Raw genomic sequence first — 72,089 nt, 5'->3', positions numbered from 1 at the left:
TATTGACCTCCTGCATTCCATCTCTGTTGGGCAGTCAATCATTGTGAATGCCATCCAGGGGCTGGCAGCCCAAATGCAACAGACAAATGCATTCCTGGAGGGCATTCCCACTTGCTTGGAGGCCCAACAGAGATCAATCCAGGCTCTGGCCTCCTCTCTGATGGCAGCGATTGTCCCTGTTTCTAGCCCCCCATTCCAACTTACTCTACCGAATCCCATTCCCCTCAACCCCAACCTATCCCAAGCACACAGGGCAATGAGCAGGCACCCAGGACAACATACAAGAGTGGACCTGGCAAACACAAGCACCTCACTTCATCCCACAGCACTCACACAAACACCATCTAGATGCAGACACACCAACATCTACTCCCTCCACTGTAGCCCCCTCCTCTTCATCCTTCATGCACTACGTCCTTATCCACTACCCCCATCACCAGTGCACCTATCAGCACACACCACTTACTGGCAGTCACCACCCCCACTTCCATGCACACGTCCCCTGTGTCCTCTCCCACTGAGTCTATGCCCCCTCCTCCCAAAGTACCCAAACGCAAGCACTCAGACACCCAACAGCCATCCACCTCACAACAGCATCCAGCCCATGCACCTGCACCCAAACACAGCAGATAGGCAGCTCCTACACCCACTCCCTCTTCCTCCACTCCAAAACCATCTCCTTCTTCCTGCCCCAATGTCCCTAAGAAGCTTTACCTCTCCACCTTTGACCTGTTCCCTAGCCCTCCCCCGTCCCTCACGTCAGGCCAGGGTGGTCAGAACCCAGCCAAGCACCTCAGCGATCCAGTCCAGGGGCACAGTAGTGTCCACAGCTACACCAGGTGGGAGAGAATCCCAGGCACCAGGCAGCCACACTGATAGGGTGCCTTCACCAAGTGCTGTAAGGAAGGGCAAGGAGGCACCCCCAGCTGCTGTAAGGAGGGCAAGGAGGCACCCCAGCTGCTTCAAAGAAGGGCAAGGAGGCACCCCCATCTGGTAAAAGAAAGAGCAAGGAGCAATCCACGGCTGCTGAGGAAGGGTAAGGAGCAGTCCCCAGCTGCTGCCAAAAGGAGAAAGGAGCCATCCCCAGCTGCTGGCAAAAAGGACAAGAGGCCTGGTGCTGTGACTCAGTCAGAGCCCCCACCACTAACCATGGTGGTTCAGCCGTCTGACGCTGCAGGGGATGGGCTGGAGCCTCCCCCCCCACCACTGCTAGCACCGCCACCAGAACTGCTACCAGCACCACTGCCAGTGGCAGCAGCCCGAGTAGGCAGCCGTCCAAGGCTGCAGGGGAAGGGCCGGAGCCTTCCCCCACCTCTGCCAGCACCGCCACCAGCACCATCACTGCCACCACTGAGCAGCCGCCACCGCCGGTGGACAGTGTGTAGTGCTGCATCCATGGGCTGTTGTGCGGCCTGGCCTCTGCAAATCCTGTGGGTCTGACACCCAGGTGAGAGACTGTAACCTTGCACTCCCCAAGATCTGCATCACAGGTTACAATGTCCCCTCTAGAACCAGTGGAGAAGCCATCCATTAACCCCATTCTTCCCAGGATGAAGCACATTGGGCACAATGCACCCTCCCTAACCAGTGGAGAAGCCATCCACTTACACCATCCTTCCCAGGATGAAGCACACTGGGCACAATGCCCCCTCCAGAACCAGTGGAAAAGCCATCCACCCATCCCATCCTCCACAGGATGAAACACACAGGATGAAACACACTGGGCACAATGCCCCTTCCAGAACCAGTGGAGAAGCCATCCACTCACCCCATCCTCCACAGGATGAAGCACACTGGACACAATGCCCCCTCCAGAACCAACAACATCAAAAGCCTGGCGGAAACACTGCACAGAAGGGAAACGACTCATCTCTGGACACTCAAGGAAGAACCACAGACCCATGCCGCCGTGGAGCCCAAGTTGCATGTCTTCCCCATGCTCTTCTACCTTCTGCTCCATTACGAACACCAACGCCGGCGAAGACGTCCACAGTGAGTATAGCCGCCTAGCACACGGGGGAGGGAAGAAAAAGAGAGTGACACACACACAACACGCAACACCCCCACCCCCAATACCACACACACAACCAGATGCGGTAACATTACATATACACCCCGTACCCCTCAGGAATAATGCAAGGACAAATACTATAGTGTAAAAAGGCTGCAATAAGATAAATATAGGTGAAATTCGTGCATCCAAATCATGGACAACATGCCCATCACTCTGTCCTGGGGAGTGCAAGGGTGGTGTTGATGTCCTTCAAGTCCTCCCTGATCCTCAGGTACTGTGCCTCCTGCAGCTGCATGTTCCACTGCAACCTGTCCAGTATCGGGCCCATCGTCTCCTGGGAATGGTGGTATGCTCCCAGGATCACGGTGAGTGCCTCCTGGAGAGTCTGTTCCCTAAACCATGTGGCCACTGACATTGACCCCAGGTCCCTGATCATCCTGTGTTTGTGAGGTGGCCTGGGGTCCCTGTAGTGGTGGACACACTGCTGATTGACGTGTCCTGGGGCAGAGGTATGGGCCCGCTGGGTGGGTGCTGTGGTGGTGTTTCCTGAGGGGGAGGCTCTGTGGTGGTGTGAGAGTATGCCTGGGTAACCGTCTGTCCGGAGATCCCTGATGGGCCAGGTTGGTCATCCAGATCCAGGTGAGCAGAGCTGCTGTCATCACAGTGGGCCTCATCTGGGGGGGACTGGACGTTGCTGGCACCTCTTCTCCGGTGACATTGGCTGAAGGACCTGTGGGGATGTAAATGCTGTGTTATTGTTTCTGCGTGTGACATAATGTGCATGGGTGTTTTGCCCTCTATGGTTCTTGTTGCCCTGGCAGATTTGCCTTTGAGTGAGTAGCTATTTGGTGGGCTAGGTGATTCTCTCCAGTGTGCATGCAGTGGTGAGAAGTGTCCATGCAGGTCTGTGAGGGGTGTCCATGCATTGGTGTTACATGCAGGGCTTGGTATTGGGATGAGTGGGTTGTGATAGTGGGGTATGTGGGAGGTGGTGAAGTGATGGGAGTGAGGGTACGGGTGGGAGTTTGTGATGGTATGCAGGTGGGGGTGTGATAGTGATAGAGGTTTGACTTACCAGAGTCCAGTCCTCCTCCTAGTCCTGCCAGGCCCTCAGGATGCATGATTGCCAAGACTTGCTCCTCCCATTATGTTAGTTGTGGGGGAGAAGGTGGGGGTCCACCACCAGTCCTCTGTACTGCTAGTTGGTGTCTTGCTGCTGTGGAATGTACCTTCCTCTGTAGTTCATTCCACCTCTTCCTGATGTTCGTTCCTTGATCTGGGGTGTCTGCTGCACCTGTGGTCCAAATAGCTATGGCTCTATACGAATGATTTCCTCCACTATGACCCTCAGCTCTTCCTCAGAGAATCTGGGGTGTCGTTGTGGTGCCATGGGTGTAGTGTGAGTGGTGTGGGTGAGGGTGTGTGGGGTGATGTGTTGAGGTGTGTGATGTAAGGTGCGTGGATGGTGTATAGGTCATGATGTTATGTAGCTCTGGTTGTGTGTGTGCTCTAGCTTTCTCTCTCTGGTGGCAATTATTTCTAGTCATAAAGGGTTGTGGGTAGTGTGGGTGTGTGTGTGTATGTGTGTCAGGTGTGTGTAGTTTGAATTGTCCAATGTGGTGTAGTTTTTTTTTAGTGTGTGTCTTTTGAGTGCGGCGGTATGTACCGACAATGGTTTACCGCCATTGACTGTCCCCCACGGTGATTCGTGGGTCATAATGCTGTGGGTGTAGTTCTGTTGGTGTATCAGTTTGGGTTTTGCTACCGCCAGTTTATCTCTGACCTTTGGGCTGGCGGACTTGTGTGTGTGGCTGTATAGTGACGGATTAGAATGTGTGTGTCATAATATGCTTGCCGCTTATCTGCCGCTGCGGCGTTATGTTGGAGGCAGTCGGCATGGCGGTAAGCGGGATTTACCACCAATGTCATAATGAGGGTCTATGTCTGATGTGCAATAGTTGTCCATGGTGTTCATTGTGCAACATTCACAGTGCTATTTATCGTGTTCTCTCTTGCAGGTGGACCCCAGCCACACACCATTGGAATGGTGGCAAGCTTTACAGACCTCAATGCTTCCAGTGAGTGTCAATATGTATATGTAATGTGTAGTACAAGTATTGTGTGTGATATTTTATGTTGTGTACAATAAAAGTGCATGTGTGGTACTGCAGACATTGAATGCTATACATGGATATGGACTGTATGGTTGTACTTGTGTGTAGGATGTGCATCCCAAGAAAAATGCACTGGTGGCAACATGTGCAGCAAGGGCCATGTAAATGCTGGACATGTTAAATGAGTCCAAACACAGTGATAACAGTATGGACATGTGTCAGAAGTACAGGTTCCTACACATGTATGCAGGGTGGCAAGATGTTGTTCACTAAATATGTTACTGATCTGTGTGGGACACATAGCACACAGTAACGCAGTCTATGGTGTGATTAATGACCATATGGATAGTTCCCTTAAGATAAGCTGGACAGTGGTCAACAAAGCACACTTGAAAATGCCAAAGTTTTGGCCACCATTGTGGTTTAATGCCCCATAATCTGTGCTGTATGTCTCAACATTGCCAACGCATGTCATCCTCACAGATCTTGACATGTGTGTTTGGACAGAGCGATGTCCATACAACATTGTCATATGACATGACATCACTCACGGCATCATCAGATCGTGGTGGTCCAGATAGTGTCCATGATGTGATGTTAACAGCTTCACACAATGTACAGCATTAGCCAGTGCTGTTCTAAGATCCCAGTTCAGATAAGGCTTAGGGAATGCATTGACACACACATATGAGATGGAGGTGCTGAGTGCTGTTGTGCAACATGCTGACCAGAGGTTTCATTGCTTATACAGGCAATGGGCAGCATAGTAGGACACATCAAGTAACTCTGGGACTATGCCTCAAGAAATGGCATGGCTCACCAGGTATTGACCTGTGTGGATATGAGAGTAGTGTCATGCTCCTCTGTGTGACTGCTTCCCCCTCCATTTTCCCATATGATACCTGTCACATCCATTTTCCATGTAGCAATATGTCCATGCATCTGTCCTTGCCATATGAGGCACAAAGTGTTATAAGACCACATGTAACTCGCAGTCCGGGCTCAGATGAGTTTGGTACATGCCAACAGATCTAAGGTCACTTGTGCAAGCATGAGGGACATTGATGAGCAATCCAACATGAAGAGTGTGATCTACCATGGTCACATGGCTGATGTAAATGATAATCTTAGTCAATGGTTGCATGGTCCTTTGAAGATTTTCCATGATGGTCCAATGTTATTATGCAACATTAGCTAGCCTTGATACCTTGGACATAAGAAATGTGGAGATGATGGTTGGTGTGCAGATGTGTAATACCCTGGCCCTGCAGAATGGCATTGTGATTTGTGCTGGCTAACGTGTGACCACTGCAGTTGGTGTTTTCATGATATGCCTGTTGTTCAATTGCCTAATATACATTAGGCTGACATGCCCCGTTCATTTTGTATCTGCAAACATGACCCCATCCCAGTAATGTCAGCTTGAGAACCATGCAGAATGCTACCGCCACATATGCCTGGTCATGAAGGGCTACCAGAGAATGGGACAACTCTAAGAGAGGGAGCGAGCATCAGGCTTATGGAAGGCATTCCCTCGAGGGGGACCACCCAAGGAACCATTCACCTCCAGCACCTACACTGAAGGCAAGTCTGTGGCCACAGACAGGGCAGACTCTACAGGGGTAGAGCCATCAAGTGCCCCAGCTGGTTCACAAGCCGCACCTACATATCATGAGCCACCCTATGTGCAGGAATTTTGCACAGAACTTGCGGAATAGAAATACAGGATGGCCAGACTTAAACACAGGACTGATCAGATGATGCAGATCCTCAGAGAGATCAAGGATGCAGTGATGAGGAACTTAGGAGGACAATGGTCGTAACGGATATTACTTCCTTTTCACTTGGATATATTTTTCAACATAGTTGGGGTGTTTAGAAAGTTCAGGTTGGATACATTATCGTGGTGTAGATTAGTTGTAGAACATAGTAGTTTTTTCTTAGGGGACGGGTTTTGAGTAACTCTTTTTTTGGGTGTTTTAGGGTGATGTTTTGGTGTGTGTGTTGTTAAAAAAACCACAAAATAAATATATAATTTTGAAACAATACAGAAAAATATATAATGGTTTAGGCTATATGTTTAGCTAGTCAAGTTTAGTTGTAGTTACTGTTGTCCTTGTCTATAGATGTCTTTTAAGGAGAGTGCGGGGTTAATGTTTATTATGTGGCGTTCGATGTATAGAATAAATTAAGATAAAATAAGTTAGTTGTAGGAATAAGTTATGATAAACTAGTGTTGGTTAGGTTAGTATAGGTAGGTTAGTTATTTTAGGGATTTTTAGGGTGAGATTTGAAGTTTCATTAAATTTAGTTTTTTTCTACTGTATGGACTCCATCATGAGTTACTGTCTAGATGGTAGCCTGTGTGCACAGGTCATGTTGGGCACATGCCTGTGCAAGCAATAGTTAGTTACATGTGTGACTATGTGTATCCCCGATGGACATCTATCTGTCAGGTTAGCAATGGTGTCACATCAGCAAATCCAGACATTATTCAGCAATGTATGTGACACTCTGGCTGTGCATGGATACACATCCCAAAACAGGTATACAACATTTCTCTGTGTTTTAAGGGAATGTGACTTGCATTGTCATTATGTTGTTGTCATTGCACTCCCTCTAAATTTAGATTTTGCTACTGAGACACTCATTGCTGCCCCTCAAAATCTTACTCATGCATTATTTATTTGTCACATCAATGTTGTATAGTTGCTACCAGCCTTGCTTGGCCCAGCCACTTGTATAATGATTAGTGTCAGCTATCACAATACATGCATGCTGTCACATGTCATGCTTGGGAGTCTCAAGTAATACTTGCTAGTCCACATAGCTATCAGTCACTCAATCATGTTGCAGTCAGTGTGTGTGGCTTTGTGTCTGTCACTAATCCACATATATCCCTTATTCAGTTACTCAGGGGCATATTGACAAGCACCTAGTGCCACCAGAGTGTCTCTTTTTGATTTGCTCCAGTCACACTGTGTCCTTTCACGTATTTACAAAGTGGCATTAAGCCACTTTGCGTGGGTTAACGCTGCATTGTAAATATGGGCCCTCCTGATGCAGGTTTCTTTGGCAGAGGGTAGTGCAATGAGTGTTGCAGTGGGCGTACCCACACAACACCCATTTCTTTTGGTGCTGCCTCAGATTTACAATGAAATGTAAATCTAAGGCAGTGCTAAAATACAGATGCCATCCCAGGGGTGGAGTTGGCATGGCATGGCACAACAGGGAGAAGTACTTGTATTTCTCCTCGTTTTTGCTTTTTCTGTGTGTGCTGACAAAAGGATGAGTGACATCTTTGTTTGTCCCAGTAATTTCATGTTTCTATGTGTGCTGCATTGTGCATCACACGTAGTAAGACAATGTTATGCAGGAAGGTGTGTCTTTATGCACAACAGCAATCATCCCCAAAACACAGGTACCCTTGCAGCATGGTGCAGGTATGCACACGACAAATGTTAATGACAAAAATGCCCTGTATGTTGTGTGCAGGTTACATTTGTGTCCTTTCCCAGTGGTGCAGGGAGGCATTTTCCAGCCCTTGCTGCCCCACCCTGTGCAATAGGTCTGGTACTTGATCCCCACTGAGAGTTAAATATGGCCAGATGGTACAGTTGATACAGTGAGTGTGAGGATTGTGAAATGGTCTGTGCATATTGTGGAGGAGGTCAGTGCACATTACATGTGTTTGGTGTTTAGCCATTATTGTGCCCCCATGTCACCCTTTTGGTGCCTCCTGTATGCATCCCCCTTATGTCATGTGTTATTTACAACATTGCCCTGCTGCAACTTACCCTGTGTTTATTGTTGGTCATAATATGCCTTAGTGTCCTGTCCCTGGACCCCTGCCACCAGCTCCTCAGGAATGACTGCTGCCGCCATCTCCTCCAGATGCTCCTGGGGTACAGGACTTTTACCTCCGGTCTATAATGCTGTCTTTCGGTTGCTGGATAGTTTTTCTTTTGTTCTTTGTTTGCAATCATGCCAATACTTCTTACTGTCCATCACAGTCCTCTTCACCTGTGCCATACTGTGGACTTTATCAACTATGAACTGCCATATGGCCTCCTTCCTACCTGTTGGACTTTTGCTTATGCAGGGTCATCCCCAGTCGTTTTGCCTCCTGCCTCCTATTTTTTTCTGACCTGTTGCTGTTGGCTTTTCAACTCTGAGCATTTTACCACTGCTAACCAGTGCTAAAGTACATATGCTCTCCGTGTAAATTGTATGTAATTGGTTTATCCATGATTGGCCTATTTGATTTACTAGTAAGTCCCTAGGAAGGTGCACTAGAGGTGCCAGGGCCTGTAAATCAAATGATACTAGTGGGCCTGCAGCACTGGTTGTGCCACCCACATAAGTAGTTCTGTATTCATGTCTCAGACCTGCCACTGCAGTGTCTGTGTGTGTATTTTTAGACTGTAAATTCGACTTGGCAAGTGTACCCACTTGCCAGGCCTAAACCTTCCCTTTTCTCACATGTAAGGCACCCCTAAGGTAGGCCCTAGGTAGCCCCAAGGGCAGGGTGCAGTGTATGGATAAGGTAGGACACATAGTAATGTGATTTATATGTCCTGACAGTGAAATACTGCCAACTTCGTTTTTCACTGTTGCAAGGCCTGTCTCTCTCATAGGATAATATGGGGGCTACCTTTAAATATGTTTAAAGTGTAGATTCCCCTAGAGAGTAGATGGACATGTGGAGTTTGGGGTCCCTGAACTCACAATTAAAAAATACATCTTTTAGTAAAGTTGATTTTAAGATTGTGCGTTTGAAAATGCCACTTTTAGAAAGTGAGCATTTTCTTGCTTAAACCATTCTGTTACTCTGCCTTGTTTGTGGATTCCCTGTCTGGGTCAGTTTGACAGTTGGGTTGTTTTTCACCTCGCACTAGACAGTGACACAAAGGGGGCTGGGGTGTAACCTGCATTTCCTGATTAGCCATCTCTGCTAGGAGGGAGGGGTGGAGTGGTCACTCTCATCTGAAAGGACTGTGCCTGCCTCTGACAATGCCGGCTCCAACCCCCTGCTGTGTGTCTGAGGCCTTGCCTGGGCAATGCAGGATTTCACAAGTAGGTGTGAGTCCCCTTTGAAGAAAGGTGACTTCAAAGACTAAAATGGGTATAAGAAGGGCACCCAAATCTACAGACTTTAGAAACACTTCTGGAACCAAGAGGAACCTCTGCCTGGAGAAGAGCTGATAGCTGAGGAAGAAGTGCTGCCCTGCCTGTGACTGTGCTTTCTGGAGCTTTCCTGCAGTGCTGCTTCTGCCAGAGTAAGAGGGCAAAGACTGGACTATGTGTGCCTTCCATCTTGCGAAGAAATCTCCAAGGGCTTGAGTTAGAGCTTGCCTCCTGTTGTTTGAAGTCTCAGGGACAGCAAAGACTTCTCTCTGCCAGCACCTGGAGTCTCTGGAGAGACTCCTGCTCTGACAAGTGGTGCCCTATCCAGTCCCTGGGCCCTTGAAAGGAAAGCTGGTGGAAATCCAAGGAAATCGACTTCGGACGACTCCGGACCGACGCCGCTGCTGAATCCGGTAACGCCGCCTGCACCTGATGCCGTGACCCTCGCTAGAACGTGACGCTCTTCTCAGGCCCGACGCCGCTGCAGCCCCGCTGAAGTCCGCGACTCCATGGAAGTCGCCGCACCCCGTCGTGACCGCCGCCACTCGAAGTGCACGGATTCAACGTTTCGCAATTCCCGACTTCGCGCATCGGCTTGTTTTCACTCTTCCAAAGGTACTGTACTTGGGGGTCCACACGACTCCGTGTCCGGCGCTGCTGGTGTTGGCTTGTTGGGAACGACTCCGTCACGATGCCGTGTTAACATCTCATCGAAGCATTTTTTGTTTTGAGTGCTATTTTTGAGTTTAATCTCTAAAAATTCATAACTTGACTTGTGTATGTCGGATTTTTGTCGTTTTGGTCTTGTTTTGTTTAGATAAATATTTCCTATTTTTCTAAACCGGTGTTGTTTCATTTTGTAGTGTTTTCATTAAGTTACTGTGTGTGTTGGTGCAAATACTTCACACCTAGTGCTCTGAAGTTAAGCCTACTGCTCTGCCAAGCTACCAAGGGGGTAAGCAGGGGTTAGCTGAGGGTGATTCTCTTTTACCCTGACTAGAGTGAGGGTCCTTGCTTGAACAGGGGGTAACCTGACTGTCAACCAAAGACCCCATTTCTAACACTACCGATTGGCAATTTAAACGTGACGAAGAGCTGGTGTTGGTGCTGCATCACCTCTGTGATCAAGATGTAGTTCTCCTTCTCAGCAAACCTACATTTCCTCTTCTTTTTCCCCTGGTCCTGGGTCTATCTGGACATCCAGGCTTGTACTGGGCTCATTGGGGTCTCTCTTGGGTCTCTCCTGTCCTGCATTCCCTATTGTGGCACCTTGTGGTTTCTGTTTGGCATTTTTGCAGCCTTTTCTGGATGCTATTTACTCCAAAATGATGCTAGCACGATTAGCTTCAAAATATGTGCCCCTATGCGAGCTAATGCCACATTTGTGGCACTAGCATCATTTTTTTGTGATATGTCACAACGTCAAGCATTATTTCTTGATGCAAGCCTTTTCTTACCGCCATGGCATGCCATTTTGTAAGTATGGTGTATGCATGGCAGTAAGAAATGACTTAGCGCGATGTTACAAATGTTGATGTACAACTGTGCTAGCGCAGTTGTGCATAATTTCTGTAAATATGTCCCTAAACGGAGGAAGAATATTTATATGTATGGTGACAGCTGGTATCATAAGGTGGTTGTTAGCTCAGGGGGAGTCAGCGGTCTAGTAGGCCAAATGAGCTTTTAGGACTTTCCTAAATTACATGATGCTTTTCATGTGTCAGTGGCTGTATATGAGTATTGCATATAGAGAGATTGTGAAACATTATACCCTTAAAATATATGTCTCTTGTCTCACATATAGGGTTTGTTTTGAATAACTAGTCTTGGGTGTTTTGCGAGCAGGCATGGGTAATTTCACTGGAGAGATAACACAATGCCCAACATTTTTTTGTGTACAAATAGAGGAGATCCTAACTCCCATCTCTTGTTAGGGAATTAGGTGAATGAAGTTATATAGGTCAAGAATCAGAAAGCAAAGCCCTATGGTCAATATCCACTGCACATAACAGAAGAGAAGAGAATATTAAATGCAAAAAATGCTGAAATTCACTGAATAAAAAATACAATTAAAGTTAGTATTAAGATTGTTTCTAGAATCTTAACATTTAACAAAACTCTCAAATTCACATACAGAACAAAACATAAAAACTACTGAGACTCATCGATTATGGTTAATGCTGCAATCCAAAACGTAATATCAGCCCATGGATGTCAATTCAGCGAAATGCCAGGGGTAGTGGATGTGACATCTCATGCCCTTTGACCTCCACTTTCACTCATACACATGCGCACAAATTCACATTTACATAAACTCTCACATAAACACACTCTCACCCACAAGCACACAACATACATTTAAAAGCATTTTTTACTTACCTCAGCTGCCATGAAAGGGCATTTTCCAACTAAATGTACTCCATTTTTATTAAACTAATAGTGAATAACATATTTTTCACTGTTAGTGCATTAAATTTTTTACAGAAAACAAGGAGAGTAGAGCCTTAACCCCCATCCATAAGGACTAGCTGCCACTGTGTTCTAGCACTAATTTTGCCACCTTTGAGGACAGGGGTCGCAAAGGCAGTGCTAGGGGTCACAACGGGAAAGCCAGGGGTCAAAGCTGCAACCCCAGGCCACCCTTAGATGATGTCCATTTATCAGCCATGCAGACCATAACTTACACACCAAACGCAAGACACACACATACAATATGACACCTGTTAAGGAGGAAAACACTCTGCAGCCAACACATGGATGCTGAGTGAAGTTTATTGAGATGGAGCAAGCAAGAAGGTCAGCCCCCCTCAAATGCTTCTCTATAACCATCATCCATCCAGGTCCCCACAGGCTGCAAAGGTGGATCCAAGAACAATGACCTGTAGCATGGCCATCACTCCAGAACATAAAGAACAGCATATACCCATTTATACAAGACCTGCCATTTATTTTAATGGAGTGTGTATTTATATTCTAACTCCACATGTGCCTTGATAATAGGGTAGATTATACAGTGGACCAAAGCAATTATAACTATGCTTCTAATTTTTGATGTACTTGCACAAATGTAACTATACAATCTATGAGGACTGTTTCCCAAAATGTGATGGTCCACCCTGAGATGATTGGCGATATTTATGAGGAGTTGGCGTAGGGCAGTGCAGGAAGTCATCTTGCTATGTTGCCTTATGCCAAACTTAAAGGTCAGGAATGCACCTTATTTATGCAATATGGTGAATTCCTGTCCCTTACCCGATTCTGGCAGCATCTTGGCAGCCTAGCACTAATGCAGGGACCCTTGTACCATGGTGCAAGGGTGCCTCTGTGGCATGGAGGATTGTTTTTGTGCAGGAAGGGCCACTTTCCTGCACAAAAACAATCTCGAGAGGCGTTTTTGGCTTTTCTATGTGTGTTGCAGAATGTAGAACACTTCGAAAGAGGTAAAAACAAGGAGAAATAAAAACATTTTGCCTCCTTATGCCTCACTTTGGAAGGCGGAGAGTTTGACACTTCCTCAGGTCAAATTCATGGGTGTTGCGTGGGAAAACCACCATATTAACCATGGAACACCTCCCTGGTGTAGAGTAAGGCAATGCAGCGACTTGTGCTTCCTTGCCTTACTGCATATCTATCAGGTCATGAAAAGCCGTGCAAAGTGGCTTTGCGTGGCCTCAGATATGATTATGTAGTCTGTGCCGCCAGAGAGTCAAAGGAAAGTAATGCGCCATCAGTGCAGGGACATATAAAATGCCCTATGTTTAGGTAAGGTAAAATTTATTTCAGTTAATTTAATCTATGATCATTTTAGAAAAACAATCAAAAAATGCATAGTGCCAAGGGTTTACAGGTAGCCAAGGTTTGGCACCATTTGCTGGTTTTTTATCACTGATAAAAGAAATCCATTTGACTTGTTTAGTCAGCAGTTCCTTAGACCCATTTTTCAGTAGTACTGTTTTCATAGGGATTCAACCTCAAAGAACTGAAGTGCTGTATTTAATGAAAGCCACCAAAAAGCATTTGTTCCTGTAGTTTGTCCAGATTGTGGGCCTCATCTATGAGTCCCGTGGCGCACTTGCTGCATTGCCCTGCGCCACCAGGAAAAGGCATGGTATCTGCAAGTTATGGCACATTTCTGTCCTCTCGCCATGCACTGGCACAAAATTTGCTGTATAGCACCAATGCAGGCACCCTTGCTCCATGGTGCAAGGGTGCCTGCATTGTGGGGATGATTGTTGTTGTGCAGAAAGGTACAACTTTTTGCACAAAAACAATCACAAGGGGTGTTTTCATCTTTCTATGTGTGCTGCAGAATGTAGCACACATAAAAAGAGACAAAATAGGGAGAAATAAAGTTATTTCTTCTTGCTGCATTATTCTTATGCCATTCCTGAGGTGGCATAGGAATCTGACACATTCTCAGACTTGTAAATTTGGGAATGTGTCAGATTCCTTCATGTTCCATGGGTGTTGCGTGGGAACATCCCAAGCAACATCAATGGAACAGCCTTTTCATGCAGTGTTATACGTAAAAGAGTCCATGTTTACAAGGCTATGAAAAGCCATGCAAGGTGGCTTTGCGTGGTCTTGTAAATATGGGCTGGCACTCTGTACCAAAATGATGCTTTGGTGGTGCTGTATGCCACTAAGATAACGTAAATGAGGACCTGTGTCTCCTTGCAAATATATAAGATTTTAGATCTGCCGCTCTGAATGCTTTATTTAGAACACATATTTAAGCAGGATTGCTTTCTGGTCCTAGTTTTGGTAATTTAGGACAAACTCAAATCCTATCTGAGCTTGAAATGCATTATGAGGCAGTTGAAATAATAGCCGATATGAATTGCATTGCGATAGCATTAAGGAATGTTCTAAACCTGACCAGGAAGGTTTCGGTGGCCAACACAAATGCGAGGATTAGTTTGCTTTCATAACTTTTAAGGGTGGAGTCAAAGGTGGGCTGGAGATTTTACGTAAAAGCACTGAAAAACAGTGATTGATGATGTGATCTTAGGTTTTATTGCATTAAGATGCTGTAGCCGGGTGCCCCAATATTCTCCTAAGTATTTATGTTTTTTGCTTTTCATGACAAGTTTTCCCCAAGTGCAAATCATCCTTCTTTTTTTATCTTTTTGCCAAAGATCAAGGTTTTTCCTTTTCAAAGGTTCACTGTCATTTGATTAATCAATTTATGTATTTATGTAAGATCAGAAAGATACATTGTCAAGACATGAAACAGGAAACATTGTTGAATGATCCCTTGATACTGAATATCGACGTGAGCTTGTTCAGCCCCATTTTCTAAATAATGCTGTTTCTATGGATATTTTTGACTTATGACATACTAAATCATTATCATAATTTGTAGGACCTGTACCTTGCTCTCACAGTCGTAGCGTTGTCAAATCTCCACTAGCTCACTCATTAGGTGTGGACATTGGATTCCTGCAGCATTGTTGGCCAGGAGATTGGCTGATCAGTCTTTGTGACTGTTAACTTTTGTATAGAACTGTTCTTGTGCACATGCTCACATATTTCACAATTGCAATTGCACTGCACCATCCTTGGAAGCAATGTTCTTGATTATAGATGATGGAGATGCCTACTGTTAATTTGATTATTTCATTACTCATTTCACTTGTTGAATATTGGGGTATTGAATTTGCACTCATTGAAGCATGCTTTATGTTAAATGAGTCCGACGGTGCACAGTTCATTTATGTGCATGTATGGGTAGCCACGCTTGAAAGTTTTTTTATCATACAGATCTACAAGAACATTTGAAAACAAAACAAGCAAGGGCAAAGACAAAATGTCTGCACACAACATGCAACCTATTGACTTTGGCAGTGTTTGTTAATTTTCCCTTCCTGATCAGGAATACAAGCAGCTTAAGTTAAGACCAGCATCACCCTGATTAAGGCTCATCGGTCATTCTGGTTACAGTGTCGTAGTGGGCAAAAGAATGATGGGTTAGAACGCTGCTCCGAGTGACTGGAAGTGGTTAGACTTATTTCAAGCATTCTTCACATCTTCTTTTGTGCTTTTTACTTCCCAAGAACAAATAAGAAGTAGCTCAAACTTAGCTCAGTGGCATGAGCATTGACATCTAGCCTCATCCTGATGATGGCCTGGTATTAGTTCCCTCTACTGAAAAAACATATTTTTAGAAAATGACTTCAGAATTGCTGTTCAAGCGCTAGTACTCCTGCATCTGGACAGTAGAAAGGCTTTAGTCCACTGCCTTCCATACTCCTTAATGAAGTCTTCCATAAAGACATTTTACACCCCTTAACATGTATCACCCTGTCCCTGAAGGTATATGATCTTATCACTAGTATCCAAATGGAAATACACAGGCCCCCCTGCCATCTCGCACAGTCTTTGAATTAGTAGCACCATCACATCCAACAGTCACAGCTGGTGCACAGGGGTTCTAAGACATTGCCTGTTTGACCAGGTCATTTTTGCAAGGTCACCACTAGATTTATGACTTCTGTTGCTGAACTCTTTTTTTTGGCATTAGGACTGTACCCAGTGGCAACGTGCTAGTTCTCTCTCAATAAAACTTGGTAAAATTGGCATACACCTCATTGGTACATTGAATTTAAATGTAAGACTCTGGTATATGGTTCTACATGTACCCAGGTCATGTAAAAAAATACTACTAGTGTGCTGCAGCACCTTTTCTGCCACCAACTGAAGTAGACTGTTGAAAAATATTTTAGGCTTGCCACTGCATTCTGTAGTGAAGGTTTACGTTGCCATTTTTACCTGGCGAAAATAACCTTTTGTCAGGCCTAAACCTTCATTTTTGAATTTTATAAGTCACTTAAGGTAGGCCCTAAAGTTTCATAGAGCAGTGTACGTGATATTTAAAAGTAGATCTAGTGGGTTTAGGTTTTACATGTCCTGGCAGTGAAAAATGTCCAAAGACATTATTCACTATTGTAAAGCCCATCCTTTCCATTGACTTATATTGGTTACCTTATTACAGTCAATACATTCTAACTTCAGATTGCGAGTAGATAGACACTTATTTGGACACTCAAATGAATTGCTATTTAAAATCATCTTCAGTGGCAAAGTCAGATTTTAAGTTACAATTTTAAAAATTTTACTTTGAGAAAGTTGGCATTTTTCTGCTTCAATTCAAGCCGGACTTTTCTGCCAGTTTCCTAGGTCAAATAACTGTGAATAACTCTGCTGTTGTAGGTTGTGTGTTGCTTCAAGACAAAAAAAAACTAGGTCTGAGATGAAATAGGCTTCATGACAGAATGGCTATGGAGGAACTGCACCCTATACCTATTTCATTTCAAAGGGACCTGCCTGCAGCACATGCAAAGAAACCTGCCCTGGGCCTGCCTGTCTTTTGTCACCCTAGCCAATTTGGAACCAAGCCCAGGAGAAGTGGATGAACTGACCAGAATCAGTTTTGAGGGTAAGTCAGGGAAGCCCCCTACCTAAGGGCAGGTATACATTTGGGACCTTCAGAATCTACCAATGGAACACACCTGGACCTGAGGAAGATTCAGAGAAAGGACTGTCATGCCACTGGAAGGATTGCTTTTTTGTCTGAAGAAGAAATACTAGGCCTGCTTGCCTTTAACCCAGGCTACCTAAAATGACTTGAAGGGTCAGTTGGCTAACCTCCTGTGTAAGCTACAGGGACATGAGTCCAGCTGACCAGCACTCACTAGATCTGCCTGGACCTGCCTGAGGCATGCTGCTGGTCACTGATACAGTGAGTACTGATCCACAAGAGGTGTCCCCCAGGGCCTGGACCCTTGGCTTGCATCAGTGAGCTGTTCCTGAAGTAAAATTGAAGAAAGAGAACTTTTGGGCTCCTCTCAACGGTGAACCGGCTTGTTCATGTCAAGATTCTGCCACATGCGAGGGCCACAAGTGCACAATTTCAGGAGGACTTCGGCTTCACACCGACAGTGACTGCCAGCGATGACAGGCGACACAAGACCTGCACTTTGAGCCAACCAACCAACATAAACCTGCAGCAGTAACTGGCTCTTTGCACTACAGCAAAGACTATCCATGACACTCAACCTGCTTTTCACACCTAAAGCCTCCTATTCGTGTCCCCTTCCAATGCGAACAAAGATTTTTGCTGCAGACTTCAGCAGGTAGCTTTTCAGGAGGACTAACCTGGTCCCTGTATCCGGCCCACACTCCATCGTTGTTGACCTGAGCTTGTAACTTTTCCCTGGTCCAGTACGACCAGATAACCATGAGTGGTGCTTTGTGCTTCTAAGTGGTATTTTCACCAAAAACTTATTTACACGGAGCTGGTGCCACTGTTGCATCCCTTATTCACTCAGCAGTGGTGAAATCAGCACAACACACTGCTCCATATCAACAAACTCAGGCACTGGGCCCAATGCATCAGGTGGAAGAGGCCTGCATCACATTATACCTGTGCCAGGTATAATGTATGCAGGGTAGGTGTCCCACATTAAAAGCCTCGCAGAACTGATGCAGTGAAATTTACAACTTCTCACTGTATCACTCTGTGACTTGACTGCATCAAAATTCTTACCCCAGCTCAGATCAGGCGTAAGGATTGGAAAAGTTATTTTTATCATAGGACTCTCCTCTGTGTTCCTATGCATTGCTGGAGTTGCATCAGTTTTATGACGCAACTCCAGCAATGCATCACTTTAGCGCAGATGCATCACTTTAGCGCAGATGCATCAGAATTTCTTACCAATCCGTGAAAATTTCCACCATGGAGCTCTGCATTGTAAATACAGCGCATCCATGGCATCGGCATTTGCGGCAGGTGCAAGAAGTCTGACACATCGATGCTGGTGCATCAGATTCGTGTAAATGAGGCCTTCAATATCCCCAGTTCTTTTGAGTGGACTTTTGTCATTCTGGTTTCATTTTATTTAGTACATTTTACTCTATTTTTCTAAATTGGTTTGCGATTTTTATTGTGCTGTATTTTCACAGTAATAATGTTTTGTGCTACATGAATACTTTACACATTGCCGTTAAGTTAAAGCTGGCTGCTTTGCGGTAAGGTACCAGAGAGTTAAGAATAGGTTTAGTTAGTGAATGTTGTGGTTCACCCTGAAAAGGCTCTCACCCCACTCAACCAATGACCCAATTTATTATAGACAGCATAGATTATGCATGTCTGAGGAGCATTTTTGTTTTCATCCCTCTTCCACATTTGAAATCCACTAAAATGTTGTACAAATGAAAAGCAGAGCTGAATGCTAAGGATAAGACTTCCCTAGGTGGTAAGGTGACATTGACCCAGCCCATTAGGGCTATCAGTTTGGTTGTACTCCATGAGCATAAAGAGAGCAGGCTTTTGGAGTGCACCTTTATAAAAGAGGCACAAACAAGTCCTCCAGCCAGTACAGGGACAGAGGTCAAGAATTTGGAGTACATATCTAGCACCATTTATTTGCATTTTTGACTGTTTTTCCTCCAGGACCAGGTTTGTACGTCAGTAAGCATTTTACTGTAACATACACTGACACCATATTGCTATATGTGTGCAATTCTGGTGTAAAGACATTGACCTCCTATTCAATCCAGTGTGATTTAGGGAGACTAGGTAGATGATCTGACCGATGCCACTTCGGATAGTGCTAAACATGACTATCACTGGAAATGCAGACAGTGGAATCAGAGGCAGATGAGCTGTCTACACTTGTGAAAGAATCATCCTTTGATAAAGAAGACCCACATAAAAAATGTTTTTAAATACATTTGTATACAATGTTAGTGTAGTTCCAATATACCAGTTCCTAATGGACATTACGTGAATGAGATATATAGCAGAGGTGTGTGTGAAGGACAAACATAGAGAGGATCATGGAGGGTGGGGAGGAATCCTAAGGACTGCTAAACAATTGAAGAGCCATGGTTTGCCACAGATTGCTCAATTGCTTCTTTTGTTGACTAACTACATAAGCATGTGCTGTAAACCTTGCTGGACTGTAGAAGTTTTTGGCATCTGATAGTATCCTAATAAAAGCACTCACACTGTAAATCTCAATAACTGGTATTTGTGCAAACTCAGCATGCCTGGTTGTTAGACCTGGCATCCTTGGTGTGGTCTCCCCTAACTTTTTGCCTCTTCTTCCCAGATTGTTGCTGTGTGCTGGACTCTGTTTTTACTGTTTTTGTTACTCTGGGCGCTTTATCATTGCTGACCAGTGCTAAAGTGCAAGTGCTTCCTATGTGAAATTGTATGTGCAATTGGCTTTTCCATAATTGGTATATTTGATTTACTAGTAAGTCCCTAGTAAAGTGCAGTAGAGGTGCAAACATGGCTCAGACCTGTCACTGCAGTGTTGTGTGTGTGCAGTTCAAAACTGTCAATTTGACCTGGTAAGTTTACCCAGTTGCCAGGCCCAAACCTTCCCTTTTTTATACATGTAAGGCACCTCTAAGGTAGGCTCTAGGTAGACCCATGGGTAGGGTGCAGTGTATGTTAAAGGTGGTACATGTACTGAGGTGTTTTATATTTCCTAACAGTGAAAGTCTGCCAAATTTGGTTGTCACTGTTGCAAGGCCTATTCCTCTCAAAGGTTAACATGAGGGCTGCCTTTAAATATCCTTAAAGTGTAGTTTCCCTTTGAGAGCAGAGAGAGATGTACAGTTTAGTGTCTCTGAACTCACACAAAAAAAACATCTTCTGGTAAAGTTGGTTTTTAAATTGTCTGTTTGAAAATGCCACTTTTAGAAAGTGGGCATTTTCTTGCTTAAACTGTTCTTTGACTTTGCCTGCTTGTGCATTCCCTGTCTGGGTCAGACTGACAGTTGGGCTGTTTGTGAATACCCACTAGACAGGGGCACAAAGGGAGCTGGGGTGTGACCTGCATATCCTGATAAGCCATCTGAGCTATAGTTGAGGGAGGAGTGGTCACTTACATCTGAATTGGCTGTGCCTGCCCTCTCACAATTCAGTCCCCAACACCCTGGTGTGAGCCCAGAGCCAGGCCTGGACAAAGCAAGACCTTATGAACAACAGAGAAGTTGGCCTACCTTAATGGAAGAAAGGGGTATAAGTAGTGGACCCACAACCCCAGATTTTTAGATTACTTCAAGATTTCTACAAGATTTGCTTCTGGAAGCAAGATGCAGCCCTGCCAAGGAGAAGAGCTGAAGAGCTGAGGAGAAGTGCTTCCCCTGCCTGGAATGTGCTTTGTTGGGCTATCCTGCAGTTGCTGCTCCTACCTGTGAATGGAAACAAAGGCTGGACTTTGTGGTATATTCCTGCTTGAGAATAATCTCCAAGGGCTTGGAGTGAGCTTGCCTCCTGTTCTGAAGTCTCAGGACCATCAAGAACACCCTCTGTCAGCACCTGGACTCTCTGCTGATACTCCTGCCCTGCCAAGTGGTGGCTAATCCAGTCCCTGGGCCCTTGAAAGGAGAAGCTGGTGAAAAAACCAAGTGAACAGACGTCAACGACTTCGGACTAATGCCACTGCTGAATTCTGTGAAATCTGCCTGCAACCAAAGCCGTGGTCCTCACAGGAGTACGACTACCCTGCAGGTCCAACTCCACTGCAGCCTTGTTGAAGTCCTCGACTCTGTGGAAGTTGCCGCACAACATTGTGACCGCCGGATACCGACTTTTCCAGAAGTGCGCAGATCCAAAGCTTTGCACCGCCGCCGCCTCACCTCCACCGCTCCACAGCAAGGAATGACACCTCTTTGTGATGCTTCTTCTCCGCAGCCCCAGAATCAACACCACCTCAGATCCTGTGATGATGTGATCCCCGACTCTGTGCACTGACTTGTTTCTGCATTTACACAAGGTACTGTAACTGGAAGTCCGTGCAGCTATTGGAGTCGAATTGTTGGGACCGACTCTGTTACGCTGCCGCAATACCACCTCATCAAAACATTTTTGTTTCTACATGCTACTTTTATGTTTAATCTTTGAAAATTCATAACTTTGCTTATGTATGTTGGATTTGAGTCGTTTTGTAGTGTTTTCGCTGTATTACTGTGTGTGTTGGTACAAATAGTTTACACAATGTCTCTGGGGTAAGCCTTTCTGCTCGTGCAAAGCTACCAAACGGGTGAGCGGGGATTAACCAGGTGTGTTTCTCCTTTGCCCTGACAAGAGTGAGGGTCCTTACGTGGACAGGGGGCTAACTGACTGCCAACCAAAGACCCCATTTCTAACACTGGTAATATCAGCTAAAAATGCAGGCCCAGAGAATAACTGCTTTAGTATACTTGTCTTTCAAGAAACAACAAACATCAGTTCAAGCTAGAAGTTTCACCTGTAAATGTTCAACTGGATTATCAAAAAATCCTTTTGTGAATCATACCCTAAATGTATTCCCTCTCAAAACTATTTAATGATGTCACACTTGACTCTGATAGCCCAGTTTTGATCATTCTATCAAAAATGCTTCAGGTGTCTCTAAAGTTAGCACTTGATGTGTTTACGTTTGTGTCAAGTATCCAAGGTTCTACTCATAGACACCCAGTACTGTAAGGTCTCCACTGGATCTGATTGATTTGAACTTAGCATAATCATTGCGGATAAGGTGTGACATTTATATAGCATAATTATACCACATAGGGCTTCTTAACAATGTACAAACAGCAAGCTGAAGCCCTAATCAAAGGAAAAAGGTAACCACCATTTGAGTTGTTTCCTGGAAATATAGTGACATATACACTGCGATAAATTATCTCTAACCAATTTTCTAATCCAACAGTAAGATGCGAGAATACAATTCCCACCTCTCCTGCATATGATACTAAGTCTGTCAAAGTTTCAAAAATGCTGTATTTTCTTCAAGGCTTTTCTGCAGTAATTATGCAAATAGGTATTGGTTTCAATTAAATGTACTTTGATGATTTAATGTATTTTTCTGAGCGTTTTTGCTAACTTATCTTCTACAGTGCAATAATGCACCCTTGTATTGTACATGTAATGTAAAATGGGCGGGTGCATTTGAGAAACAAGAAAGAAAGGAAGAAATAAAGAAAGAAAAAAGGAAAGAAAGAAGTAGGAAAAGAAGCAAAGAAAGAAAGAAATACACACTTGTATGAACTCTGTTTTTCGTCTGGGTGAAGCTTTGCAGCGCATTATTGATGATCCATAGTAGACTATCTTTGGCATGATGTGGTCACGTCAGCAACATTATCACTATACCTGTGATATTGGTGCTATTGTTCACATAGTGTGACATGACACCTCTCTCTGCCCCTCAGTATAAAGACTGACACCCAATCCATTTAACTAAGCCAGGAATCTAGGGATTAAAATTAAAAATCCAATCTTGATGACCAGCCAGGTTAACACACTTGCCTCCTCCTGCTTCCAGAGCCTGGCTTATGCTCAAAATCCAAAGCAAAAATCACACAAGCCCTGCTCACCAGCAACCTGGACTATGAAAATGCACTCAACATAGACATCACTGCAAAGCTCACCGAGAGACTCCATGTCACTCAGAATGCAGCAGCAAGACTCATGCTCAAACTCCAACCCATACTCATTTATTCTCTTACTTCAAAGGCCTCTGCCAACTCCCTATTCACAAATGTGTCCTCCCTAAGCTCCTCACTTGCAGATACATTCCTTCTGCAAAATCAAGGTCCTGTATGTCTGAATCAGCTTTCGTAACTAACAAGGCACCTCTGATCTGCCGGACTCCTGCTCAAGTGACGCAGCGCAGAGCTGCCAATATTGGTGCAGCACTGCACCACTTTTCTTTAAATCTGGCCCTAAGTATTTTGCCAACAGATGTCTAAAGTTGTCTGAATGCGAATAAGCTTAAAAACTAACACACTTGTTTGGCATGAGAACACTAAAAAAAAAGATTACAACCATAAACATGAATGCTTCTTCATCTACAAGTAATAAGACATTTAGGTAACAGTATAAAAAAATATTGTTGGTTGTGCCTGCTGGTGATTCCAATAGAGACTGGATGAATCAATAGTTTTTAGACATGATTAACTTAACTTTATACTCATTGTTATTTTCTTTACACTGGTGGGCAGGGGGTGTTTCAGTACTTACTATTGCACTGAAATAAAATTTGTACTGCTAGAGTGTTTATGGCAATGTGTCATAATCATAAAAAGTAAATGGGATCAAGATAAAAAAAAACAATCCATGTGCCAGGCTATATATTCATCTAATTAACCCCACCCAACCATGATGTTAATCATCCTTAATTGCGCTCCAGAGTATCCTGTACAGTTGAGGATTAATTGTTTCCTTGCTTTGTGGAAATTGACTCTGATAAATAACTGGGTGATTAGTTATTCTATTTTATGCATGTTTTCAAAGACTGTGGTTTCAATTTGTGTACATCTAAAAGTACTATATTGAAATTGATATATGTGCTGTATGTCTTCTTTCTCTTAGATACATGTTGTCATCTACAAACATGATGCTCAGAAATGAAAGCACTGTGACCAAGTTCTTCTTAGTGGGATTCACCAATGACCCACAGCTGGAAGTACTGCTCTTTTTCCTGTTTTTATCAGTCTACATCTTCACTCTGCTGGGCAACTTTTTTATCATGACCATTGTGTGGATTAGCCCCCAGCTCCACACACCCATGTACTTTTTCCTCAGCCAACTTGCTTTTTTGGATTTAGCTTTTTCCTGTGCCATCTCTCCCAAGATGCTGGCTGATCTTCTTACTGAGAAAAGGATAATCACATTTCCTGGATGCATTGCTCAAGTCTATTTCTTTAGTGGTTTTGCCAGCACAGAATTCTTCCTGTTGGCAGCGATGGCATTTGACCGCTATGTAGCAATATGTAACCCATTGACATATACAGTCATCATGACCAGTGGTCTGTTTTTGCGTTTGGTTGCAGGGTCATACATTGGTGGTTTTCTAAACTCTCTGATACATGCAAGTTGTCTCTATCGGTTATCTTTTTGTGGTCCTGATGTGATGAACCACTTTGTTTGTGATTATCCAGAGCTTTTGAAGCTATCTTGCACAGACATATTGATAAATGATTGGATCCGTTTTGTAGTTGCTTCCTTCGTAATTATAGCTTCTCTCATTGTTGTATTTGTCTCCTACTCATACATTATTGTCACCATCTTGAAGATTAGTGGTACAGAAGGGAGACGCCGGGCTGCCTCCACCTGCATGTCCCATTTCATCTGTGTCTTTATCTTCTATGGCAGCGTTTTTCTGATGGAGATACTCCCAAATTTAAACTCTTCAGAGGAGCAGACCAAAGTAGTTACTGTTATCCCCACAATCCTAATACCTGCTTTGAACCCCCTGATATACAGCTTGAGAAACAATGAAATGAAAGAAGCTGTGAGGAAGATACTGAGCTCGACTTTTAAAACCCAGTGATGAAGACTATTGCAACCACCAAGACCTGACAGAGAATGACATCCTGTGAGAGTACATTAGGGTATTTCTGATGTGAGGATCGATCTCAAACGTTCTCTGTCCGGGCTTATCTAAGTCATCACTTTGAGTTGGCTGGATTTAGCTGCCTGGATGAAAGGGACCCAAAATCTCTGATTCCAAATGATAACCTGCATCTGTACAAAGGCATTACAGGATGTAGTTCCAGAACCACAGAATAACATTGCAGGCCTACCAGTGCCACACAGAAATGCATACGTTCTTCGATCCCCGGGACTGTTTACTGACATGTACCCCCTGCTCCGAGCAGAGACTAAATATCCACTGGGGTGGTATGGCTCAGGGCTCAGTAATGGTATGGAACATGGGAAAAAAAGGCTACTCATAGCCTGCAAGGCTGTGATGTAGATGTTTTCTGCTATTCATCAGTACTCATGCTATGACCCTGCCACTATTTTAGATTTTTGATCCAGTAATACTGGGAACAGAAGCACTGCTATGCCATGGTTAAACAATGAAATTTGAATTTTTATGCTGTTGAGCGCTAGGTGAGCTCCCTGAATTTGGGTGCATAGAGATTCTAGCACCTGAAACAAGTGTGGAACAGGTCTCAACGATTTAGTAAGTATTAGGTCGAACTGTCAAAATAGTTACTGCTTGGAAAAAGATGTTTTAGGATTGTTGCTCCAACACACAAGAAATTAAACTTGATGTAAGATATTCACCTCTAACGTAGGTAGAAACTAAAGCTTTTATAATGTTCTGCATAGAAACATATATCATTTGCCTGGTAAACGCTATGGCACAAACGTCACTCATATCTTAAACTGTTATTCAAAGTATGGTGTATGTACCACCAAAGTTCTAAGGCATGGAAATCACACCTTTGCTAGTTCTGTGGTGGCCTGCTTGTCAAATTCGATGAAGTGGTTATGGGACCTAACTCTGACAAGCAGGGAAATCAATGTGCTAATATGTTCTCAAGTTTTGCACATCATATGTATGGGAAACTGGCACCCTGTAGCAGTACCCCCCTGTATTCTGGATGCAACTTGGACTGGAGTGCACTGGATCCTGCTAACCAGGCCCCCACTGCCACTGTTCTTTACCTAAAATTGCAAAGACATTGATACAATTGGCAACACCTTTAGCTGCCACTATAAGTCCCTAGTTAATGGTACTTAGGTACCCAGGGCATGGGGTACTTAGAGTCGGTCCCTGAGGGTAGCAGCACAGATTGTGCCACCTTCAGGGACCATGCATACAGATGCACCAAGCACTGCCATTGCAGGCCAAGTGTCCTGATGCAATCCTAAAATGCAAACTTGACATGGCACACAGCCTGTATGCCCTGTCCACTATACATTACATGCATACAAGATAAGTCACCACTCTGGCAAGCCTTCCAGCCCTAAGGCAGAGTGCACTATGCTGTATGTGAGGACATAGATGCATGAGCATTATGTCCCTACTCTGTCCTAGCCAAACCTAAGACATAGTAAGTGAACAGGGCAGCCATTTTACATGCATGTGCTAGACAATGGTCAGTACGAGTATCACAGCTACATGATGCCTAGTCTGAAGGCTGGATTGTTTAGTATCAAACAACTCAGAATGATAAATCAATATGGTACCAGAACTGGATTTATTGCAAAATGTACACAGAGGCCACCTTAGAGGTGATCCCTGCAAAGCTGAATAACCCTGGCATGATTGCTAGCCAGTCAGAACCAGCCTGCCACTGCCAGGGACTCTGTGGTGCAAGATCCTGCTGTCTGGGTCCCAATAAAAAGCATTTCCTGGGTGGAGGTGTGACACCTCTCTCCTTAGGAATGTGCACTGCCCTGCTAGTGAGCTTCAAAGGACCCACTGCCTTTAAAACGTGACCCCCAGGCCTGCTGCTAGCAGCAGATGGCTGCCCCTGTCATAAACCCCAACTTTTGGAGGAAGCAACGTCAGGAAAACACACACATGACAGGAGAAATGGTCAGTCCCAGCTTGCACCACCTCTAAAGTGTTGCAGGCGAGGTGACCCCTCCGCTTCAATTTTCTCCATTGTGCATGGAAGTAAAATATCCTATCAGGTGTAGGGAAGTGACCTCTTCCCACAAGAAGGGGTCCCTTATTGGGTGTAGCCACCCTAAGGTAGATGACCCTTTGGTCACTACCGGGTTCCTCCGCAAATTGCCCCCTAAATACAGTATTCAGAGGGCATCCCTAAACCAAGAAATCAGATTGCAAGAACAAAAGAAGACCATCAACAAAGAAGACCCAAGGCTTGAGAACTGAAGTCCTGCTGCACAAAGTAAAGGTGTCAGACTCTGCCTGTTGCAGCCAGGACTCAACAATTGACGCTGAGGGGATGCTTGGACATCAGACAGACTCTAGAACCCCCCCAGAGGACCTCCACTCTTTGAAAATCACGAAAGATCTACCGCCAGAGTGAAGGCATCACTCTTTTGCATCAAAGGCGCAAGAAACCAGTGAAGTCCAATTCAGTGACAGGCTGCGGACAAAGGAACAAGACGCTGCAGCTGGACCAAATTTCACCCAACACACTTGGAGGAAGTTTGGTGGCGCTGCGACCTCCAGTGGCTGAACCATGCAGTAGCACCTAGTACTGGTCACATCACATCAGACACCCAGAAGGACAGTCCATCCTGGACTGAAAAAGGACCAGGAGGAACCCCCAGTCAAGGGACTTCAGAAAACACCAGGAACTTCCACCAAAGAGCCCCTGCTGACCTGCAAGTGATCTCCAAAGAGACCTACTTCCTGCTTCCAAAGGCATCTTTGCACACAGCTCCTGGCTCACCGATTCACTGCACCTGGCCGCCCTGTGCCCTGCACTGAAGATCCAGCTGTGCCCTAAAGGTCCCCTACCCCTTGTAACCTCGACACTCAAAGGGGACCCACCAGACTCACCTTGAAGTCTACCAGTGCAGTCCTTTTCCAAATGATCCACGCAGTGGCCTTGCACCAGCATCAGAGAGTTTTTAGCCCCAACCACTCCAGCTGGTCCACAAGGCCCACTGACTATCTCAACCTACAACCAAAAGGAGACATTAGTAAATGCATTGCCTGAATTTATATGCATTTCTTAAAGTATTTCTCCATTGATTCCTATGGTGCGTAATTACGCACAGAACTGGGACATTTTCCAAACTTAAAAAAATCGTAACTTAAAAAGCACAGTATTTTTGTAAATTGGTCTCAAGTTATTCTTGCTAGTGTGTCTTTCTTTATTGATACTGTGAGTACAATAAATGCTTAGCATTTCTCCATGATTAGCCTAACTGATCGACCAAGCTACAATAATAAATTAGAGCATTAGGTGGTCTATTTTTTACCTCTGTAACCCAACATGTGGTTGCTCGGACCCTCTGCACAGTGCTCAGCATTTTGTGGAGTACATATTGTGCAAGCCTCCTAAAATCTGGTAGCCCGATTTTGAAGTCTTTCCCTTATGTCTACAAGCATTTTAGAGAAGCCGGAATACAACACATTGCAATAGTCCAGAATTCCCATAAAATACTTTTTAAATCTATTTTATGAGTGACTTTGCAAGACAGGAAGGCTTTTCTAGAACATGAAAACTGTATATTAAAACTCTTAACCATGGTATTGAGCAGTACGTGATAGATCTGAGTTGTATAGGAGATGGGAAGCATGGCCTTCTGAGAAGTGGCGGATATGATCCCTAGATCGTGGCATGCAAAGAGTGGTATAAAAGTACCTTGAGCTACTAGAAATATGATCCAATTTTCCTCCTCAGGTAGAAGACTCTTATTTCACTGCTGAATTTGTTGTAGTCAGTTGAGTTTGGTTTAGGCATCCTAGCAGATGTAGATATGGGTATTGTCAATCTGCATCCCACATGTTTTATTAAATGAAAGTAATATTCTGTACTATCCAAATGAAAAGACAAGTGCTCTTGATCTACTGATAGAGTGAAGGTATAGCATAATCTCACAGGTGATAGAAATTTCCCACAATATGAATGTCATTCAGGTGTGACAAACCCACTGTCACTCCACTACATACTTTAAACCTCCTGAATTGGGACTTTCTGATTCCATAGCTGCTACTGTTCTTGACAAATCATAGTACGAGGTGTGTGGAGTTCTGCCAATGGGTGGAAAATGTCATGCTGCAATTTATTGCTAGTGGTGGAAGCAGCACTGAAAAATCAGCACAAATGGTTCTGTGCTGTGTGCAAGAGCATGTGACCAATCAAGTCTACTGGAGCAGCAACAAATATACTTGAGAAATAGCCTTCTGAATATGACCACTCAGGACCACCTGTGTTAGAAAATGGTTCCAGAGACCCACACATCTCACTCCCATTTCTGAATGCTTTCTGAAAAAAAAATAGCCACACAGTGATAAGCAGATTTAGACTGCCACTCCCCAGGGCTGGCTCCTGCTATGTCTCGTGGTGCCCACCCCTGGGAAATAGCTGTTTGCTGTAGCTTGGCTGCATCTCTGAAGCTGCAGCCAAGCCACAGCAACCATTCTAGTTTCAGACAGTGGGACCTGTCAAGCAAGTACTGCTGTCTGAGGGGTACCTTTCATCTCTGTCTTGTTTCAGCAATCAAGAAGTTACTGTTAAAGCAGCTCCTTGCCTGCTGAAGCAATGGCACGGCAAGGGAAGCCTTAAGGCTTCCGCTACGGTGCCAGATAGCCTGCAAAGGGCATTTTGTTTATTTAAAAATAAATAAATATGCAGGGACCACATGTGAGCCCTAGAGCACTCCCTCGCTGTCCAAGATAGCCAATAAAGGGCTAAAAAAGCAAAAAATAAAGAAAAGCAATAGCTCAGGGTGAAGGTCGCAAATCTTCATACTGAGCACTGACTGTTCAGGTCCAGCTTTACTCGTTTCCCTCTTTTTCTTTTTATAAAGTACAAATTATAATAGTTTCTTTAAAATGACAGATGCATATTTCATTTTAATTTGTGCACATATATGTCATTCTGAGTATGTCAGACATCAAAGCCTAAGACACTCTCTCTCTCTCCCTCCCATATTCTTTTCCTCTCTGTCTGACTTTCAATCAATTTCTTCCACTCACACACCTACTCAGACACTTGCGCACCCACTCACAGACCCACTCAGACATTTATGCATGCACTTATAGACCCACTCAAACCCACCTGCACTCACTCATAGCCTCCGTCAGACCCTCATGCACCCACTTACAGACCCACCCACACAGTTACACACCCATCTGACACACCCACCCAGACTGTCACACACCCACTCACAGACCCACTGACACCCTCATACACCCACTCACAGACCCACACACATACTGACGCACCCATTAACACTCTGATGTACACACTCTCACACCCAGACAGACACACTGACAGCCATTCTTACCCCCACATACAGCCTCTGACACTTATTCTCACACCAAGAGTGGCCGTGGCCAACTTCCACCATGCACGGCCAAAGAGCCATGCACAACATGGGGTTGGGTGGTTATGGGGTTTGGCCCTGGACACCAGGCCAGCTGTTGCGGGCAACACTTACTGCGCACAGATGAAGGTTGTGCACGTGCAAGGTTGGGTGCTTATGACGTGTTGGCCTCACCACCACTGCTCACGGCCAAAGGCCATGTGCAGCAGTGGTTGGATTAGTAAGGAAAATTACTATATGTTTAAAAAAACATCGAAATCCACTGAAAAAAACAAAGATTACAGGAATGTCATAGTTAGGTTCTGAATTTACTTTTACAAAACCATAGAAATTCAGCAGCTAACTTGCGCGCTAAGGTAACTATAACTTGTGCCTTTGCCATGCTCAACTAATTACTCCACTTATTATATCATTGATGACATCTTCTATGCCATCTTTCATATTATCACTGCAACATTTGCAGTAGAATTGTTGATGAGACAATGGGGCATGGCAAGGGCACGAGTTATAGCTTCCTTAGGGCACAAGTTTGTAGTTACTTAAAAGAGCTCTAACTTGAACTGCTGAATTTCTATAGTTTTGTACAAGTAAATTCGGAACATAACTCTAACGCCCCTCAATCAATCAATCATTGGATTTATAAAGCGCACTACATACCTGCGAGGGTCTCAAGGCGCGGGGGTGGGGGAACTGGAGTTACTGGTTGAAGAGCCAGGTCTTGAGGAGTCTTCTGAAGGTGAGAAGGTCTTGGTCTGTCGCAGGTTGGTGGGGAGGGTGTTCCAGGTTTTTGCGGCGAGGTAAGAGAAGGATCTGCCGCCGGAGGTGTTTCTTCGGATGAGGGGGACGACTGCGAGGGCCAGGTTAGAGGAGCGGAGCTGACGGGTGGGGGTGTAGAAGCTGAGTCTGTCGTTTAGGTAGGCTGGTCCGGTGTCATGGAGCGCTTTGTGAGCGTGGGTAAGAAGCTTGAAAGTTATCCTTTTGTCCACGGGGGCCAGTGAAGGTTTCTCAGGTGGTGGGAGATGTGGCTGTGGCGGGGTACATTGAGGATCAGTCGGGCGGAGGCGTTTTGGATGCGTTGGACGCGCAGTAGGTCTTTCGCTGGGATGCCTGTGTAGAATGTGTTGCCGTAGTCCAGCCTGCTGCTGACGAGAGCCTGTGTCACTGTTCTTCTTGTTTCTGTCGGGATCCACTTGTAGATTCTGCGGAGCATGCGGAGTGTGTTGTAGCAGGAGGAGGAAACTGCGTTGACCTGTTTAGACAAGGTGAGGGAGGAGTCGAGGATGAAGCCCAGGTTGCGAGCGTGGTCGGTCGGTGTCGGTGGGGTTCCTAGTGCGGTGGGCCACCAGGAGTCATCCCAGGCGGAGGGGGTGGGTCCGAGGATGAGGACCTCCGTCTTGTCCGAATTTAGTTTCAGACGGCTGATTCTCATCCATTCGGCGATGGATTTCATCCCCTCGTGGAGGTTGGTTTTGGCGGTGCGCGGGTCTTTGGTGAGTTGGAGGATGAGCTGGGTGTCGTCGGCGTAGGTGAGGATGTTGAGGTTGTGTTGTCGGGCCACTTGTGCGAAGGGGGCCATGTAGATGTTGAACAGCGTCGGGATGAGCCTTGGGGGACGCCGCAGATGATGTCGGTGGCTTTGGAGCGGAAGGGGGGGAGGCGGACTCTCTGGGTTCTGCCGGAGAGGAATGAGACGATCTAGTGGAGGGCTTTTCCTTGAATTCCTTGAACCTGTTAATGGTTGAAAGGTTTGTCGCAACAGATATGCAGATATCATGGAGGTGTGATTCCAGGGTGCGGTGGCAGACTGTGTCGAAGGCGGCAGATAGGTCCAGGAGGATGAGTGCTGATGTTTCGCCGTTGTCCATTTGGTGTCTGATGTCGTCTGTGGCGGCGAGAAGGGCGGTTTCGGTGCTGTGGTTTCGTCTGAAGCCGGACTGGGAGGGGTCTAGGATGCCGTTGTTTTCGAGGTGGCTGGTTAGTTGTGTGTTGACGATTTTTTCAATCACCTTTGCTGGAAAGGAGAGCAGGGAGATGGGTCAGAAGTTTTTGAGGTCGTTGGGGTCTGCTTTAGGCTTCTTGAGGAGGGCGCGGATTTCGGCGTGTTTCCATTTTTCAGGGAATGTCGCTTTTTCAAAGGAGATGTTTATGACCTTCCGTAGTTGGGGGGCGATGGTGGCGTCGGCTTTGTTGTATATGTGGTGTGGGCAGGGGTCTGACGGAGATCCTGAGTGGATGGAGTTCATGGTCTTGCATGTCTCTGTGTCGCTCGCGTTGGTCCAGGAGGTCAGGTGGTTTGCACAGGTGGAGTGTTCAGGGGTGGGGTCTGGCGTGGGAGTGGCATCAAAACAGTCGTGGATGTTGATGATCTTCTGGTGGAAGAAGGTGGACAGTGCGTTGCAGAGTTCTTGGGATGGAGGGATGTCATTGACGTTGGCACTGGGGTTGGAGAGTTCTTTCACAATGCTGAAGAGCTCTTTGCTGTCGTGTGCGTTGTTGTCCAGGCGGTCTTTGAAGTGGGATCATTTGGCTTGTCTGATGAGTTGGTGGTGCTTGCGGGTGGCGTCCTTGTGGGCTGTGAGGCTGTCAGGTGTGCGTTTGAGGAGCCATTCCTTTTTTAGCTTCCGGCAGTCGTGTTTGGAATTTAGCAGTTCGTCGGTGAACCAGGTGGCTTTTCTTCTGGCTTGGTTGTTGGTGGGTTTTTTGAGTGGCGCAAGGGTGTTGGCGCAGTCGTTGATACACTGGGTGAGGTTGTTGGCGGCGGTGTCTGGGTCAGTGGAGTCAGGGGGTGGGTTCTGGATTAGGGCATTGGTAAGCTGGTCTTCCGTAACTTTGTTCCAGCATCGGCGGGGTGGTTGTTGGGTGCGATGGTGCTCGGTATGTTTTTTGTAGGTGAAATGGATGCAGTGGTGGTCGGTCCAGTGGAGTACGGTGGTATGGTTGAAGGTGATGTGGGCGCTTGAGGAGAAGATGGGATCAAGCGTGTGGCTGGCGATGTGGGTTGGTGTGTTGACGAGTTGTCTGAGGCCGTGGTTGGCGAGGTTGTCGATCAGAGTAGTGGAGTTGGTGTTGTTGTTGTTCTCCAGGTGGAAATTTAGGTCTCCGAGGAGGATGTAATCTATTGAGGTGAGTGCTTGGGTGCTGGTGAGGTCGGCGAGGGATTCACTGAATGGTGCTCGTGGTCCGGGGGGTCTGTAGATGAGCGTTCCTCTGAGAGTTGTGTTGGGGTTGGTGTGGATGCGTAAGTGTAGGTGTTCGGGGTCTTGAGGGAGTCGTCGCTTTGGGTGTCGACTTTGAGGGAGGATTTGTGGGCAATGGCTATACCTCCTCCGATTCCGTTGTTGCGGTCCCTACGGATGATCTTGTAGCCGTCCGGGATGGCTATTGCGATGTCGGGCGCCGAGGAGTCGTTCCACCAGGTTTCGGTCAGGAATGCTACGTCTGGGGCGGTGGAGTCGAGCAGGTCCCAGAGCTCGATGGTGTCCTTGCGTGCGGAGCGGGTGTTAAGGAGTATGCAGTGTCGGTTGTAGGATTCCTTGTTTTGTCGCAGGTGAATTTGCAGGCGCGGCAGGCGAAGGTTCCGTGGGTGATTCTTGGTGAGGATTTGGAGCATGCTGTGGTGCGGCCGGGGTTGAGGGCGTTGAGTTGGTCAGCCGTGTAGCGGCGTCTGGAGGCGCAGGGGTCTCGCGGACCAGGGGGGGTGGCGCTGGGCGCGGTCCAGGTGCGGATGGGCGCAGACAGGCTTGCATTTGGTGCGCCTTTGGCCCACCAGCCGCGCGCCCGCTGCGCACGGGCGCTGCGTGGCCGCGGCTGCCATAAGAGGACTGAAGAGTTGGAGTGGCTGCTGGGAGGCGGGAGGGATCGTCCAATCATAGGGCTGGGGGGGTGGGGCCGCAGGGGACGCTGCTGCGACAAAAAGGAAGCGAAAAAGGTGAGAGAAACGAGGGGGAGGTGGGAGGGGCCGCAGGGGATGCAGCGGCGGGGAAAGGGAGTGAAAAAAGGTGAGAGATCTGGGGGGGAGGTGGGAGGGGCCGCAGGGGACGCAGCGGCGGGGAAAAAGGAGGAGAAAAATGGAGAGAGAAACGAGGGGGAGGTCAGAGGGGCCGCAGGGGATGCAGCGGTGGGGAAAGGGAGTGAAAAAGGTGAGAGAACTGGGGGGGAGACGGGAGGGGCCGAAGGGGACGCAGCGGCGGGGAAAAAGGAGGAGAAAAACAGAGAGAGAACTAGGGGGGAGGTGGGAGGGGCCGCAGGGGATGCAGCGGCGGGAAGAGAGGAGGGAAGCAGAGAACGGTAAAGGTGGTGGTGGCGCGGTGGGGGAAAGCGGGGAGCGACCTACCTTCTAGACCTGCTTGACCTACCTTCAAGCAGCAATACCTTTGTATTTTTCAGTGAATATATATATCCACACTTACCAACAAGCCACTAACCTCCACTTAGGTACAGTTAGGTTAAAAAAATGTAATCCAGCTCAACCCTTGGTAGCTTGGCAATGAGCGACAAGGGTTAACTTAGGAGACAAGTGTTAAAAGCATTTAACATCACAAAACAGTAAGTAAGTAAAACACAAAACACAATAAAAATCCAACACCAATTTATAAAATTGGATTATATGTGTATCTTTAAAATGACACCAAAATTATTAATGTTGGATATGGGGAACCAGGGATATGAAATTTTAAAGAATTAATGTTTTCTAGCATGAGAAGCAACTAGCACTCAAAGGGTTGAAAAAGGTCACACTTGAAAGGGGAAAAGTCCAGTGTTCAGGCCACCCACGAGGTAACACTGTCACACTTAGTTTCAGAAGGGTTTCTTGATTCAGGAAAGAGGTCCATAACACCAGCCAAGCGTTCATAGGCTCTGGTTTCCTTCTTGGGGTCTGGGACTACAACTTCCACAATGCAACTCTTTAATTTATGAAGTTGCTCCAAACTCTCCAAACTTCTGGATCTTCTTGCAGAGGTCCTTTTAGGTCCTTGAAGTGTCCACAACTTGATTTAAGGTTCCAGATGCTCTGAGTTGCTCCTTGGGAGTTGGTACTACAATTCCCAGAATGCACCTCATCAGAATCCTCAAATGGACACTGGTCAGCTGGGCTCTGCTTGCAGGACTTGATGCATTGGACTCTGGGCAGCTTCTGTTTAGCTGTAGCAAACAGGGAGTCCCTTCTTGAAGCAGTAGAAGACAGGCAAAGTCCTTTTAGTGATGAAGCCCTTGTGTGCAGCTGGTGCAGTCCTTCAGAGTGCAGTATCCAGGTGCAGACTAGCGGTTCGTCAGGGCATTCTTTCTTCTTCTTTGTCTTGTTCTTTGTAGGGATCTGACGTGTGGGTGTAGTTTTGCCATATTTATCCTTGCTCCTGAGAGGAAGCAGGGGGGTCCTGGTTGTCCAATCATAGACAGGCTTCTTCCCCTTTTGATGACCACTTCCTGGGAAGTGTGGCAAGAATCAATCCCAGGGAGCAACATTCTTCAAAAATCCAACATGGCTGAAAGTGATTCTTGGAGGTTAGATCTGGCTGAGCCCAACCACTGGTATGGCTAAAAATCCTAAACACACCCCTCTCCTGCCCTCTCCTAATCTAATCAAGGGGCTACCTAATTGTCTGGGATTGCAGGATGTGAGGGTGCGCCTGAGCTGCTCCAAATGTCCTTCCCTGCCTTTGGAGACCAGTTTGGCTGCTCTTCCCCCATCCTGTTTCCCCATCTGCTGAGGCAGATCTACTCCCCTGGCACATCCTTTGTGTTCAGCCCAGTCCACTTCACACAGAGGCTGGCCAATCAGAGAAGGGCACTACAGAGCTGAAGTTGGCAACTTTCAGGTAGAGTTTTAAAACTCTTTACCTGAACTAGTTATATTAAATCCAAGAAATGTAAGTTGTGGGATTTATTATAACAATCCATTTGATACCAAACTCAAGGTTCTCTGACACTTAAGGGGGCATTGCTAATTTAAATATATATATTTGGCTCTGTAGTGGAGCCTTTGTGGTTGTTATATTTAACGTGCAGGCCATTTGCACGTGGGAGGCACCCGTCCCTAGGTGTTCGGCAGTAAGAATGGCATTTGTGGAAGTAACTAAATTAATATTGCCAGACCCGCCCCAGCCGTGGTAAACTCGAATATGCCTGCTGTTTGTTCAGGACATGACTGCATGTGTTTGCGCAGTCACTAGACTACCGCTTTCAGGTATGGAGATAAAACTGTGGGCAAGACGGCTGGATGAAAAGGCTCAGCTTACTCATTTTACAAAGATACATTTCGCATGCTTTATTATTAACATGATGAATATGAAGGACTAAAGCTTAAACACACACCAGTTATGAAGAGGACAGAAATGTGCCCAGAACCATCAGGATATTTAAATCTACTAATGAGAAACTTTAACTGGGGGTCACAGAACATCTGATAATACAAGCTACTATGGCGGCGCTGTTAGCTATGTGATTAATGGAAATACTAAAGTCCCTTTTTACTTACCAGCATTTGAGAAATAAAAAGCAAAGAAGGAAAACTATTTAAAGCATTTGCAAGTGAATGTCTTTTTACTTACCGGCATGTGAAACAGGCAAGCAGCCGAAACACGTCATGCTGGATGTAATAATTGCATCTGTGAAGTCACGAGTGCTCCTTTTGGCTCTGTAGTGGAGCCTTTGTGGTTGTTATATTTAACGTGCAGGCCATTTGCACGTGGGAGGCACCCATCCCTAGGTGTTCGGCAATAAGAATGGCATTTGTGGAAGTATATATATATATATATATATACTGTATATATATATATATATATATATATATATATATATATATATATATATATATATATATATATTAGTTTTAAGGGGTTTCTCCTGTCACCAATTTTAAAGATTAATTAAAGCAGAGCACTTACTCAAACCAAATGTGTTTCGACCCCCACTGGGTCTTAATCGCTGACAGTTAATCCCTTCTCTACCCACCATTTGTTTCAGCCCAGTTATTGCCTCTCATGCGGCATTCTGGGGCTCATAGCTTTGCACAATTAAAAGTTTTCAAAAGAGAATTAAAACCACATATATCATTTGTAAATTGTGTAAGGGCATTCCTTCAATTCAAGTCCTTCTATCGTGTTAACATTTGTTATCAGACATATTTACAGCTTATTTTCATTTTCACTGTCAGTTGTTCTTTTCACATTTTGCATTCACAGGACATTTTTAGGGTAACTCATACTTTAATTTCAATGTTTCTGCAACATTGTTGCTCATTGCTTTTCCTGAGCTCATTTTGCATCATATCATTTGTTCATAATCCATTTCCACCTTGCCTGTTTTCTCTTCTCTCACGCTTATGTTATCCAACCGTACCATATTTTCCTTTCACTGCCATTCGTACTTCTCATATATTTCATATTTATAGTGCATTATTCTGCAATTTATATAGTAATTTCAATTTATTTCTAACATTATTGCCCAGTAATTTTCATGAGTTCTTTCTGCAACTTATCAATTGTTCGTTACCCATTTCCACCTTGCCTGATTTCACTTTAAACATGATTAGTGCAAAGCATGTATTCATTATCTTTTTGCTGAATTCATCCTTTTTTAAAAGCTTAGTGTATGCACATTTCTGTTGAATTGCACCCTAATCGTTAATATGCCTATGCCACGTTCAGGTTATCACATTCAATTCAATTTTGAATAACAATCCTTATTTATTCGTACCACCCATCATTGTCCTATCAATGTTCTGTAAAATCTCACATAAGGACCAGGTTCAAAGTCCTTCCCATACAATGCTCATCATGATTTACAGATTTCAAATCCTCGTTTACAAATGTATATGTATTTCCTTAGCATTATTTACACCTCTCAGAGTCATTGTTCGCAAAGTGATAATAAAGCGTGATTCTAATCTCTGCAATTTGATCCCTCTGTTTCCACCTCTCTCGCTTCTCCATATGCATGCTATGCCATACTATCTCAATGATTTCCAATTGTTATCTGAATACTCTGTAAAGTGTTTTGCAGTTGCATAGCTCATTTGTTTGTTCTGGATAGCACCCATATGTTCAATTATTCATTTGTTTCAACATACATATTGTGCTCCCAGTATATTTTTTGCCCCATACACATTCAATCACATAAATAACATAACTTGTTTTACATGTTATTCTTTCAGTTATTGTAATTTTATTGCCCTTAGAATCTTCAATTGTTCTCATGTTCTTCCCAATTTGACATGCTTTGTCGCATTGTGTGAAGCCACATTTCTCTCTATCTAGCCTTGTTGTCTGTTTGAACATCAAGATGTGACTTCTCACCAACTTATCCTTAAGAGATTTTGCTTTTGTATACGTTATTCTGGGGTTGGGTCCAACTTTATTGCCACAATCAGGATCCTGGCTAACAATCCCAGTGTCTCTTGAAGATGTTATATCTATCTTGATGCTCTCAATGATATATCAAAATGATCCTGATAGTTTCATCCTTCTCTTCACATTCCGTTTGACCCTTTTTATGTGTAGGAATTTTATTTTGAGCCACTTCTTTGGCTCTTTTGGATCCTTGATTTATATATCTATGAGGGTACCCTCTTTTTCTGAATCTTTGTTTCACTTTTTCAAACTGTCTCATCATTTCCTCATCCTCTGAGCAGTTTCTTCATACTCTCAAGAATTCACCATATGGTACACTTTCTATTAAGTGGCGGGGGTAAAAACTAGAGGCATGTAAAATACTAATTGTTGCAGTTTCTTTTCGAAACAGTATTCTTTTCACCCTGTTCTCTTTTAAATAAACCCTTGCATCAAGACATTCCAAAACCTATGTGTTCGTATTGTAGGTGAACTTGAAGCCCTGTACTTTGTTATTCAATTTCTCGAACTAAGCCAGAAATTATTTGTGTGTACCAGTCCAAATTATGAACAAGTCATCAATAAAACGTGACTACAAAGCCACATGTTTAAAATATTCTTTGTTTTCCTCTCCCCAAGCAACCTCTCTTTCCCAACTCCCCATGGTGAGATTCGCGTAGCTTTGAGAGAAGAGAACTCCCAATGCTGTCCCACATGTTTGAATATACAACTGTTGATTGAATAAGAAGATGTTATTATTCAGGATCATTTATTATCATTTCCAGGATCATCTTTGAATGTTGTCTTTCCTTAATGTTCTTTTGTTTTCAGAAAGTATTCCACTGCCTGTAAACCCACATTTTGATCTACTGAAGTGTACAAAGACACAACGTTTATTGTTACCAATACATATCATTCTTTTCACTCTATTTCTGGTAGTATTCTTAAAAAATCTCCTGTGTCTCTTATATAGTAGTTGAGTGTGGTCACTAATGGTGCTAAATAGTGATCTAACTTTTCCAACATTTTCTCAAACATTGAACCACAGCTAGAAATTAAGGGTCTTCCAGGCTGTTTTTCTAATGACTTGTAGATATTAGGGAAGAAATATATTGTAGAAACAACTGGAGCTTCCATTTTCAAAAATTCAATTTCATCATCATCCAATAAAGATAATCATACCACCTTTGTATGCATTGATTCATTTCCATTATCATTAATTGGATTGTATAGTATAGTTTTTTTCATCTCTTAGTTGTCGGTATGCCTACTCCATGTAATCATGTTTGTTCAAAATCACTTTATTATTGCCTTTATCAGCCGGTTTTATTTCTATCTCCTTATTTCTTATTAGACACTGTATAACTTTGCTTTCTTTCCGTTATTATGTTTCTTCTTTAATCTCTCTAGATCTCCACTCACCAATTCAAAGAAGATATCCATCTAATTTCCTGGGGACAAAGAAGGGCAAAATCTAGATTGTGGTTTTAGATTGCTATATTTACGACAGTCTTTTGAGATTGTTAATTCCTCTAATAACATTGCCTTTTAAGTTAAGCCTGACTACTCAGTGCCAAGCTAGCAGATGGTGAGCACAGGATAATTTGTATTGTGTGTGACTTACCCTGTCTAGATTGAGGGTCCTTACTTGGACAGGGGATACCCTGGCTGTCAACCAAAGACCCCCTTTCTAGCAATAATTAATACAGAAAACAGAATAAAAATCCAACTGCAATTTATAGAAATAGATTATATTGGTATCTCTAAAATGACACTTCAATGATTACAATTGAATAAGGGTAACCAGAGATGAGAATTTTTAAAGAATAAGGCCCTCATTACTACACTGGTGGTCAGTGATAAAGCGGCGGTAATACAGCCAACAGCCGGCGGTAAAAACAATGGAATCACGATCGTGGCGGTCACCGCCAACAGACAGGCGGAACACAATGTACCACCCACACTATTACAAGGCACCAATCCACCAGTTTTTCTGGGGCGGTACCAATGCCATCAAAAGCACAGCGGAAACAGGAATTGGAAGGGAAACCACTCACCTCTCAACACCCAACGAGGAACCAGGATGCCATTGAGCCCAAGTTACAGGTCCTGCCCATGTTGGCTTACTTCCTCATCTACCAGGAACATCAAAGACATTGGCAACGATGACGGTGAGTACTGCACCTAGTACACAGGGGAGGGGGGAGGAAAAAGAGAGTGACACACACATGCAACACGCAACACTCCCACCCCCACCCCCCACCCACAACAACATACACACACACACATCCAATAACATCACAGATACACCCCATTGCCCCCTGGAAGAACGCAAGGACCAAATGAAATGAGTTTAACTAGTGTAATAATCGAACAATCAGGTAGCCCAAGATAACTTTAAATCATCAGTATATGCAAATATTTACAGCAAGCACACAAGTCCGTATACTATACTGTCCCATTAAATGTCTGTGGACCAGTGGTCCCAAAAAGCATGGGCGAAGCCCACACATGACACCTGCCTCAAAACGGAGAGAACACTGCAGGGGCATCAGTTCGAAAAAAACTCAGGCACCTCAGGGGGAAGGGGAGGGGGGCACCTCAGCCAGATGATGGGACAACACTACTGCCTCGAGGGGGCTCTATACCCACTGCTTGCTCCTGGGGAGTGCAAAGCCACAGTCTCTCAAGTGGGTGGTTTGCCCACTGCTTGATCCTGGGGAGTGCAAAGCCACAGTATCTTAAGTGGGTGGTTTGCCTACTGCTTGGTCCTCAGGAGTGCAAAGCCACAGTCTCTCAAGTGGGTGGTTTGCCCACTGCTTGGTCCTGGGGAGTGCAAAGACACAGTCTCTCAAGTGGGTGGATTGCCCACTGCTTGGTCCTGGGGAGTGCAAAGCCACGATCTCTCAAGTGGGTGCTTTGCCCATTGCTTGGTCCTGGGGAGTACAAAGCCACAGTCTCTCTAGCAGATGCTGTTCTCCATTGGTTCTGGAGGGGGCCTGGTGCCCAGAGTGCTTCATCCTGCCAAGGACTGGGATAGTGGATGCTGTTCTCCACTGGTTCTGGAGGGGGCATGGTGACCAGAGTGCTTCATCCTGCCAAGGACTGGGGTAGTGGATGCTATTCTCCACTGGATCTGGAGGGGGAATGGTGCCCAGAGTGCTTCATCCTGCCAAGGACTGGGGTAATGGATTCTGTTTCCACTGGGTCTGGAGGGGGCATAGTGTCCAGAGTGCTTCATCCTGCCAAGCACTGGGGTAGTGGATGCTGTTCTCCACTGGTTCTGGAGGGGGCATGGTGCCCAGTGATGCTGCAACAGCGGTGTGGCAGTTCCCATTCCCTCAAATGGGAGTCTGAGCCACGAGATGTGCCGGTAACAGGTAGCATGATACTCCATGGAGGCAGAGCCACACTCCTCCTTGCGACGACTAAGGCTGCAAACTGCTGGTAGTGCCAGTGGTGGTGGTGGTGCCTCATGTAGTGTGTGCAGGGTCCAGGATGTCTCCTGCAGCCTCGGACGCCTGGCCACTGGGGATGCTGCTGATGTCCGCTGTAGTGGCACTGGCTGGGCACGTCGCAGGGCAGGTGGCGGTGTCTGTGGCGGTGTCTGCAGCGGAGATGCTGCCGGTGGTGAAGGTGTCTGAACTTGTGGAGGGAGACACCAGGCCATCTCCTGCAGCCTCGGAAGGCTGCCCACTGGGGATGATGCTGGTGACTGCAGTAGAGGCAGCAGCAGTGCAGGTGGCGGTGCAGATGGCGGTGTAGGTAGCAGTGCAGGTGGCGGTAGTTGCGGCGGTGCCCACCACAGCACAGGTTGCTGGGCTGTCCTGCAAAAGGGGTGACACCAGTCCCTCACCTGGAGGCTCCGTGCCCTGAGCTGAGTTCCCTTTGCTCTTGTGTCCCTTCCCCACCTTGGAAGTCGCTGCTGGGACCTTGACACTGTCCTCTTTGGTTCTGGAAGAGGCCTTGCTGGGTGGTTGGTGCATCTTTTCTCTTCTGCATGCTGGCCCCTTCTTAACTTTGGCAGGTGGCGGAATAGGGTGGTCCTTTGCTTCACTAGGTGGCACACTGGCAGCCCTGATGGGTGCTCCCTTTGATGTTCCCGGACTTGCAGGGACCACACTGGATGAGGATTTGGTGGCTGAGGTGCTGGACAGGGCTGGAGACAACCTGGCCCTAGGGGAAGGACGGGGGGAGGTGTATGGAAGAGGTCAATGGTAGCCAGGAAATGTTTCTTAGACACACTGGGATGGGAAGATGGAGGGGGTTTGGGAGTGGAGGAAGAGGTAGTGGTTGTAGGAGGTATACGTCTGCTGAGTTTGGGTGAAGGTGCATGGGTTGGAGACTGTTGTGAGGTGGATGGCTGCTGAGTGGGTGTGTGCCGGCGTTTGTGTACTTTGGGAGGAGGGCTCACAGACACACTGGGAGAGGACACAGGGGACGTGTGAATTGTAGTGGAGGTTGTGATTGCACATGAGCGGTGTGTAGTGATGGGCGTGCTGGTGATGGAGGCAGTGGCTGATGATGTAATGCATGCAGGTGTGAGTGGAGAAAAGACTGGGAGGGAGGTGGAGGACGTGGAGGAGGGGGACACAGTGGAGGCAGTGGATGTTGGTGTATCTGCATGGGGACGGTGCTTGTGGGAGTGCCTGTGGGTTGTGTGGTGTTTATGTTTGCCTGAGACACTTTTGTGTGTTGATGTGTGTGCATGCTGGTCTGATGGTGTGCTTGGGATAGGCTGAGGTAGAGGGGAATGGGTCTAGGTAGTGGAGGTTGGAGGGGGGAGGCTGGACGCAGGGACAATGGCTGCCATCAGTGCTGAAGCCAGAGCCTGAAATGCTCTCTGTTGGGCCTCCACGCCAGAATGAATGCCCTCCAGGTATGCATTTGTTTGCTATAAATGGCTCTCAACACCCTCAATGGCATTTAAAAAGGTTGACTGCCCAACAGTGAGGGATCTCAGGAGGTCAATAGCCTCCTCACAGGGCTGACTGGGGCAGGGCCTGAGGTGCCTGGGGCAAAGGAGATGCCCACCCTCCTGGGTGAGCGGGCACGGGAAACACGCTGAGGGGCTGCTGGGAGGGTGGTGCTGGTAGAAGGGGTGTTGGCTGTACCTGCTGTTGTGGGGGCATAGATGTGCCCGCCACCACAAGGGAGCTCCCATCAGAGGAGGAGTCGTTGTCGCTGGTGTCCCCTCCTGTCCCCGTCGTGGAGGCCCCCTTGCCCTCCGTCCCACTGGTGCCTTCAGACTCCATACATTCACCCTTCTGGGCCATGTGGGTTGCAGCTCCCTCCTGCTCCGGTTCCACTTCTCCTCCGCCAGATGATGCTAATGCACACAAGGACAGGGTGACAAAACAAAAAGGGAGGGAAAGACAGAGGAGACACATGTCAATGCCAGCAACACCTCTACCATTGGCGGACACAACACACAGGGAGCAGCCCTACGCACTAGCCCAAGCACTAACAGTTCTTAGGAAAATCACCTGCCCATGGGGGACTATGCCTAACCCCATTTGCTGCACACCTGGAAGCCACAGGAGCCTGACTAGTTGTAGATGGCCACTACCACTATTGGGGTTGGAGTGGCACAGAACCTGCCTAACAAGGGACCTACCATAGCTAGTTCGCCCTGACCTAGGGGAACCCACAGCCCACATCCCCCACCCAGACACCTCGTAAAGTCAGCTGAATGAGACTGGACTCATCCCCTTGTGGCTGCTGTGATGCCCTCAAGTGCCCATCCAACACAGGATATGCCACTGCCAGGATCTGGAACATCAGGGGGGTCATGGTGCGACGGGCACCCCTTCCACATTGGGAGGCCATCCCCAGCTGGGCCTCCACCGTCTTCTTGCTCCAGCAGCACAGGTCCTCCCAGCTCTTGCAGAAGTGGGTGCTCCGTCTACAATAGACCACCAGGGTCCGCACTTCCTTGGCGATGGCACGCCAAATACCCTTCTTCTGGTGGGCGATGACCTAGAGGAAAGGTAAAGTAAGAATGGAACTTACTCCCCCATCCGGTTCTTCTTACTCATTGGCCACCAGTTCCCAACCATGCCCTGAAAAACATACACTGACCATCCTCACATGCAGGCCATAGCCCCCCCCACAACATGTACCATCCATCCAGACCACTCCATACATTCATGTCCCATCCATCATGCTCACAGTGTACTCATCTGTTTGTCTGGAGGACCGTAGAGTAGCGTGTACTGGGGGAGGACCCCATCCACCAGTTTGTCCAACTCCTCCGCGGTGAAGGCAGGGGCCCTTTCCCCAGACACTGTAGGCATTGTAGCTTTCAGACTCAGGTCACAGCAGCTTGCAGTGTAGGTCCTCTCCTGTTGTGTATCGTCACCGCCGGCGTACATCGTCATTGGCTCCTGTAACCCATAGGGCCCAATGATAACCAATGCTGAATTGCTCTGCGCCTTCGACCGCCTACTGTGACGCTGTACAACGCCAGCGAAGTTACCTCATTTCCCCTTGTCCCTCCTCACAGGTCAGGCAGCCGCCATTTCAGGGGGGCACATGGCAGGGAACCTAACTGCGTCACAGCACATTTGAGCAGGAACACAGACGGACAGCGCCACACACCGATTGTATCACATTAGTGCAAAACACCCCTGTGCAACCTATGTGGTATATGACCCTCTGCTCACCATTCTCCTCCATAAGGCCCATCCGCTGGGGCAGATGATGAGATGCCGTCATCCTCCGGTATACAGACCCCTGGTGGACCAGTCGACAATGGAAGACAGAGACATCATTATCACCTACAGACTTGATCGTGCCAAAATCCAAGAACTGTGTGCCCAATTAGATCCTGACCTGATGTCAGCTATCCGCCATCCCACAGGTATCCCCCCTATAGTGCAGGTCCTGTCAGAGCTCCATTTCCTGGCCAGTGGTTCCTGGCATCAGGGATGTCACAGACGATTTTCTCTAACATGTTGACCAGAGTGTTGTCTGCCCTGCTGAAACACATGCACAGCTACATCGTTTTCCCCCAGGTGGAGGATTTGCCCACAGTGAAAGGTGACTTCTATGCCCTGGGACATATCCCCAACATCATTGGTATACATGTGCCATTTGTCCCCCCTCCGCAGGAATGAACAGGTGTACAGAAATAGTAAAAGCTACCATTCAATTAATGTGCAGATGGTGTGTTTGGCGCACCAGTACATCTCTCATGTGAATGCCAAGTATTCTGGCTCTGTACATGACGCTTACATTTTGAGAAATAGCAGCATCCCTTATATGAAGGGCCAACTCCAAACGCACAGTGTGTGGCACTGTGTGTGGCTAATAGGTGAGCCCAAGGTCCCCACACAGTATGAATAGGTGTCTGGGTATGGGGTAGTCCCTAAGGGTTGGTGTATGTCTAACAGATATCCCTCAATATTTGCAGGTGACTCTGGTTACCCCAACCTGTCATGGCTACTGACCCCAGTGAGGAATCCCAGGACAAGGGCAGAGGAACGCTACAATGAGGCACATGGGTGAACTAGGAGGATTATAGAGCGGACTTTCGGCCTCCTGAAGGCCAGATTCCGGTACCTCCATCTAACAGGTGGCTCCCTATAGTACTCACCGAAGAAGGTGTGCCAGATAATCGTGGCATGCTGTATGTTGCACAACCTGGCTTTGCGATGCCAGGTGCCTTTTCTGCAGGAGGATGGGCCTGATGTTGGTCTTGTGGCAGCTGTGGAGCCTGTGGACAGTGAAGAAAAGGAAGCAGAAGAAGAAGATATTGACAACCGAAACAACATCATCATGCAATACTTCCAGTGAGACACAGGTAAGAGACTGGCGCTGCTCCTCTCATATCAGACTACTGTTGGACATTGTAGAAGTCTGCCTTTTTACCTCTGTGGATGGACCCTAACAGTTCACTTTGCCTTTCCTTTTCACAGATCTGGCTACCACATTCTGCCTTCTGCTATGTTCACCGTTGCCCAACAACTGTCATACTTTAGTATGTGCAAATGAATATTAACATTGATATTTGTCAGAGAGGTTGTAATAACACATTTGTGAAAGTACAGGCTGACTCCAGATTGTTTTGCGATTCAAGGGTGTTTATTTCAGTGCCAATATGTGGAGGGGGATGTGCAATGGGCTGGGGTGATGGTGGAGGAATATCCATGGTAGAGTCCCGTTTTTTTTGTATCACAGGTGCATTGTCCAAGGGGGCATAGGAAGTGGAGCAATGGCAGTTCAAGGTGGTCAGGGTGACATAGTGGGACAGAAGGGTGACAATCAGGAGAGTCTTATTTCCTGGTGGGAGTCTTGGCAATGACCTCTGTCTTGTGCCTGGATCACAGGGACCGTTTGCAGGGTGGTTCTCCTTCTGCAGGGGGTGGGTGCTGGTGGCCTGTTGGTCCTTTGGCGGGACCTCCTGTCCGCTAGCACCAGCGGACGTGGAGGGCTGTTCATCGTTCGGGCTAGTGTCAGGGGCCCGTTGGTGTACCACTGTCTCCCTCACAGTGTTGGCCATGTCTGCCAGCACGCCTGCTATGGTGACCAGGGTGGTGTTAATGGCCTTCAAGTCCTCCCTGATCCCCAGGTGCTGTTCCTCCTGCAGCCTCTGGGTCTCCTGAAACTTGGCCAGTACCATGTCCATGGTCTCCTGGTAATGGTGGTATGTTCCCATGATGTTTGAGAGTGCCTTGTGGAGAGTGGGTTCCCTGGGCCTGTCCTCTCCCTGTCGCACAGCAGTCCTCCCAGCTTCCCTGTTGTCCTGTGCCTCTGTCCCCTGAACCGTGTGCCCACTGTCCCTGATCGTCCTGGGTTAGTGGGGTTGCCTGGGGTCCCTGTAGTGGTGGGCGCACTGCTGATTGACGTGTCCTGGGGACAGTGGCATGGGCCTGCTGGGTGGGTGCTGTGGTGGTGTTTCCTGAGGGGGGACTGTGGCAGGGGAACCGACTGTCCAGAGGTCCCTGATGGGCCGGGCTGGTCATCTTGATCCAGGCATGCAGAGCTGCTGTCGTCACTGTGGGCCTCTGCTGTGGGGGGACTGGATATGGCTGGCACCTTCTGTCCGGTGACGTTGGGTAGGGGTCTGTGATGGGCCGGACTGGGCCGACCCGCACAATATCCCTGCTTGTGCTGACACTGCCTAGGCTGACCCGGATGTGTCTCTGGGTTCAACCAATCGTGTGGGTCAGAGTCCGTCTCAGCGGGAACCTGGGCTGTTAAAGAGCCAGGCAGCGCGTCGGAGAGGGGGAACGGCGGTTGTGCGGAGAAAGAACGGGAGCTTAGAGACAGCGATTACAGAGGAGGACGAGGATGGGATTGGAGATTCCGACGGGAGCGAAGGACCGAGGGGGCTCACCGGACCATCTGCACCCCTCGAGTACGGAACAGGAGAGAAGACCAGGACTGCAGCGGTCCCAGTCGGGGACAAAGAAAGTCGGCTCCGGGGAGCAGAACAATACTACCCACCGCGCTTCAGGAGAAGTGTGGCAGAGTCAGGTACGGGGCCGTGGCCTGGGCAGGGTTAGGGAGGACGGGAGGGGGACAAAAATATGGGTTTCACCACTGAAAGGCTGTAAGGGACATGTTATACAAAAGTAAGCACAAAAAGGTTGGAGGGCACAAATTGGGGAGGACCAAGAGGAGAAAAGGGGCATGTGAGTACAAGACAAGTACGAAAATAATAGCAAGAAAGCACAACCAGGATCCGGTGAGAGAAAGGAAAGTGAGGATGAGGAACTGAAACTATAGGGACAGTAGACTCAGGAAAAGAAAAGAGAACACAGGATAAGGAATAAAAGAAAGCCCAGAAGCAACCACCCCAGAACAGAACAGAGAAAAGCAAAGGCAGAATTGAGAGAGAGAGAGAGAGAACAAACAAGTACACAGAAATCCCCCTCCCATAAAGACCAGGAAAAGAACCAGAAGATAAAAAGGGAAAGACAGAGACAGAGACAGAAAAGAGAAAATAAGGGAAGGGAAACTCCACGATCACTTACCAAGACTATTCTTCTTTTCACATATGCTTCCCGAGAGACCTATGAAGAGTACAGAGAGAAGAGGAAGAGACCATTAAACCTTGCCTGGAGGAGAAGCTTGGAGAGCAGAAACATAAAACAAAAGCCTTTCATCACCATAAACTGTTATATCCAAACCATAAATACCACGTACCTGTATAATCAACGAGTCCTGTGTGATTGCTAGCGCCCATCCTACAACAAGTGGTGTTAGAAGTGGAATTTGAGACACACCATAATGGAGGAGAAGCCCACCATGGCGGATGTTATTGCTCAGTTGGCGGAGGGACAACAACACCTACAAATAATGTGGGAGCAGCAAATGAAGGAAGCAAGAGAAGAAAGAGAGGCCCTACAGACCGCTCTTAAGAGCCAAGCCACAATCATGGCGGACAATCAACTGGTACATGAAACCGCCCTGGGAAAGCTTACCGACACCATAGCCCACACGAAGGTGCATCCTAATGTACCCAGCAGCGTCTTGCAAAGGTATCAGGAACATGAAAACCCTGATTCCTTTTTTATAAATTTTTAGAGAGTCGCAAGCACTGCTAGTTGGCCGGAGGAAAAATGGGGACAGTATATCGCACCCCTACTGACTGGGCACCTACAAGCCACCTATCAAGCAATCAATCCTAGTGGTACTCCTCCCTATAAAGATATCAAGAGAACTATATTGGAAAGGGTAGGGCTCGACAGCGAAAGCTACAGGTCCAGATTTCGCCAAACCAAGTGGCAATCACAGGAGAATCCCCACATCCTTTACTATAGGGTTCAACTTGTCGCAGGACGATGGTTGCATCCAACTGAAAAGACCCGAGAAGAAATGTTCGACATCATAGTCTTAGAACAGTATTTGGATGCCTTACCAAGTACCACTCGTAACTGGGTTCGACAGCACCCAGGTCTGACCAATGAAACAGCCATTGACCTTGCTTGTGCATTTCACAGGAGCCCAGATTTCAGAGACACCTCTAGTAGAGCCCCAGCCCCTTCTCCTGTTCATCTGACTGTAGGAAGAGGAGCAACACCAAGACAAATGGTATCCCGGACCAGGAGCATATACGGGTCCACCATTCCCCTCAAAACCCCTTTCCCAATACGGGTCATCAGTGTTACAACTGTTCGGAGTGGGGTCACATAGCATGATATTGCCCGCAGAAAAAGGATATGGAGGAACCAATGGAGATTGGAGTTGCAAAGGGAAGAGTCTTCTGGGCTGGTGGAGACAAGCCTACCTACACTCTCCCTATCATTCTCAATGGAGTGCAGAGGATAGCACTAATCAATTCAAGTTGCAGCCAGAGCGTAATACGCCAGGAATTGGTCGAACACGGACAGGGTCTACCTCAGGCACAAGTTTTGATCGCCTGTGTACACGGGGATCAAAGATATTATCCGGTAGCTGTAATCCAATTACAGTGGCAAGAAGAGAAAGAAACCCTCAAAGTAGGAGTGCTACCTCACCTGGAAGAGGACATTATCATCGGAACCGACTATGTGGCTTTTCCCTTGTTGTTAACAAAAGCAGGTCAGGAGCACACTCTTAAAACATGGTGGGAGGAAGTTCCCTTCGGAGCAGGTGAGGGTGTGAGTCGAAGTCCAAGGGTACATCTAAGCAGATGTCAAAAAAAGAGCACAACGACAACAGTATGCGCAAACTCCCAATATAATAACCGGTCCGAACCCGGGAGTCGCCAGTAAAGTGTGTACCGTGTCCGGGGACCTTCGCCAGAGTCAACGAGATGACCCCTTATTAAAAAACGCGTGCCAGCAAGCGCTGAATCCCGAGGAACATGTGGTAGGTCTGAAATTCATCATACACAACCAACTCTTATATAGAATCCCAAATACCGAAGAAGGAAGGCAGAAACAATTGATAGTTCCCAGTAGTCACAGACAGCAGATCTTGCATCTAGCTCATGGGGACAATGGAGAGGGGCATTTAGGAAGGGAAAAAACAGAGGAGTCCATACTCAGGTGGTTTTATTGGCCCGGAGTTTTCAGGGACAAACGTAGGCACTGTTCTGATTGTCCGAAATGTCAATTGTATAATCCCGCTCCACACACACCCACTCCACTCCAACCCCTGCCAGTCATGGAGACCCCCTTTTCGCACGTAGGCATGGACATTATCGGTCCCCTCACCCCATCCAGCAAGGGACGGGAATATGTCTTAGTATTGGTGGACTATGCCACCTGGTATCCAGAAGCTATTCCCCTCCCTAGTATGCACACTAAAGTAATTGCCCAAGCAATGATTAATTTCTTTTCCAGGGTAGGTTTCCCTAAGGAAATACTAACCGACCAGGGCACCCCTTTTATGTCCAGACTAATGGCCGAAGTAAGCAAAACCTTAGGAGTAAAGCAGATCAGAACATCAGCATACCATCCACAAACAGACGGTCTCGTGGAAAGGTATAACAGGACCATTAAGTCCTTGCTCAGAAAAAGTATTACTGAAGATGGTAGAAATTGGGAGAAAAAATTACCCCTTGTATTGTACGCTATTCGTACACACGTTCAGTCCTCTCTAGGGCACAGTCCCTTCAAATTGTTGTTTGGGCGACCACCTCGAACTCTTCTCGAGATGCTGGCTGAACAATGGGAAGAGTCTGACGACGAGGTAAAAGATCTCCTGACTTACACCCGGGAGTTGAGGAACACCCTCCATACCGTGTGGGAAACAGCCCACAATACCTTAAGCGAATCACAAGAGAAGCAAAAAAAATGGTATGATGCTAAAAGTGTACTCTGCAGTCTAAACGTAGGGGACAAGTCCTTAATACTCCTTCCCAGTTGTGAAAACAAACTATTGGCCCAGTGGCAAGGGCCCTATGAGGTTCTTGAGCAAGTAAATCCCACTACCTATAATCTGGCTCTTCCTCACTGCCAAGGTAGAGAATAAATATATCATGTAAACCTCTTTAAAAAATGGCAGGATCCAACGAGTGTACAACCCATTCGGTATATCACAAATATGACCACATATGACATCCCATATCCATCCCTTCCCATGAAACACCGTACTGAGGAGTCTTTTCCTCAAACAAATGCCACCCTCCCAGACACCCATCTGGAACCACTACTACACGTTATTGAGATGTATCGGAATGTTTTTTCCAAACAACCCGGACGAACACAGTTAGCAGAACACCCGATAAGAATAAAAAATGAGACTATCTCCCGACAGCGGCCCTATCGTGTCCCAGAAGCCAAAAAAACTGTTATAGAACAAGAGGTCCAAGCGATGTTGGAGGCTGGTATCATAGAACCCTCCAACAGCCCCTGGCGTTCTCCAGTAGTGTTGGTCCCAAAACCAGATGGGAGTACTCGTTTCTGCGTGGACTATAGACGAGTTAATGAGTTAACATATTTCGATGCATATCCCATGCCACGCATTGACGAGGTCCTTGAGAGATTGGGTCAAGCCAGATATATGTCCACTCTTGATCTTACAAAAGGGTATTGGCAAATCCCGTTGAGAATAAAGGACAGGGAAAAAAACGCATTTGCAGCCCCATCGGGTCTTTATCAGTTCACAGTCCTCCCTTTTAGACTCCATGTGGCCCCGGCCACATTCCAAAGACTCATGGATAAGGTGTTACGTCCTCATCAGCAATAGGCGGATGCGTATCTGGACGATATAGTGATATACAGCAACACCTGGACCGAACATCTAGAACAGTTGAGGGCGGTCTTACAGGTGTTACAGGAGGCCCAATTAACCGCAAACCCAGAGAAGTGCAAGTTGGGGTTTACTAATATCAGGTATCTTGGCTATGTGTTAGGGGAGGACTGGTTCGCCCTCAGGTTGAGAAAGTCAATGCCATCAGACAGATACCCATACCAAGGACAAAGAAAGATGTACAAGCCTTTCTCGGCCTAGTTGGGTACTACCGGCGGTTTATTCCACAATTCTCCACAGTAGCAGAACCCCTCACCAACCTGCTCAAAAAGTCTTGTCCCAATACCCTATCCTCTCTCCCCGAAACTGCACGACACAGTTTTGACCACTTGAAAAATGCCCTGTCAACCAATCCTGTATTATGTTGTCCGGATTTCCAAAGGCCATTCCTTTTACAGACAGACGCATCTGATGTGGGGCTTGGGGAGATTGTATCCCAAACACAGGCGGACGGGTCAATCCACCCAATACTGTATGTTAGTAGAAAGCTCCTCCCGAGAGAGACCCACTACCCCACTATTGAGAAAGAATGTTTGGCTATGAAGTGGGCTGTGGAGTCATTGCGGTATTATCTCACTGGGCGGACATTTGCCCTGCTCACGGATCATGCACCCCTCACCTGGCTTGCTCGCAACAAAGACTCTAATTCTCATGTCCTAAGGTGGTTTCTCTCATTGCAACCCTTCTCCTTCCAGATTATGCATTCTCCTGGCAGCCAGATGTTGAATGCGGATTTCTTGTCTCGCTATCCGACTCCTGAGCGTCATCGACTGCCGCTCTCTAGGGGGAGTGTCTGTGATGGGCTGGACTGGGCCGACCCGCACAATGTCCCTGCTTGTGCTGACACTGCCTCGGCTGACCGGATGCGTCTCCAGGTTCAACCAATCGTGTGGGCCAGAGTCCGTCTCAGCGGGAACCTGGGCTGTTAAAGAGCCAGGCAGCGCGTCGGAGAGGGGGAACAGCGGTTGTGCGGAGAAAGAACGGGAGCTTAGAGACAGTGGTTACAGAGGAGGACGAGGACGGGATTGGAGATTCCGACGGGAGCAAAGGACCGAGGGGGCTCACCGGACCATCTGCACCCCTCGAGTACGGAACAGGAGAGAAGACTAGGACTGCAGCGGTCCCAATCGGGGACGAAGCGTGGCAGAGTCAGGTATAGGGTGGTGGCCTGGGCAGGGTTAGGGAGGACAGGAGGGGGACAAAAATATGGGTTTCACCACTGAAAGGCTGTAAGGGACACGTTATACAAAAGTAAGCACAAAAGGGTTGGAGGGCACAAATTGGGGAGCACCAAGAGGAGAAAAGGGACATGTGACTACAAGACAAGTAAGAAAATAATAGCAAAACAGCACAACCAGGATCCGGTGAGAGAAAGGAAAGTGGTGACGAGGAACTGAAACTATAGGGACAGTAGACTCAGGAAAAAAAAGAGAACACAGGAAAAGGAATAAAAGAAAGCCCAGAAGAGACCATTAAACCTTGCCTGGAGGAGAAGCTTGGAGTGCAGAAACATAAAACAAAAGCCTTTTATCACCATAAACTGTTATATCCAAACCATAAATACCACTTACCTGTATAATCAACGAGTACTGTGTGTGTGATTGCTAGCGCCAACCTACAACAGGGTCCTGTTGGGGTTTAAATGCATGGTTATTGTATCTGTGCGTGCCATCTTGTGCAATGGGTGAGTTTCCCTCTACTCCTGTGCTTACATTATTGCCTTGGCTCTTGTGTGAGTGGTGATTGTCTGCCCTGGTTGAGTCTCTCTACTGGACATGCTTTGGTGCTGGGTGTCCATGCAGGTCTGTGATGGGTGTCCATGCATTGTTGTCACATGCAGAGATTGGTATTGGGATGAGTGGGTTGTGATAGTGGGGTATGTGTGAGGTGTTGGGGTGATGGGTGTGAGGATAGGGGTAGGTGTTTGTGATGGCATGCAGTTAGGGTGGGTGATATAATAGTAAAGATTTGACTTACCAGAGTCCACTCCTCCTGCTACTCCTGCGAGGCCCTCAGGATGCATGATCGCCAAGATTTGCTCCTCCCATGTTGTTAGTTGTGGGGGAAGAGGTAGAGGTCCACCGCCAGTCCTCTGTGAGGCTACCTGGTGTCTGGATACCACGGAATGCACCTTCCCCCGTAGGTCGTTCTACCTCTTCCTGATGTCATCCTGTGTTCTTAGGTGCTGTCTCACAGCGCTGACCCTGTCGACAATTCTCCACCATAGCTCCATCTTCCTTGCAATGGATGTCTGCTGCACCTGTGATCCAAATAGCTGTGGCTCTGCCCAGATGATTTCCTCCACCATGACCCTGAGCTCCTCCTCAGAAAACCTGGGGTGTCTTTGAGGTGCCATGATGTGGTGTGGGTGATGTGTGAGATGATGATTGATGTGGTGTGTGCTGTGATGTGTTGTGGTGTGTTCTTTGAGGTACGTGGATGGTGTATGATTGACGGTGTTGTGTGCCTCTGGATGCTGGTGTTGTCTTTGCTGTTCTCTCTCTCTGCTTCTTCCAAAATTGTTGTTGTAAGGGGTTGTGGGTAATATGGGTGTGTGTTTTATAGTGGTGTGTGTGTGTGGGTGTGGTGTGATTATGTGTATCAGGTGTGTGTAGTTTGAATTGTAAACATGTGGTTGTGTTTTGTAAGTGTGTGTGTGTTTTGAGCGCAGCGGTGTGTACCGCCAATGGTTTACCGCGGTTGAAAGACCGTCGCGTTGATTCGTGGGTCGTGATAGTGTGGGCGTATTCCCGTTGGTGTAATGGTGTGAGTTTTGCTATCGCCAGTTTATCACTGACCTTTGGTGTGGCGGACTTGTGGGGGTGTCTGTAGTGTGGCAGATTTCTAGATGTGGGTCATAATACCTGTAGATGATTTCTGCTGCAGCCACAGTATTTTGTGGTCCGTCAGCATGGCGGTCAACGGCCTTTAATGCCAGGGTTGTAATGAGGGCCTAAATGTTTTTTAGCCAATAGAAACTAGAAGCGCTAATCTGGATATCTGGTCGCACTAGACTGGGGCAAAGTCAAAATTTGAGGCCGACCGTAATGGAGCCCTGCTCAGCTACAATGAGCGGGTGGCCACAGTCAAAAGCTTACCTTCGGACCTAGGGCCTCAATACGAGTTTGGTGGTCCTAGGACCACCATGTTGGTGGTGGAGGTCGTACCTTCAACAGACTGGTGGAGAAGACCACCAAATTATTACCATAGTGGTATTCCCAAAAGAATAGAGCCAAAGCACCGCTGGCATTGCCACTATGATTAGACCTCAATGGACGACTGAAGTCACCTGCAGGCTGGGGGAGACCATGTTTACGCTCAACAGTTTACGAGGCAGCACACAGCCAAGGTTTCCACCACGGTCTCACCTCCATGGATACCCAGGAGGAAATGAACTGCATAAAATGAGACACACTCCTTCAGGAAGCCATACTCATCCGGAGCCACCATGGAACCAGAACTACATGTCATCCTGCTGCTCCTGCTTGCACAAAGACAACAAACTTCACCGACAACAACAACAGCAACCGTAAGTACACACACCTACCTGTAACTGTTGTATATTGTCAATGTATGTACACACACACACAATACACCACCAGGAAGGGGGTGTGAGGCAACAACCACACTCTACTACACAGTGACAAGCGCACTCACAGAAAGCCACACACATACCCACACATACACAGTACACACACCATGGCTAACACACACACATCAATAAAACACACTTACAGAAAAAAACATAGTCCAGGGTCAGTCACATGCAACAACACACAATACCACAACACATCATAACAACACCACAACCACACCATTGTCTATACGTTGGCAAGCACTTACAAAATACACTATCCAGGGCACATCACACATACAACACAACCTACAACCAACAGGCAGCAAACACACACAACCATACAAATTACCAATTGACATACATATCACACACAGCATACCGTATCTATCATACCATGCACTAAACACACACACACATTCACACTGTCAAAGCACACCAAGCCACACAAAACAGTAACAAACAATTGTCAACACAAACACCACTCAATAGCATGAGAACAAAATCTTTCGAACAGACACATGCCCATCACACAACACACACCCTTTAACTGGGGTACAAAAGCACTGCACACAACCTCACATACTGTCAAAACAATACAGCTAGCACAAGCACCATACTCACACAAATATAGACACACAACCAGTTAGGAACAACTCCATACTAGGAAAAGAAATGCATAACAAATATGTAACCACTAAACCAACAACAGGTTGGTTTAAATATTTTGAAAAATATCGGAATGGTGAAACTCAAAGGCCATAGGCCAGTCCAAATACAAAAGTTTGGTTGTACAAAGTCACATATATGTGCCCCGAACTTGACTCCTGACTACCATGTAACCTGCACAAGTAGGGGTATCAAGGGGGCAGGCAGGCACCTCAGGGGTTATCTGGGAGGGGAGGCGGAGGGGGGGTTTGGGCTTAGGTTCAGGAGGGGGTCTTTAGGATATGGCTTGCAGGGGTTTAGGCTTATGCTTTGGGGAGGGTTAGCTTTTTTGGGGGGTAGACTTCTTGGCAGGGGGAGGGGCATGGGTACTTGCAGGAGGATAGGGAAGGCCTTCGAGGTGGGAGGGACATACTTGGGTAGGGAAACAGAACATTTAGGGGTATAATGAGGGGAAGAGGAGTAGGAAAAATGGAAACTCTGAGAGGAAAGCTTTATTGCACACACGGGAATGGTCAGAGCAAAATTGTGTGTGGAGGGAGAGGGAGTGGTTGTCTGAGGTGTTGGTGTAGATTTCTTGGGTACATGTTTGTGAGAGGTATGCTTGCGGGTGCTGGGTATCTCTTGGGTGGATGCATGAGGGCATTTATGTGTCTCGGCATACGGGGTGGAGGTGCTGGGGGATGCCATAGTGTGTGGTGGCTATCTGTTGGGGTGGTGACTGCAAGTATGGTGGGTGTACTGTATGTAGGAGTGTCAGTGGTTGTGATGTCTGCAGGTAGAGTGACTGGGGTGGATGTCTGAGGGTCTGCTCTCGTACTGTCTGTGGGCAGGATGAGTGTTGTGGCTAGATCTGTGAATGTTGGTGCGGTGTCTGCAGGTGTGTCAGGTGTGCTGTCTGTGATGCCAGGGTGGGGAGGTGTCAGGGCAGTCTGTGACTGTTGCTGTGTGTGCATCCAAATGTTGCTTGTGTGCATGTCAGTGGTGTGTTTTGTGGTGCTTATGTCTGTCTGAGCTACCCTGGGATGTTAAGGTGGATGCATGCCTGTCTTTCTTTGTGCTTTGGCAGCGTCTGGGTGAGGTGTTTGGGAAGAGGAAGGTGGAGGGGGGAAGTAGACAAAGGGTGACTAGCTGCCATCAGTGTGCAGGCCAGAGTCTGAAAGGATCCCTATAGGCCAGCCAGTGCACTGTGAATGCCCTCCAGGAATGCATTGCTCTGTTGTATATGAGTTGCCAGTCCCTGGATGGCATTCACAATGATCGACTGACCCACAAAGATGGACCTCAGGAGGTCAATAGCCTCCACACTGAGGACAGGAGGGCTAACAGGGACTGGGGCAGGGGTGGCTGCCGCAAAGGAGACACCCACCCTCTTGGATAAGAGGAAACAGCCAACTGGGTGGGGAGCTACAAGGAGAGTGGTGGTAGAAAGGGGGGTGGTGGTCACAGATGGATTCCAAAGATAAAGACATGGATCCTGTCTCTCCCTGGGCACTCCCCTAGACCTCCGGGCCACTGGGTCCCTCGGTGTCAGTGGAATCATGACTTGAGGTCCTGTGGCCAGGAGCTTCTCCCCTTGGCTGTGCCCTATATCCTTCACCTGCCAATGTAGAGAGGTAGGGACATAATTTTCTTTTCGAACACTAACATTACACTGTACACATCATTCACATCACAACCACTTGCACTATATCTCCCAGGTAGAACCAGGTTAGTGCCAACATCATGTCACAACTGGATACCAGCTACACCCCTACATTACAATATTGCTACACACCAGCTAAACCACCTACCATATACCTACTATACTATCATATCAGTACAGCTATCACAATAACCATTCCATGACAACCTGACTTGCCAACATAAGTTGGAGTCCCTAAGCCACCTATTGCATACCTACTATACCATCATATCAGTACAGCTATCACAATAACCTTTCCATGACAACCTGACTTGCCAACATAAATCTGAGTCCCTATCCACAGCAACATAGTCAACCAACACCCAAGCAATATGAAATAGTGGTAACATTCACTTCAACATATCACATACACAAAATCCACACATACGTACATGTTTGGCTGATGTAATGTACCAGGAAAGGGACCTTATCATATGCCAAACACAAGACAGCATGTTGCATACAAGAAAAAAACGTTTCATGTCACAGAGTCCACAACCTTCACAATTGACATTTGCAAACATGCAACAACTATTTTTGCCTTTCCACAATTTGGAGTATGATAGACTATAAACACATGTCACCAGCACATGTCCCAATATTCATGAAAGAGAGGATGAGACATACTTTGTGGAGGTACTCATCTCAGCCATTTTCCACCTGTAAATAAAATAATGCAAACTTATAGGGGCCCACTTAGTCCCCAATATTTACCCACAGTCAACCCCAAAAACCGTACCAACACCTTAAATACAATAGACACCTATCAAGTGCATAAAGGCCACATATAGTACAACTAATCATGATGAGTAGTAACAACAATAGCCCATGATACAAGTGGCAACATCACCATCCACACTTCACACATGGGCAATCTTAAATCTGTATGTGAACATCACAATGCCACAACACATTTCTGAGCTTTACATTTCAGACACAAACACCTTGAGGCAAGTCAAGTGACTGAATACACATACCATTCCAACAACATGTGAAGGTAAACTACCACACTGTAGGAGGCTGGCCTGGCTTGTAGTGGATACCAATGGTACTTACACCTTATGCCAGGTCCAGTTATCCCTTATTAGAAGAGTGTAGTAGTGTTCTAGCAGCTTAGGCTGATAGAGGTAACTATAGCAGAGCAGCCGAGGCTGAACTAGGAGACATGCGAAGCTCATGCAATATCACTTATTTCATACTATATCATAAGAAAGACAATACTCATAGTGCCTAAAAATAAAGGTACTTTATTTTACTGACAATGTTCCAAAAATATCTCAGAGGATATACTCCCTTAGGAGGTAAGTAACATACGCAAACTATACACAACTAACCATATCAGGTAAGTAAAGCAGTCAGAAAGTAGTCCAAACACAGTAAAACACAATAGGATGCAATAGGCCTAGGGGCAACACAAACCATATATTAGGAAAGTAGAATGCAAACAACAAATGGACTCCTAGGGTAGTGTAGTGTGTAGAGGGTCACTGGGAGTGTAAGAAAACACTAAGGGTGTAAATGAGACCCCACCCCAAGGCCCTGGAAAGTAGGAGTAAAATACTACTATTTCTCCAAAAACACACTAAAGTCGTGATAAAGGATTTTGCAAGGACCACAACAGACTGCAAAGCACTGAAGACGGATTCCTGGACCTGAAGACCTGCAAAGGAAGGGGACCAAGTCCAAGAGTTGCTAAAGTATCCAGGGGGGTCAGGAGCCCACTAAACCCCGGATGAAGGTGCAAAATGGCTGCCTCTGGTTGGAAGAAGCTGAAGGTTTTTCAACAACGAAAGGAGGTAGGAAGTTCTTCCTTGTGCAGAAGATGTACTATGGCATGCTGGAGGATGCAGAGTTGTTTTCTTGGCAAAATGCCACAAACAAGCCTTGCTAGCTGCAAGAGTTGCAATTGGAGAAAAAGGGTGCTGTCCGGGCCCAGGAAGGACCAGAATGTCGCCACTTGGCACAGGAGACAGAGGGGGGCCCTTAGCAATGTAGAGAGCCCTTGGACAGGAAGAAAGCACCCACAGAAGTCCTTGAACATGGGTTCAAGAAGTCTGAACACAGCGGTTGTCTCAACACAGCAAACAGAGGTCCCACGACACCGGAGATCAATTCAGGGAGCTGATCATCACAGGACGGAGTGCTGGGGACCTAGGCTCAGCTGTGCATGCAGGATTTCTTGGAAATGTGCACAGAAGCCCTTGTAGCTGCAGATCACATGGTGCACAGGATTACTGTCTGGGGAGGGGAGGCAAGGACTTACTGCCTCCAAATTAGGACAGTTGGACCACTGGATAGTCTTGGTCACTTGGGTCTACCACCTGGGTTCCAGGGGCCATGCTCGTCAGTATGGGAGGGGGCCCAGAGTACCAGTGACGCTCAAGTTTGGTTCCTGCTGGAGCAGGGGGAAGATTCTGTTGACCCACAGGAGATTTCTTCATGGCTTCCAGTGCAGGGTGAAGGCAGGCATCCCCCAGAGCATGCACCACCACAAAACAGTCAAGAAAGCTGGCAAGATTAGGCGCTACAATGTCGCTGGTAGTCTTCTGGCTGCTTTGTTGCAGTTTTGCAGGAGTCCTGGAGCAGTCAGCGGTCGATCGTTGGCAGAAGTCAAAGAGACAATCACAGAGGAACCCTGATGAATTCTTGCAAGTTGTAATCTGTGGAAAATCCACTGGAGAGACCCTAAAAAGCCCTCAGAGGAGGATTGGCCACCTAGTCAGGCAAGCACCTATCAGGAGGGGTCCCTGACATCACCTGCTGGCACTGGCTACTCAGAGGCCTCCAGAGTGTCCCCACACCTATGGAAACAAGATGGCAGAGGTCTGAGACACACTGGAGGAGCTCTGGGCACCACCCCTGGGGTGGTGATGCAGAGGGGAGTGGTCACTCCCCTTTCCTTTGTCCAGTTTTGCCCCAGAGCAGGGACCGGGGTTCCCTACACTGGTGTAGACTGGCTCATGCAGGGAGGGCACCATCTGTGCCCTTCAAGGCATTTGCAGAGGTTGGGAGAGGCTACCCCTCCCCAGCCTTTAATACATATTTCCAAAGAGAGAGGGTGTAACACCCTGCTCTAAGAGGAAATCCTTTGTTCTGCATTCATGGGACTGGGCTGCCCAGACCCCAGGAGGGCAGAACCCTGTCTGTGGGGTAGGCAGCAGAGCAAATCCCAGAGGGCTGGTTTGCCAGTTCTGGGGGTCCATAGTGGAGCACCCAGGATGCATGGAATTGGCTCCCAATACCAGATTTGGAGTGGGGGACAATTCCATTATCTTAGACATGTTACATGGCCATATTCGGTGTTACCATTGTGAAGCTACATATAGGTATTGACCTGTATGTAGTGCACACGTTTGATGGTGTCCCCGCACTCACAAAGTCCAGGGAAATGGTCCTGAACTATGTGGGGGCACCTTTGCTAGTGCAAGGGTTCCCTCACACTTAGTAACTTTGCACCTAACCTTCAGCAAGTAAAGGTTAGACATATAGGTGACTTATAAGTTACTTAAGTGCAGTGAAAATGGCTGTGAAATAACATGTGCATTATTTCACTCAGGCAGCATTGGCAATCCTGTGTAAAGGTTTGTCTGAGCTCCCTATGGGTGGCAAAATAAATGCTGCAGTCCATATGGATCTCCTGGAACCCCAATACCCTGGGTACCTAGGTACCATATCTTAGGGAAGTATAAGGGTGTATCAGTATGCCAATTGAAATTTGTAAATGTAGTCACTAGCCTATAGTGACAAATTTAAAGGCAGAGAGAGCATGAGCACTGAGGTTCTGATTAGCAGAGCCTCAGTGACACAGTTAGGCACTACAGAGGTACACACATTCAGGCCACAAACTATGAGCACTGGGGTACTGGCTAGCAGGATCCCAATGAGATTTTTCTACACACACCTGCAACACGAATAAGTCTAAACAGACAATAGGATCCCATACCAAAAGCCTGAAAAACATATCCACAATAGCAAAAGTAAGTTTTTTTAAGTTGCATCACAATGTTGATATATGGCAGAACCTAACAATGTACACATGATGTTGGCAAAAACCAGTGTAGATTGTACCTATTGCTAATATGTTGTGGCCTACTTAGCATGCCTATACCAGATTGGAATAGGAAATTGCTGTGTAGCCACTTGTCATCCAGGGAACCTGTATATGGTACTATTATTCTGAGCTCTCACGTCAATGAAATGGGTTGCACTGAGAGTCTAGTTATACTACGATGGTTTAGCACATGCAGGATGTTCATTCTGATGAAACATCACAGGTGCCAGTGTTTAGTCCTCACTTACCAATGGGGGCACTGTCTCACAGGTCTGAGTAAGTGTAGCAAGTAAGTGTAGCAAGTGTGGCATGTGAAATGTCAGATGGAGATCACACCCTCACAATACATTGACACTCATTGGAAACCTCAGGAATAATAGGCATGCACTCAACTTGTCAGACTCAAAGTTGCACATAGAAATTGATTAAGGGACATTTGAATGGACAGAGGGCCAAGACCAGGACAACTTACCATCAGGATGTTGGGATCATGGATCTTTAGGTGGCAAGGAACAACCAGTAGGGTACTAAGAGCAGTACAGTGGTACACATATGACATTCACATGTGCATCATCATATGCTACTGTACAGAAGGGATGTTGCAGCATCATAAGAAACAGGATCTTGAGGCGTAAGTACAAGTAGAGCACCTGGAGCATAGAGAGAAACGCATTGCATATTGAATTGAGTTGAGTAAATGGCAGATAAGAGTTTCCCGTAAGCACCTTGGACCAGTCAAGCATATCATTTAGTCCTAACCTCGCTTTGAAACAGTGTGATGAATTTCAATCAAGTCCAGAGATTGCTGTAGGGGCTAGAGGAACAATCATGAGAAAGCATTTTGTATAACAGGCAAATCATATTAGTTGAGGTTACAGCATTATGCATATATGTGGGGCATAGGCAGTGCGTGAGTGTTTAAGAGTTGTTGGCTTCTGAAGATTTAAATTTTCAATCATTGATCACCCTGTCTACTCAGGGATAATATTTTCTCAAAATAACAAGTTTGTCAGCTGAGTATTATGAAGCATTGGTGTACGTGTCTTCCAAGTTGTTTACACCACTTTAAGATGAAGTGATCTTCAACATGCAGTAAAGGTTAAAGCGTATGACAGGATGATGAGCTTTTTAAACCAATCCGGTCGCCACGTTCTTAATTGCTCTCATTGGGCCAAATCAGGTAGGCAAAAAAGACTGCATTTCCATAGACTAGTCTAAACACACCCAGTACTTATGCAACAGTTTAAATTCAGAAATACTGACTAAATGCGTAACAGAGTATTCATGTCCAGTATGTGACAATATCAATGATGGATTTGATGTTTTTAAAATGGAGGATGTAATAGATTTCTGTCACCAGTCATTCAAGCTGTGCATTTGATCTTACTTAACTTATTTTTGTCGACAGCTGCATTTTTCAGTTTTGTCCTTTTCCAAACAGCCTCTTATTGAATGTGAGTACTCTGCGCCACCCTTTCAATCATCATCAACATTTTTGGCTAAGAATAATATGTCCTAAAATTAATCTAAAGTGCTTCTCTTACATTTTGGTCCCTGGTTTATGGCCATATATCTAATCCCTGGATATACTCCTATAATTAGTGATTAAAACTGATATCTTATAGTATCCTTTACCATATGTGTTATCCTTGTCACTGATTTTTAATAATCAAGAATAAAAATAGTAAAGGGAGTTGTCAAACCCCAATAACTATGCTTAGTTATGGGGCACATTTCCAAGAATCTGCAGCATCAGCACTGATGCAGCAGTTTTCTTGCATCGCCCCTGCCCCGCCTAACAACACCGTGGGTGCACCATATTTACAATACAGTGCAGCATGGCAGTTGTTAGGCCAATAGCGTCATCATTTTTGACGCTATTGTGGTGCTTTGCTGCACTAACGTAAAAAATTGTAATGCTAGTGCAGCAAAGTCCAAGGAAGCCCATAGGTTACTCATGGAAGATTTGAGCAGGCGATAAAAATGACACCAAAAATGGCACAGTGCACCATTTTTGCAGGCCTCATAGTGCCAGAACGCCCTCTTGCATACATTACACCTGGTCCAGTCATAATGTGGCACAAGGGGGTGCAAAGTGGTGCAATACATGCATTGCGACACTTTGTAAATTTCGGTGCGGCAAAAATGTCTTCCTAACGCCACAATAGTGTAAAAAATGACACTAACTTGCCACAAGGAGGTGCTAGGGGCTTGTAAATATGCCCCTTATTGTGGCTTATTACATCTTCATATTTATTGGACAAGGTATTTTTTTAGCATATTTTTGTGCAATATATTTCATTGCTATTCAACTGTATTTAGAAAGTATATCAGCAATTTAGTAGTTGCAATAAAATTATGACACAATCTACCCTCTATTTTCCCTCTTTTCTTATTTCTTTTTTATACAAGCGATTCTGATTGCTTTTGACGTTGGTTGCCTTGTTTTCCAGTTATCATTTTTATGGGGATGATAATATTATAGTACCCTTTTATCCTACTTAAATCAATTTACATCACCGATTGAGATTTGACCTAGCCCTTTAGTTTTATTTTCTCTGTCTCTTTCTTTCTCTCTCTTTCCCTGGGGGACAGGTTCTCTCCTCCAGAAGGAACCCCCTTCCCCCAATTAGCTTTGGGTATGACCCTAGTGACTGTGTGTAGTGAGGACCGGTCTTCCTCCTACTCACTTAGGCTCAGACTGAATGGTTGGAGCTAACATCTTCCCCTGCTTCTTCCTCCTCTGGAGCTTCCTCTGGGCCTACTTCTTGGGTCTCAGCCCATACTGTCAGGGATTTAATCACGACATGCTTCCTGAGGTCAGTGGTTGCAGGCAATCCCCTCACAGTGCAAAACCCCCTAAACTGGACTACTGTCAGTGTGGGTAGGCTAGCCAGATCAAGCTCCATGGTTCCCTAGGTTTGTGTCAACCAAAACTTTTTGCAAAAATTGGAAACAAGAATTTAGAAAAATCACAAAAATTCAGTAATTGAAATTGATCCGAATTAAAAATTACAAACAATTTAAAGGATTTTTAATTTGCTTTACTTAAAACTGTAACGTGATACTGAACACAAGTACAGGATCCAACCGCTGCCACCAAAAATGTTGGAAAATGGGTTATTGGTAAGGGCAGGTAAGTACCTACACTTAGCAATAGGCCACTAACCTCCACTTAGGTCCAGTTAGGTCTCAGTAAATTAAACCCAGCTCAAACCTTGGTAGCTTGGCAACGAGCGGCAAAGCTTAACTTAGGAGACAAAGCGTAAAGCATTCAAATATCACAAAACAGTAATGAAATAAAACACAGGAAACAGTTTAAAAATCCAAAATCAATTTATAAAAATAGGAAATATTTTTAGCTTTAAGATGACACAAAACAAATAAAATAGGATAAGGGGAACCGGAGATAAGAATTTTTAAAGAATTATGTCTTTCAATCGCATAGAAACAACTAGCGCTCAAAGGGTTAAAAAAGGTCACATTGGAAAGGAATAAAGTCCAGAGTTCAGGCCACCCACGAGGTAACACTGTCACACTTACTTTCGGAAGAGTTTGATTCAGGAGAGTGGTCCAAAGCACCAGCCAAGGGTTCAGAGGCTATGAGGTGCCTCTTGGGGTCTGGGACTGCAACTCCCACAATGCACCTCTTCAACTTATGGAGATGCTCCACACGTCTCCAAACTTCTGGATCTTCTTCCAGAGGTCCTTTTTGTGTCCTTGAAGTGTCCACAACTTGATCCAAGGTTCCAGAAGCTCTGAGTTGGGACTACAATTCCCAGAATGTACCTGGTCAAATCCTCAAATGGCCACTGGACGCTGGTCAGCTGGGCTGTGCTTGCAGGACTTGATGCAGGGGACTCTGGGCAGCTCCTTTGTACCTGTAGCAAACAGGGAGTCCCTTCTTGAAGCAGTAGAAGACAGGTAAAGTCCTTTTAGTGGTGAAGCCCAAGTGTGCAGCTAATGCAGTCCTCCAGAGTGCAGTGTCCAGGTGCAGGTCAGTGGTCCAGTAGGTCAGTCCTTCTTCTCCTGTAATTCTTCTTTGTTGGAATCCGATAGGGATCTGCGGTGTGGGTACAGGTCTGCCAGTTTTATTCCTGCTCCTGGGTGAAAACAGGGGGGTCCTGGTTCTCCAATCAGGTGCAGGGTCCTTCCCCCTGTGATGACCACTTCCTGGGAAGTGTGGCAAAAATCAATCCCAGGGAGCAACATCCCTCAAAAATCCATCATGGCTGAAAGTGATTTTTGGAGGTTACATCTGGCTGAGTCCACCCACTGGTGTGGCTTAAAATCCTAAACACACCCCTCACCTGCCCTCTCCTAATCTAATCAAGGGGGCACCTAATTGTCTGGGTTTGCAGGATGTGAGAGTGTTGATGGGTTGCTCCAAATGTCCTTCTCTGCCTTTGAAGACCGGTTTGGCAGCCCTCTCCCTTCCTGCTTCACCATCTGCTGAGGAGGAGATCTCCTACCCCAGGCACATCTCTTTGTGTGACGCCAGGCCACTTCACACCTCATCAAGCAGCCTGGCCAGGCTGCCAGAGGGTGGCCAATCAGAGCACAGCAGCAAAAACACTGCAGGGCTGAAGTTGGCAACTTTTCAGGTAAAGTTTTAAAAATCTTTTCCAGAACAAGTTATATTAAATCCAACAACTGGAATTTGTGGGATTTATCATAACAATTAATTTGATACCAAACTTCTGGTATCGTTTAGTTAACGGGACTTTTAAAATTAAAATAAAGTCTCCTTATTCTAGCCTATGGAGGCCATTAACTACAATGAGGGGAAAACAAATTTGGCTGTTTTACCTCACCAGGTCCTATACAACTATTTTATAAGGTCCCTGCTTATAGGTAAATGGCACCCAGCCCTCAGGGCACATAGGGCACACCTTAGGGGTGACTTATATGTAAAAATAAGGTTGTTTAAGACTTTGGAACTACTTTTAATTCCAAAGTCGAATTTGCATGTAACTTTAATTTAAAAGCAGCCAGCAAGGCAGGCCTGCCTTTAAAATTACCCTGGGCACCTCAGCAGTGCACCTATGGGGGCACTACCTATGCTGGGGTCCCTAAACCTCCATGCCCTACCATATACTAGGACTTATAGGTAGGTTGACTTAGCCAATTATAATTAACCTAATTTGCATACTGATTTTACACATTGCACAGGCCCTGGGACTGGTTAGCAGTACCCAGGGCACCATCAGCTTCAGGAAAACACCAGCAAAAAGTGGAAAATGGGGGCAAAAGTTAGGGGGCCTCTGCAATCAGCCCTGTTCTCTCACACAGGGTGAACCACAAAAGTCACAAAATAAATCCCTGGGAAACTAGGCACAAAAAGCAGTAAGGCTAAACCTAGAGGCAATGTGTTAAGTTTTTAAGCAGTACAGAAACAGCAACACAGTAAACAAAACACAACACATTAAAAATCCCAAACCGATTTAGAAAACTAGAGAACATTTAATACATTATTTGACACAAAAAACAGTAAAATCCAACTATTATAACTCCAGTTATGATTTTTTTAATTTTAATGTTCAAAATAGCAAGACCTCAGTTAAAAAAATGGCCACATGGGTACCTTTAGCACATTAAGAAAGGTTTCAGGAGTGGATGGAAACCTCTTTGGTGTACAAGACTCACTCAGGCTGTGTACATGTGCAGGTTTAAGATGGTAGGAGCCTTCTATGTTCCTGTGGCTCAAAACAGGAGACCAGGTGAACTAGCACTTGGAGTCACATCAGGAGTCCTGGGTGTAGGTGGTGATGCAGGGATCTGCAGCAGGGCTGGTCTCTGAAGGTCCCAAGTAGGCTCCAGGCAGCAAAGCAGTTCTTCCATGTTTAGCAGCAGTCTTGAAGAGTGCACATCAGGTCACAGCAGCAGGCAGTCCTCTGAGAGCCCTACCACAGGTCCAATAGTGAACTGAGAAGCAGGTCTGAGAGCCCCCCACCCCCCTTTTTACCCTGGTGCCATTCTTCTAGAAATTGGTGGAAGTTTCCACAAAGTTTCTCTGAATCTCCAGGAACTACCTGCCTTCCCTGCCATGACTCGTAGCTGCATGCCCTGACAATATAGGGTCATTTAGCCTATTGTGTGGAGGCAGAGCCCAGTCCATTCAGTTGCAAATGGGGATGTGCTTAGCTTCACCCCATCAGTTGATGGCCCTTTCAGGCTCTGCTAATCCCCCTATTGTGTGAGTGTCTATGGTGGATTCACAAAGTCCCAACTGTCATGTTACCTAAGGCAGGTTAGGGGCACAGTAGGCTAAGGGCAGGATGATGCCAACTTTTTAAAAGTGGCATTTTCAAACTTGTGATGATAAACCAATCATTACAATTAAAGAAGGTTTAATGTTGCAAGTTCATAGGTATACTAGACATATCCACCACCTCTGCTTTAGGAATTACAACTTATTAATTGTAATAAGGAATCCCCAATGTTACAGTGAGTAAACAGATTTACACAGCATCCTCCCCGGTGGACAACTTAGGGCCTACCTTAGAGGTGACATACATGTAATAAAAAGCGAGGCTTAAGAAGGCTTGGCAAGAGGTTTTAAATGTCAATTTGACATGGCAGTGGGACACTGCCTTCAGGCTGCAATGGCAGGCCTGGGACAGGTTTTAAGGTGCTAGTTAAGTATGTGGCACAATATGTGCTGCAGGCCATTGGTAGTATGCAATTGACAGGACCTGGGTATATGGCATATCACTCTACAAGTGACTTGATTAAATATGCCAATCAAGTATATCATAATCAAACCTTGTTTTAGGGAGAGAGTGCAAGCACTTTAACACTTGTTAGCAGTGGTATAGTGCACAGAGTCCTAAGGCCAACATGCAAAAATCCAGACAAGTTGGAGTCAAGCAGGCAATGCCTTAGAACCCCTTTGCACATCTCAACATGTGTCATCCTGTCCCTGAAGGTATATGATCTTATCTCTAGTATCTAAATGGAAATACACAGGCCCCCTTGGCACCTTGCACCATCTTCAAAATTAGCAACACCATCATATCCAGAAGCCACAGCTGGTGCAGAGGGGTTCTTAGACATTGCCTGTTAGACAAAGACATTTTTGTAAGGTCATCACTAGATTTATGTATTCTGTTGCTGAACATTTTTTGTTGGCATTAGGACATTAGGTTGCATTTTTTTCCCTGCTAGCCAGTGGTAAGGTGCTAGTTCTTTCTCATTAAAGATGATAAAATAGGTATATACCAGATTGGTACATTGAATTTACATATAAGTCTCTGATATATGGTTCTACATGTACCTTAGGCCTGTAAATAAAATTCTACTAGTGTGCCTCAACACCCGTTGCAACCCTAAAGGAACAATGATCCCTGAATTGAATAAGATGAACCAGTGGTGTCTGGTGACTTTTAAAAGTGATGGAGCGTACAAATTGCTAGTGCACCTAGGCCAGTGAGCGTAGCGAGCTACCCCCGATCGACATAACAAGAGTCCGGAGGGGTTCTCTCCCAGAGGAAAATTTAGAAAAAAGAGTAGGAAAATGATGCATTTTCAAGCAAATCTGAGAAAGCAAGAAGGTTAATAAAGCAATAGTGAAGGTGTAACTATGACATCAATAAAGGGATTTCATATGATAATAACGAAGGAAGCTGCTTGTTAAATATAATAATAGAACTTTATAACAAAGCTCAAGATAACAATGCTGACAGATTTCTTTATTCCTTGATATACCTTTAAGAAATTAAATCTACTGAGGAATTACAAGTTATTGTGATTTTTTGGACTGAACACAGTGAGGCAGCAAGGAATAAACATTTAATGTAGTATGGCATCCTACAAGGAACCATATGTTTTAAAGAGAGCAACCAACCAAAAAGTAAACATTACACAGCCTAAGGTCAGGCAAACAGCAGTTATTTCAAGGTCTCCAGTAACTGTACAGCAAATTAGGAACAAATGAGCAGGTCACAAACTGGCAGTTTTCAAGAAATGTTAGGATTAACATATTGTTCACTTTTTGTAGACAAAATAAGCACGTCTGTCTTTAATAGCTGCAAACTTCTCAATGACTTGAACATTAATGCCTGGGGTTATTTTAACAAGGTAGTTTTTTTACGCAAATTCGTCTCAAGCTTAAACCTAACTCCATATTTATATATTGACGTTAGACACGTCTACTGTCAAAATATAGGAATTTGCACCATTTATTGGATCACTCAATCAATCATAGCATTTGTAAAGTGCGCACTACTCACCCATGAGGGTCTCAAGGTGCTGAGGGTGGGTGCTGCTACTGCTCGAACAGCCAGGTCTTGAAGTGGTTCCTGAAGGTTAGCAGGTCCTGTGCGTTTGCAGGTGGATAGGAAGAGTGTTCCACATCTTGGCGGCGAGATGGGAGAACGATCTGCCACAGGAGGTCGTTCTGTGGATGTGTGGAACGGTGGCGAGGGCAAGGTCGGCCGAGCGAAGCTGGCGGGTCGGGGTGTAGAAGGAGAGTCATCTGTTGAGGTATTCTCGTCCGACGTTGTGTAGTGCTTTGTGAGCGTGGGCAAGGAGCTCGAACGTGATTCTCTCGTTGACTTGGAGTCAGTGCAGGTCTCTCTGGTGGGCTGTGATGTGTCTGTGGTGGGGGATGTCCAGGATGAAATGTGCTGAGGCATTCTGTATGCGTTGCATTCTTTTCTGGAGCTTGGTCGTGGTACCTGCGTAGAGGGCGTTGCCGTAGTCCAGTCTACTGCTTACGAGGGCTTGGGTGACCGTCCTCTGGATCCATTTGTAAATCTTCTGAAGCATGCAGAGGGTGTTGAAGCAGGAGGAAGAGATGGTGTTGAGTTGCTGGGTCATTGAAAGCGATGAGTCCAGGATGAACCCCAGGTTGCATGCGTGGTCGGTGGGTGTTGGTGTGGTTCCCAGTGTGGCAGGCCACCAGGAGTCATCCCTGGTGAAAGGGGTGGAGCCAAGGATGAGGACCTCAGTCTTGTCAGAGTTCAGTTTCAGGCAGCTGTTCTTCATCCATTCGGCGATCGCCTTCATTCCTTCGTGGGGGTTGGTTTTGGCGGTGGCAATGCATGCACCTACATTGCATCAATGAGGTGCAAGGTAGGCGTTCCCATATAAAAATCCCCCTGTGCTAAAATGATGCATGGGTGGGAGGAGGGGCTATATAATGGTGCAAAGCCTGCTTTGCACCTTTGTTTAAGTCCTGGGTCAGACCAGGTGTTATGCAACCTGTGGACCCATTCCATGGTTAAACCCCATGGAATGGATCCACAGGTGCCCTCCCCAAACCCCAGGAACACCCCCACCAACACCAGAGGATGGGGGAGCCCATCACAGGTGAGTTTGGTATGTATAGATAAGTATGTTTTTACTTATTTTTCTAAAGTGTCATCAGGACCCTAACTTGGGGCCCTCTGCATGGCACAGGGTGCAATGGCCATGCCCAGTGGACACTTGTCTCCTGTGCTGGCCATTACGGTGGTGGGCCTGACTTCGACTTTCCGAAGACAGGAGTCAAGTTTTTAGTGGTTGTGCTTCAGGAAATGGTGCTAGTCTGGTTAGAGGCAGTTAGTTGCCTCTAACCAAGCTAGCGTCATTTTGTGACGTACTACCCCCTCCTTCATGACCGCCACCCTCACCTGTCTAGCATTTGCTCCGTTTTTCATCAAAAAAGTATAAATATGGGCCTCAGCCTTTCCTCAATCATGGTATACCGCAGGATTGTCTTGATCCTGTTTAAAGTGGAAAAACATTGTTCCAACTCTGCTGTTGTCAAAGGAATGGTAATTATTATTTTTAGAAAAGCCACAATCTCTGTAAATTACTTTTCCATATTGAGTTTCTGAATTAAAGCAAGCAGAGAAATGGCACCAGTGGCCTTCCGATGCACATCCATTGAGTACAGAACATTAACTCAGCTCTCAGATCCTCTTTGTTGAGCATAGGATAATCTTTCACAGCCTCATTCAGAGCTTGCTCAGGGAAGGTAATATCATAGTTTGAAAATGGATCACTTTATAGTAATGTGGAACTCCCCAAATGCTTTGTAAAAGAAAATTGTTCCTTTGCATGCACAACTATAGTGTCACATATCACCG

The sequence above is a fragment of the Pleurodeles waltl genome, chromosome 4_1 (genome assembly GCF_031143425.1).
Source record: "Pleurodeles waltl isolate 20211129_DDA chromosome 4_1, aPleWal1.hap1.20221129, whole genome shotgun sequence".
Classification (NCBI taxonomy): Eukaryota; Metazoa; Chordata; class Amphibia; order Caudata; family Salamandridae; genus Pleurodeles; species Pleurodeles waltl.
Note: the sequence above shows the minus strand (reverse complement) of the source record.